The sequence below is a fragment of the Zingiber officinale genome, chromosome 1B, assembly GCF_018446385.1.
Source record: "Zingiber officinale cultivar Zhangliang chromosome 1B, Zo_v1.1, whole genome shotgun sequence".
NCBI lineage: Eukaryota > Viridiplantae > Streptophyta > Magnoliopsida > Zingiberales > Zingiberaceae > Zingiber > Zingiber officinale.
Window position 1 is genome coordinate 136988471 of NC_055986.1, and position 70702 is coordinate 137059172.

A 70702-nucleotide genomic window follows, 5' to 3' on the forward strand; every position below is an offset into this window, starting at 1 on the left:
CCTTGCACCAGTCGACTGGTGTCAGCCCAACGGCTCTCTCAACGGCTCTCTACAGTGCACCAGTCGACTGATACAGTAACGCTACAGTACTGCTACAGTAACGCTACAATAACCCTAATTCTAGAATTTTACCTCGAGTACATTCACTCATCACTCGTTCTCGCCCGACCAACCTAGACCTAGCCTTCTAGCCTCCTCCATCAGCCTTGCGTCCCTCGGATGCCTCCCCATCCATCACGTCTTGCCTTCTGGAGCTTCCATCGGCCTTGTCATTGTTGTCGGGTCTTCCTTTGTCAAGAGGTCGCGCCTCCGGGACTTCATCCATTGTCAAGTCACACTTGGACTTACGTTGCCAAGACTACATGCTTGGGCTTACACCGCCAAGACTCATCCTTGGACTTTTCTCCTTTGCCAAGATCACACTTGGACTTACGTTACCAAGACTACATGCTTGGACTTACACCGCCAAGACTCACCCTTGGACTTTCCTTGTTGTACCTGTATCCTGCACACTCACAATGCATATCAAATACAACAATAAACCTAACTTAAACCTTTGCCCAAACATCAAAACTTAGGGCACCTAGATTGCTCCAACAAAATCCACCTATGTTATTAATTCCATTAAATATTAATTTCCAAAATTAGCTTCCAGGACTACATGGTGAGGCACATGGCCTTCTTGGATATGGGAACAACCACCACTGCTTAGACAAAGCCTTTTAAGGAAAGCTAATATTTAATTTCCTTAAATAACTCTAGGTTAACCAAAAAGAACAATCGAATCACAAATTCGAAAACAAAGAAAACACAAATTCGAAACAAATCCGAAAACTCTAGAATCATATGCCTCTTGTGTTTGGTATTTCCAAAAATAATTATACAAAGAAAACTAGTATGATGCGGAAAACAATTACTAGTTATACCTTTCTTTGTAAGCAAATAACTTTTTGATCTTCTACCGTATTCGTCTTCTTATCCCGGACGTTGTGTGGGCAACGATCTACCTAGATGAGAATCCACCCAAGCCACCTTCTTCTCCAAGTAAGATTCGGCCACCATAAAGACTCCATGAAAGGATGAGGTTCGGCCACCACCAAGCTCCAAGGGATGCTAGGAAACAAAGCCTCCTTCTTCTTCTTCTTCCTCAAGTAAAATCTGGCCACCAACCAAGCTCCTAGAGAAGTTGCCGCCGGCCACAAGAAGAAGAGAAGAGGGAGAAGCTAGAGCCGGCCAGCAAGGAGAAAAAGAGAGGAAGAATAGAATAGAGTCGTTAGCCATGAAGGCACCTTTACCCCCTCTTTTATAATCTTTGGTCTTGGCAAATAAGGAAATTTAAATAAAAAACTTCCTTAATTCTTTTGCCATGAAAAGGAAAATTTATTTAATTAAAAATAATTTTCTCTTCTCACATTACAATGGTCGGCCACATAAAGCTATAAACAAGGAGAGTTTTAATTAATTAAAACTTTCTAATTTGTCTCCGGAAATTTATAAAAAATTTCTCCAATAATTTTTCCCTTCATGGTGGTTTGTAAAAAGGAAATTTTATAAATTAAAATCTTTCTTTTAAACATGTGGATAAAAAGAAAGTTATCTCTAAAAATTAAAATCTCTTTCATTCTACAAATAAGGAAAGATATCAAATCTTTTCTTAATATTTTGTAGAAGCTTTTATAAAAGAAATATTTAATTTTTAAACTCTCTTTTAAATCATGAACATGGTTAAAAAGGAAAAGTTTTCTTAAAATTAAAATCCACCTTTTAATCTACAAATAAGGAAAGATTTCAAATCTTTTCTTAATCCTTTGTAGAAAGGAAAGATTTAAATTTTAAACTCTCTTTTAAAACCATGGAATCCACATAAGAAAAAATTTATAAATAAAATTCTTTTTAATATGATGTGGCCAGCCACATCATGCTTGGACTCCAAGCATTAGCCGGCCACCAACTTGGCTCAACCTTTGGGTCTTGGCCGGCCCTAGCTTAGGTTCCAAGCTAGCTTGGCCGGCCACCAAAGAGTGGGTAAGAAGGTGGGTATGTGGTGGGTATAAATTTCTATATACAAGAGTCTACGATAGGGACCGAGAGGAGGAATTAGTTTTGGTCTCCCGATGAAATTAAGCTTCCCGTGTTCGTCCCGAACACACAACTTAACTTCATCAATAATAATCCATACCACTAAAGAATTATTATTGAACTACCGCACCAATCCCAAATTATATTTTGGGCTCCTTCTTATTATGAGTGTGTTAGTCTCCCTGTGTTTAAGATAATGAATGTCCACTAATTAAATGAGTTACTGACAACTCACTTAATTAATATCTTAGTCCAAGAGTAGTACCACTCAACCTTATCGTCATGTCGGACTAAGTCCACCTGCAGGGTTTAACATGACAATCCTTATGAGCTCCTCTTGGGGTCATTCTCAACCTAGATTATTAGGACACAGTTTCCTTCTATAATCAACAACACACACTATAAGTAATATCATTTCCCAACTTATCGAGCTTATTGATTTATCGAGCTAAATCTCACCCATTGATAAGTCAAAGAAATAAATACTAAATATATGTGTTTGTTATTATATTAGGATTAAGAGCACACACTTCCATAATAACTAAGGTCTAGTTCTTTTATAAAGTTAGTACAAAAGAACTTATCTAAAATTGTCCTACTCAATATACTTGAAGTGTATCAGTGTAATTTATTAGTTAAGATAAACTAATACTTAATTACACTACGACTACATCAACGATTTGTTCCTTTCCATTTTAGTCGCGAGCAACTGTTTATAATTTATAAAGTACCGACAACATGATCTTCTGTGTGTGATATCACACACCATGTTGTCTACTATATAAATTAATTGAATAAATTACATTTAACAAATAAATGTAGATATTTGACCATTGTGATTATTTATTTCTAAATAAATGTTTATACAAAAGCTAGGCTTTTAGTATACACTCTAACACTTGTCTCTACCAACGGTCGAGCGACGACCTTAAACTTGAGTCGTCATCAACGATCGAGCGGCGACCTTAAACCTAGGACCACCTTAACGGTCAAGCGACGACCCTAAACCCGAGACCACCTTAACGGCCGACCGGTGACCTTAAACCCCAGTGTTAGCATAATATTCCTCAACGGTCGAGCGACGACCTTAAACCCTTGGCTCAGTGAGAGGGCAAGCATTGATGAATAGCCAACCGTGAATCCGGGCTACTCGAAAGCTCGAAGTCTTCAAAGTTTAGTGATCGTTTGGCACTATTCTTCGAAATGCTCCTAGGGTCAATCGGGAGTTGGCAGAACTCTGAATACAAAAGGATCGGTCAGTTGGATAGACTCATCATGGACGATCAGAGTGACAAGGCCACGAGTTCTTGCAATGCTCAAAAGAGTTCTTGCGATGCTCAAAAGAGTTGAAAACATACAAGGAGATAAATCTTGTCCGAACGGACAAGAACTCATTAAGACTTCAAAATTTTACAAAACTTCAAAATGTTACAGCTCTCGCCCTCACTCAAGGTAGTCCAAGGCGTTGTCAGGCAGTGACGCAGTGAGTTTATCTCAGCTGATGATGCTACTGGTCAGAGCTGCCGGCAAGTAGTTGTTGGGTGCTACCCGGAATATCGTTTTGTTTCCCCTGTACAAAAGTTAAACTTGGGGAAACGAAACCCGTGTGCTCTTCAGAAGTTAAACTTAGAATGGAAACGAAACTTAACATTTTTACTCCAAGTTCAACCCTTGTGTTCTTCAGAAGTTAAACCATATTACAGAAGTTGATTAAATATTTATTTCAAGGATTGACTTTCAGGTCGTTAGCGAGGCACTAGGCCTTCTTGGTTATGAGATCATCCACTATTTCTAGACAAAGTCTTTCAAAGAAATTGAATATTTAAACTTCTCACAGTAACCTTAGGTTTAACTACAGAGACCTCAATCAAAGCACAAGATTAAAACACAAAATCGAAGTACAAAAATGAAAACACAAAATCGCTAGCCTCTTGTGTTGGTATTTCAGGATCCATACAAAGAAAACAAAACTAGTTGTACTGCGGAATAAATAACTAGTTGTACCTTTCTTCGTAGACAGAGACCTCTTGATCTTCTGCCGTATTCCTCTCCTTTTCTTGGACGTCATGTGGGCGACGATCTACCAAGACAAAGACACTCAAACCCTTTTTTTTCCTAAGCCGCCTACCACCAAAGGATGCAAAGAAAAGAATGCCTCCTCCTTCTTCTTCTCCTCCAAAACATCGACCACCAAGGTGCTTCGTCTCTTCGTTTTCTTTTCCTCCAAGCTCCGACCACCAAGAGAAGATGTGGTGCCGGCCCTAGAGGAAAGAAAAGAAAAAATGGGGCGCCGCCCTTAAGGGAAAGAAGAGGGTTTTTAGTTGTGGAGAAAAACTTATTACTTCTTAATTGAATTGTTATTTTTTGTGGCACAACCTACTCTCCTTTTATAATCCTTTGCCCCATATAAAAAAGGAGAAAAAGTAATAGATTTTTGTTTAGAAAAGAATTAACATAATTCTTTTTAGAAAAATTTCTTAAGAAAGAATTAGTATAATTCTTTTTAGAAAAATCTCTAGGAAAGAATTAACATAATTCTTTTTAGAAAAAAATTTTAGGAAAGAATTAATATAATTCTTTTTCGAAAATTTCTAAGAAAGAATCAACATAATTCTTTTTAGAAAAATCTCTAATTCTGTTGAGAAAAAATCTCCCCTTTTTTTATTTCTTTTCTTTTTCTTTTCTTTTCTTTTGGTTTGGCCGGTTCCTTGCTTGGGCATCAAGCAAGGCTTGGCCGACCCCTTTCTTGGGTAGGAAGCAAGGCTTGGTCGGCCCCTTCCTTGGGTACCAAGCAAGGATGTGGCCGGCCCCTTTCTTGGGTAGGAAGCAAAACTAAAATGGGTGAATGCGAGGCTTTATAGAGGCTACAACAGGGACCGAGAGGAGGAATTGGTTTTGGCCACCTGATGGACTTGAGCTTTCTGTGTTCGAACCGAACACTCAACTCAAGTTCATCAATAATAACTCATACCACTAAAGAGTTATTATTGAACTACCGCGCCAATCCCATATTATAATATGGGCTCCTTCTTATCATGAGTGTGTTACTCTTCCTGTGTTTAAAATATCGTATGTCCATTAATTAAATGAGTTACTGACAACTCACTTAATTAACATCTAGCTCCAAGAGTAGTACCACTCAACCTTATTATCATGTCGGACTAAGTCCACCTGCAGGGTTTACATGATAATCCTTATGAGCTCCTCAAGGGGACATCATCAACCTAGATTACTAGGACACAGTTTCCTTTTATAATCAACAACACACCATATAAATAATAGTATTTCCCAACTTATCAGGCCTATTGATTTAACTGAATAAATCTCACCCTTTGATAAATTAAAAAAATAAATACTAAGTATATGTGCTTGTTATTATATCAAGATTAAGAGTATGCACATCCATAATAACAGAGGTTTTGTTCTTTCATGCAGTCAGTATAAAAAGAAACAACCTTAAATGGTCCTGCTCAATACACACATAGTGTACTAGCGTAATTTTATAGTCAAGATAAACTAATACCAAATTACACTACAACCATTCCAATGGTTTTTCCCAATCCATCTTGGTTGTGAGCTACTATTATAATTTATAAGGAACTGATAACATTATCTTCTGTGTGACACCACACACCATGTTATCTACAATATAAATTAAATGGACAACTGCATTTAACTAAATGCAGACATTTGACCAATGTGATTCTCATTTCAAAATAAATGTTCATACAAAAAGCTAGGCTTTTAGTATACATTCTAACAGTAGCCACCCTCTCTGAGCTAGTCGATCGTCCTATCGATGGCCAGATCAAAAAGGCGCAAAGTCCGATCGGCGACCTTCTCGTTGAAAGCATCCGAGCAAATGTAATTCTTCTTCATAGCCTCGAAACGGCTAGGCTTGGCATCTTGGTAGGTCTTCAGGGTCGCTCGAGAGGCTTCCAGCTCATCCTTGGAGGTGGCCAACTCATTGTTTCTGGCCTGAGTTGGCCGTGAAGAGTAGCCTCTTCAGCCAACCGGTTGTTTCGCTCGGCGACCAAAACATCTTCGGCTTCCTTGAGTTTTTGGGCGAGGGCTCAGGCCTCCTTATTCTTTAGTTCGAGATTTTTGATGTCCCGATTCTTCCTCGCGCTAGCCGACTCATTTTATTGTCGAAGGTGGCGACCTACTTATTAAGTCGAGCCAGAAGAGTGGCCTGCCTCGAACTCTTTTCCTGTTCAGCCTAGAGCAATTTGTTGCTCTTCACCAGATCAGCTCGCAGTTTAGTCACCTCGGCGTGTGTCTGCTCTTGAGCGGCGGAAGATTAGCCGCTCGACGCCTTCATCTTTTTCATTTCCTTCTCCAAAAATGTGAGCCTCTGGCACATGGCTAAGCTCTTCACCCAGTACTGCAAGCAACAAGGAGAATATAAGTGTCGAACAGAAATGGATTAAAAAGTATATTAAAACTTACCCCAGTAGACATCTGGGTGTGACTGTCTGCTAGCACCCCCAGAGGTATCATCGCCGCAAGGGCTTGTCCGTCCGACCATATTTGGGCGAGCGACCCTTGGATGATGATCTAGTGCTCGAGGCCTCGAGATACAGTGCCTGCCGACTCACGCCACTCTTCGATCGACAGGTGGAGAATCGTCGCGATATGGCATTGGCTCGGGGCTGATTGTGCAGAAGTTGCCTGCCCGAATGGCCTTGATGAAGACGTTGGTTGGATGCCCGACTTCTTGACCTTCGATTTTGGTGGCAGAAAGGCCACTGACGACGCGTAGACTGTCCCTTGAGGTAGACCGGATAGGGAGGAGGTCCGATCTGATGATTCAGGGCCAGTGGAATCTTGGACATGAGCGAGGGTCGACGTCTCCACCTGTTCGGCGGATCGCACCCCCGAAGTGGTGAAGCGCGATGAAGGCTCCGTCCGGCGCCTCTTGCGCCTGATTAGCAGCTTGGCTGAGGAGGCTGAGCTCGAAGCCCCCTCAACTTCAACGACTGGGAGTTGTTCAGGAGGTTGGGAGCCAAGAATCGCTTCACCACTTACCAGAGCTGGAGCCGCTTCACTCTCGTCCTGTCGCTCTTCTTGTGAGTCGATCGACTGCAGGCCGCGACTCCCCAGTTCTTCCACAGCGGCCATGTTGATCCCGGCATCTGGAAGCTTTGCCTTGCTGGCCAGACGTGCGCGTTGCATGACTTCGGCTACACGAAAGGAAGAAAAATTAGTTAGAATCAAAGAAAGGAGTAAAGTAGTTGCATACGTAGGCTGAACGTAAGCCGGGTGTGGATCGGACTCAAGCCGAAGATAAAGAGGGCACCCTCCAGCAGCAGCTTGTGGATGTTATATTTCTAACTGGACAACATTGAGACTGCGTTGAGGTAGTCTGATCGGCTCTTGTACTTCTTTAGTGGAGGTTGAGTCGCCACGTCGAGCTGCCAGTTTGTTGGGAAGTCCGATCGCTCAGGAAAGCAGACAAAAAAGAAGTACTCCTTCCAGTGTTTGTTGGAGGTCGACATTTTATCAAAGAAAACCAAACCCACTCAGGTTTGGAAAAGAAAAGTCCTCGACTCTGACGACTTGGGATAATAAAAGTAATGAAAGAGCCGATGAGTAAGGGGAATGTCATGCAGGCGAAAAAGAACCACCACCTCACACGGCAGTTGAAAGGAGTTTGACACTAGCTGATGGAGGGAGACTCGGAAATATTTACACACTGCAGAAAAAAGGGTGGATGGGAAACTGTAGACCCGCTGTAAATTGATTTCGAAAGAAGGTGATATAGCCGGGCGGCGGAGAATTTGGCCGGTTGGAAGGGGAAAGAAGGATAACTTCGTATTCGGGAGAAGCTCAAAAGTGGCTTTCAAACTCTCAGCGTCGCTGGCGTCAAACCGGGACTCGGTAGAAGTGTACTAGAACCCAGGGATGCCGGCGGGAGGTTGTGAGAAACTTGCCATCGCAAAACAAGGAAAGGTAAAGAGATTCGAAGGAAAGAACCTACTGGCGGAATTATCGCTGGAACACTGAGATGCCGAAAAACTCGGAAGACGAGGAAGGACAGACGCCGGAAGGGAAAGCAAGGGGCGATGGGAAAAGAAGCTTACTAGACAGAGGTCATCGGAGGAACAGGAAGAAGGAGCATCGCCGGAGCACAGAAGCGTCGTCGAAGAACTAGAAGAAGAAGTACGCAAATGCGGCGACCCGCATAGGCTTATAAGCTTCAGGATTGGCCGACCGGAGCCGTCCGATCTAGGTCGCGGAAACCTAGGCCGAGATCTGACCGTTGAATTTGAATCGCTAAATGTTACATCACAACGGATATCCGCCTGTCACATCAGGCGTGCGACAGCAGTGGACAAGACACGTGGCGCATAGCCACAGGTTAGCATTTAATGAGGGCATGGAAGCGTGCTCAACCTTAATACGCAGAGATTTGCACAATTTCCCAAAAATCTGGGTGACGTAAGCCTGGCTCGCGCTTGCCCAAGATAGTCGAAGCAAAAATTTCACAAGTACAAACCTTCCTTGTGTCGATCAGATTAAGGGAGCATATCTACAACCGAATGACAAGCTTCAACAGGCCGATCAGAGAGGAGCGGTCACATCTCGATCAGAAACCACATAGTATCGAAGGTCGATCGGGTAGAAAACTGCTCAGACAATTGTCCAGTTAGTCGGACTTGCAGCCTCCTTCAACTAGACTTGAGGCCACGGTGGAGGTCAAAGGAGGTCAAAGTCAAGGCGGTCAACGTGTAGATGGCATCGTCCGGTCAGGCGAAGCATGCCCCGACTGGGGAGAAGGCTCTAACTCGCCGTCGCCTTTGACACGGGGAGCAGTCAAACAACTGACGTTCAAGGGAGATAATGTGCAGAAGCCGAGCTGAGCGACTACCTCGCTCGGCCAAACAGCAGATCTTGATATGGCCAAAGTTTGACTTCGACCAAGCGGCTACCCCGCTCAACATGGCAGCAGGCCTCGGTAGTGACAAAGTGGACCTTCGGTCGAGCAGCCACACACTGGGGAATAGCGGGGTTCTGGCCGACCGGACGGAGCACTAGAGCGGTAGAATGACGGCCGAGCGGCCAACTCGCTCGGCCTAGCAGTACACTCTCTCTGATATCCATCGACATCCTTTTGGGAGTTGGTGTCGCCGACACCGGGCATAGACAACCAGAAGATCGTACGACGGAAGCTTCCGCTGTCATTTCAGAGATATGCTCGGCCCATTAAGGTACTGTGTCAGGGACACTTTACTGACAAGTATTTCCAGAGAAAATTTTGAAAAGTGTGCTCACCTTGGGAAGTGTGCACGCACGCTACAGGAGCTCTATATAAAGGGGGTTCAAGCATCGCCGGAGGTATGTGATATTCACTGTTTGTGCTACAGTCTTCTTATTGCTCCGCTTTACACTTCATCGTCGGTGACTGGCTTGAGCGTCGGAGGGTCAACGCCGGAGACTCTTTCCCTGGCTCAGCACTGACGTAGTTTATATTGTAGGTCCAAACAGAGTGCATAGGAGGTCAACGTGAGTATCATATCCCAACTTTTCGTCTCTTCGACTTTCGGACGAGATCATATACTTAGTTAATTGATAAAGTAATAAAAAAAAATTAATTAATTAATTTTAATAAGTATTATATTCTAATCTTGATTTAATTTGTTGAAATAATTTTCTTTTAAAACTAGATCCACGCTCATAATCTTATTTCCTTTGAAGAATTGTTATTCAATTTTGTAGAATTCACGTGGCTTAAGGAATATAATTTCCATCACTTATACAATTTTGCAAGTAACCGATCGAGTGTAATTTATGAAGAAACTGGATTGCAGACAGGATCGCCATGGATGTTACTTGCAGGTCTTGAATTGTTCCTCATCGTTCTCTTATCCGAGCCAATATGAAAGAACCTGAACTGGTGCAGGGGCGTAGAGCTCGTGTCGAGAAAATGCAGTATCGTCACCATTAAGACGGCACCAGCAAACATGGGAATCGGTCCGAAGATCCAGAGAAGCAGCGTGGTAGCGAAGTACATTGCCCGTAGGCCCAAGGACCAGAAGTCGCTGCCCCTGATGACCGCGGTCTGGACGTAGCTGACCGGGACATCGGAGTCCAGAGTGCTCATCATGAAGCTGGCGTGCACGAAGTAGCGTGCGGACTGGATGAAGCAAGTGAAGGCGGCGAGGAAGCAGGTGAGGAGGGCGACGTACTTGACGGAGGAGGTGGTTTGGCTGGTGTCGCCGAAGATGACTTCCGTCATCATCACTTTGGAGGTGCTCCCTATCCAGGTGCCGATGAGGGAGCTGAGTGCGATGGAGAGGGAGGCGAGGTTGCTGGATGCCGATATGTTGCTCGATATCACCTGGAGTGCGATGCTGGCTTCCTCTGGAGTTGCCTGCAACATCCTCTGGACCCAAGCTCGCTTGTTATGGTTCTCAAAGCCAATCACGGTGGAATGGGGAAATCTGATGATTCGATAGAGAAGGAAGAGGTGATAGCCGAACAGAATGGACAGACCCGCCGGTACAAGCACGAGATCGATGGAACCTCTATCCATCAGCGTCTCTCTGTTTTATCACATAAAAAGTTTTGAGTTGCTTCTGCGCTTGCTATATGTCGAACGCTGATCCGCTTGTTCATGTACGCGTGCAGGATTGATTGTGTTCTTGAGCAAATTTAGAGGGCTGACTTCCAGGAGAAGTCAGGAAAAGGTGCGAAGCAAAGCAAGTCGATTGCTTTAAACTTTGGCTGACTCCATGAATGTGTGAGCTTACACTTTATCTTCCTTTGCTTATTTCCTGTATAATTATAGCAGTTGTAAGAGGCAAGGACCAGCTGCAAGTGTTCTTGAAAACTGAAGAATAATAAGAAATCTTAGATTGCAAGTGTTCTTGCATCTTCAACCTCATTTTCTGTTTTTTTTTGTTGTTTTCTTTAGAAAGGAAATATTTACTCTTGTGGATACCATTATTCTCCAAATCGATACCTGCCAATTCACTATAATTTCTTTTTGTTTATATTGATGATAATTATTTAATTCCGCCCGGACAAATCCAACTTTAATAAGTTCCATATTTGAAAAGGATTAATAAGAAAGAAATTTAGTCAAGATAAAAAACAAGGAAAATGACCCGTCACTTTCTGCTTATGGAGGATAAAAAAAATATACGTTTATTATTTCGTTAAAATAATTTTTTTTAAAAAAAATTAAAACAAGTGTCTAATTAATTCGGAAGACAATGATGATATGCAAACTTAGAAGTAAACCTCTAAAATAAATATATATATTTTTAATATTTTTTTTTTAATAAAAATGATGATTAATGGCGCCATTTTGATTTTTGCCTAAACAAGTAAGTGACGGATCGCAAATTGCGGTCCAGATGGATCACTATATTTATTGATTAGATGGACCCACCATCTAAATGAACCAATCAACATTCATCCTCTAAACTGTAAATTACGGACCGCATCCCGCCTGCTGTAAAGGAAAGTTTGAAGAAAATTCCTGCCTTTAAAGCACACTAGTCTTCCGCTAACGCCTGTTCATTATCAGATATCCAAGCAATTGGACCATCAAGCAGCCACCAAAATGGCTGCCGCAATATCGGTTACCATGTTGATTGTCGCCATCATCAGCGGATCGTGTCCTTCCTTCACCTCCGCAAAGCCGCCGGCACCGCCCGTTTTCTGCGACGATAGTGGTTGCGTCGTCTCCAACGCCTACGGCGCTTGGGGCGACCGGCAGCAGTGCCGCACCGGCCAAGCAGTCTTTCCTACGACGGAGGAAGAGCTGCGCGCCGCCGTGGCGGAGGCCCATCGGAAGCGGTTTAAGGCCAAGGCGGTGAGCGGCTTCTCCCACACCATCCCCAAGCTCGCGTGCCCGCCGTCGGAGAACTCCGTCGTGATCAGCACCGCCAAGTACAACTCGAGGATCGAGGTAGGTTCCGCTGCAAGATTTTTATTTTTATTTTATATTATTTCCTGACACGAATTTGATGGGTTTTGAATCAGGTGGACGTGGCGAACAGGAGGGTGACGGCGGATGCCGGCGTGGGGCTGCGGGATCTCATCGACAAAGTGGAGGCCGCGGGGCTGAGCCTGGTGGCTGCTCCGTACTGGGAGGGGGTCAGCATCGGCGGGCTCATCAGCACGGGATCGCACGGCAGCTCGTGGTGGGGAAAGGGAGGCGCCGTGCACGACCACGTCGAGAGCCTAACTCTGGTTGTGACGGCGCCGGCAGCAGAAGGGTACGCCAAGGTCGTCACACTCCGGCGTGGGGATCCTCTGTTCAATGCGGCAAGCGTTTCCCTGGGTCTTCTCGGAATCATATCTCAGGTCTCTTCAGTCGATTCAATTCCTTAAAATTACTTGGAATAATCACAAATTCACGATAGATTGATATCCAAATTCCAATCTTCCATCTGCGAAATAATTCTTACTATATATCTTCTTCTTTTTTTTTTCCCATAAGGTGACATTGTCGTTGGAGCCCAGCTTCAAAAGGAGCATCACCTACTCATTCCAGAACGATTCCACTTTCGAAGACCAGTTCATGGATCACGCCCGGAAGCACGAGTTCGCCGACATCACTTGGTTCCCGTCGCAGCACCAGGCAGCATTCAGGTTCGACGACCGTGTGCCCCTGAACACCTCCGGAGACGGCTTTAATGACTTCATCGGCTTCCAATCGACTCTCATGGTCGTCTCCATGGCAGTTCGAGCAACAGGTGATTGATTAATCAAGATTCAAGACCGATCTAATCCACATTCTTTGAATCTTCGAAGCAGCCATTAGTTAAATGGTTTAATAATTATATTAATTTTATCCTTAAATCTTTCTCACGACGCAGAGAAGGTTTTTGATGAATCAAGAAACGCGAAAGGCAAGTGCGTCACCGCCGCCACGGTGCTAGCGGTCAAGAAACTGATGGCCAACGGCCTCAAGAACAACAACCTGCTCTTCACCGGCTACCCTGTCACCGGCCTCCAAGGCCGGATGCAGACCTCCGGCTCCTGCCAACACTCTCCAGCTTCAGACGTCCTCATTTCCTGCGCGTGGGATCCCAGAATCAAAGGCCTCTTCTTCTACGAGACCACCGCCTTCTTCTCCCCCCAAAGCTTCAAATCCTTCATCCTCGATGTCAAACGGCTCCGCGACATGAATCCGGACAACTTCTGCGGCCTCGACAACTACAACGGCTTCATGATCCGCTTCGTGAAGCGATCGGAGTCCCTGCTGGGGCAGCCGGAGGACTCCGTCGTGGTGGACTTCAACTATTACAGGGCGAGAGACCCCTCGACTCCGAGGCTGAACCAGGACCTGTGGGAGGAGGTGGAGCAGATGGCGTTCGTCAAGTACGGCGCCAGGCCGCACTGGGCTAAAAACAGGAACGTTGCTTTCGCCGGCGTGCAGGGGAAGTACCCGGGGTTTAAGAGTTTTCTGGCGGCCGTGAAGGAATTGGACCCGGAGGGCGTGTTTCAGAGCCCATGGTCCGACGAGGTGATCAACGACAAGGAAGCAGTGAAGAGCGATGGTTGTGCTTTGGAAGGGCAGTGCATTTGCTCAGAGGACCGGCATTGCAGTCCAGCTAAAGGGTACCTTTGTCAACATGGCCTTGTTTACGAGGAAGCTAAGGTGTGTAGGTTCGGCTGAAATTCGATTGGGCAAAAAATTAAAAGAACATCTTTTTTTTATTATTATTATCGTCGATGGGTAAGAGAAAATTAAAAGAACATCTTTTTTTTTTATTATTATTAAAAGAACATCTTTTTACATGGTACTGCATTTAAGAGTAATTATATTAAAACAGAAAAAAAATATATTTAATTTAATAAAAAAATATACTCGATTTTAATGTAAAGTGTTGAATTTAAGAGGAATTATACTCATTTTTGGATCTTTTGTACCTAAAAATCTGAGGGGCAATTAGGTCACAATATGTGCATGAGGGAGTTGAAGCAAATAAAATTTTGCATGCAGGGAGTGGAAACAAAGTTTTTTATGAATGGAATTGCATGCAAAATTGGCCGTTTGGTTCTCTCCTAAGAATCGGAATGGGAATGGGTATCATAGTATTATGGAATGGGAATGAGTATGAGCTTGGGTATCATTCTTAAAAATGATGTTTGATTAGTTAAATATTTTCAATCCGAATGAACCTAAATTTCCTTTTTTATCCTTACAGGAAAATAAGAGAAAAAATTATATGGGAGAGAAAGTTGAATGTGAGAGAAACATATGATGAGAGAGAAAGTGTGTTGGGAAAAAATGAAGAGAGAGAAAGTATGATCAGAGAAAATGAGGAGACAGTGCATGATAGGAGAGATTGAGAAGAGAAAAGGTATGATGAGAGAGAAAGTGTGATGAGAGAGAAAGAGTGATGGGAAAAAATGAAGAGGGAGAAAGTATTATTAGAGAAAATGAAAGAGTGAGGAGAGAAAAAGTATGATGAGAGAGAAAGTGGGTTGAGAGAGAAAGAGTGATGGAAAAAATGAAGAGAGAGAAAGTATGATGAGAGAAAATGAGAGACTGAGGAGAGGGAAAATATGCTGAGAGAGAAAGAGTGATGGAAAAAATAAAGAGAGAGAAAGTATTATGAGAGAAAATGAAAAAGTGAGGAGAGAGAAAGTATGATGAGAGATAAAGTGGGTTGAGAGAGAAAGAATGATGAGAAAAATGAAGAGAGATAAAATGTGATGAGAGAAAATGCGAGACTAGGAGAGAGAAAATATGATGAGAGAGAAAGTGTGATTAGAGAAAATAAAGAGAGAGAGTGTGTGATGAGAGAGAATAAAGAGAGAGAAAGTGTGATGAGAGAAAATGAGGAGAGAGAGTATGTTGGGAGAGATTGAGGAGAGAAAAAATATGATGAAAAAATAAGTAGAAAGTGTGTAATAGGAGAGAAAGTGTGATAGAAGAGATGAAGAGAGAGAAAATAAGGAGAGAGAGTATATGATGGGATAGAATATAGAGAGAGAATGAGGAGAGAGAGAAAGTATTTTGAGAGAGAAAATGTGATGATAAAATAAAGAGAGAGAAAATATGATGAGAGAGAGTGTGTGAAATTTAAAAAAAAATTTGAACAAATATACTAAGGTTATTTTTATCTAAAACTTAATTCACAATCCTATTCCATCAAAACCCAAGGGAGGGGGTGAGTTTCATCCATACCCAAATTTTTGGGTTTCATTCCAAAATCTTGATTCCATTCCCATTAACCAAACATAAGGTTTGGGAATGAGTCCATTCCCTTATTCCCAAACCCATAAACCAAACGTCATCTCAAGTTATCATTAGGGATTTTTCTCTACTTTATCGTAAACGTATTCTGTCGATTTTAAGAGGATAAAAATCGATGAGGATACTTTTCTTAATTTTTAAATTCATCCGTTTAAGTACATTATTTGTGAATTTTCAGTATGATTATTCATACGGCGTGTTGTGAATAATCTCAAAAATAATGTGGGCACTAAATAAAAATATTAAAAGATAATGAATAAAATTTGTTGTCGTAGTCATTTAAAAATCGTTGTAATTGATTGCTTACTGGATGGAAACAGCCAGGAAAAAATGTTGGGCGTTTGGGCGTTACTAGAGACAAAGGATTTCCCTTCGTTACTTCTCCTTTTGCTGCAAACGCCAAGGAGACGAAGGGTCGTCCTTTCCCCTTCGTCTTCCTTAGCCTTCTTATAAGAGGCGTCCAAGTGCAGATCAAGAGAGAGAGCTTCTGGCGAAGGTGATCAGGGAGCACCGAGGTGATCGTAAAGAGAGAGATCGTGTGAGAGCAAAGGGAGAGCATTCGGCTGGGATTTGGCTCGTGAACTTTGAAGCGCTTTCTGGTTGCTCCGTGATCGTGCTTCCGACAGCGGCAACCTCTTCGTCGACCGCCGGCGTCTTCAACAGCACTTTGGGAGATCACTGTGAGTTTATAATTACCGCATCGCTTTGTTTTATCTTTGTATAGTTTCGATTTCATGCTCTCAAATTACCATCAATGTATCAGAGCGTGCATGTTTTTGAAAGCATGGAAATCGACGCGAAAAAGCTCGCATTTTTTCTTCTTCTATCGCGAAGAAGAAGGTGAACAGTGCAATTGAATCGATTAACCAATCGATTCAAAAATCGCACAGATTGCTTGATCAATTCATGAATCGATTGAAGAGGAATTAAAAAACACGAACCGTGCATATTTTGTTATTTTAATCGATTGTGCAATCGATTCAAATAATTGAATTGATTGGAAAGGAATTAAATCGATTTAATTCATGGCACAGTGAATGAATCGATTTATGAATCGATTGAAAAAAATTTTTGCTCACATAATCGATTCTTCAATCGATTGGAAAAAAAAACGAAATGAACAGTGCTTGAATTTGACGAAGCACAGTGCCGCATGCTTTTTTTTTTTGAATTGATTCACTTACAAATTTGAATCGATTAAATATAAAAAAAATAAATCGTGTAAAGAAGAATTGCATACATGTTTTTTTTCCTTCACGTACAAAACCAGTGATGTTAATTAAATACATTTATTTATTAATTAAATGCATATAGAAATGTATTATTAATTAATAAATAAAAATATTTAATTAATTTATGGTTCAATTTACTGAAAATGGAACCAGACCAACTTAGCCGATCAAACCCAGGTCTGGTTTAAATTATTAGTTGATTTAAGCAGACCAATTTGATTCAATGATACCTAAAACTGGTTTAAATTATTTGTTGGTTTAATCAGCTCGGTTTATTATTGAATTAATTAGGGTGATCTTGATTACAGAAGTTGGGTTGATCAAATTTGACCGAATTAGTTCTGGTGTATCAGATTTGATCAAAATTTATTCTAATAAGTCAGACTTAATCCAATGGGCATTGGATGAATCAAACGGACCTAAGTTTAATCCATAAGTCTGAGGTTGACTCAAATGGGTTTAAACAATAATAGAACATAGGTCCAATTAGATTAGTTCTAATGAGGACAATAGATTAAGCTTAAGATTCGGATTCATGATCGACCAATCTAATGTGTCAGTCACATGAGACTCCCCAAAATAAGGAAATTTGTTTTTCTTAATTGCTTGTGTATATTGTATATTTTGTTCTATATGTGGGAATTGAATTTGACTGATTTTGTACTGGTCAGTCAGTTTTGTACTGACATCATGTTTTTCAATTCCATATATAAAGAACGATATACACGATGATTGGTCGCTATGCACGACAACATGAGCTGTGGGAGGAGATCAAGAAGCTAGAATATGACCCGGATCACGGAGTCGGTAGGCTTATTGGTCGGCTCGATTGGTTGTTCTGGAATCTCGAGCAAGAAGGGTATCCAGTTCAGGAAACAGAAAGAAGATGGTTTCTAGTTTATTCATTATCAGAACATCTAAGGCAGAGAGCATTCCAACTTTGGGATGAGTCTGAAGGGCACATCTCATACTAAGAGATGTGTAGACAATTACTTCATTTGGAATGAGGTCCTGATGAATCTGAAGAGAATCCAAATCCCGAAAATATGGACCTCGAAGAATCTGAGGAGGATCCAGAAATGAATTCTGAAGAGGATCCAAATCCTGAAGAATCTGAAGATGATCCGGAAATGAACCTCGAAGAATTTGAAGAGGATCCAAAAATGGATCCTGAAGATTCAGAGGAGGATCCAGCGATGGATCCCGAGGAGGATCTAGAGATGGATCCAGAAGAATCAGAGGAGGATCCTCAAGAATGTGTAGAAGATCTAGAAATGGATCTGATGGATGCATCTGAGGCTAATCCACCCATCATAGAATCCGGGATAAACGGGATGCAATTACCCACTGCTCTAGCATTTATCCTAGTAGGAGTAATGCTAGCTTATCTAGTCTATTAGTGTTCTGTTTACTGTCGTTATGTACGAATAGTGTTAGCTCATTTAGTTTTGAGTCATGTAATAATTTCTGTTGTTTTGTACGAACAGAATTATATAATAAAAGTTATGTTATATGTTAACTAACTTGGAAATGATTAGTTCATATAAATATGATTCATTCATATTAAATGATTCGTTCATTAGATGGGATGTGTGTAATATGATTGATCAGTGTTGATTAGATTAGAACATACAAATGATAAGTGGAAAAAATGTTATCACTTGATTTTGTAAACTAATTCTAATTTACACTAAGTCAATGATTAATTGCACATATATGAATTACACTGAAATAATAAATAATTTATTTATGTAGATCATGACAACTAAAAATATCATAGCTGAACTCAAAAAGGGTCAGAAATTATATGGGGATAACTACAAAATCTGGCACCTCAAGATACAATATGTCCTTGAGGAACAAGAAGTTCTGGAGGTTGTAAACCAAATTATGGAGGAACCGGTTGATGGTTCTTCAGCACAGCACAGACGTGACCTTGATGCCTATAAGGCATGGAAAAGGAAGGACTCCATTGCTAAGGGCATATTGATTAGTTCAATGGTGGATGACCTGGTGTTTGAATATGAGCCATTACCATCGGCTCATGCAGTCTGGGTAGCCCTTAGAGAGAAGTACAGTGGAGTCAGTCTGAGTAAGCTCCGTCAGCTAACTATCAAGTTTGATAGTTGTAAGAAGCGCTCGAGTGTTACCATGGCCCAACATCTCAAGGAGATAGGTAACATGATTCGAGAGCTTAAGACTGCTGGTTATACGTTGACCGATGAACAACAGGTTCAGGCAATTATCCGTTCCTTTCCTGATTCTTGGGAAACTATGAAACAGAACCTGACCCATAGTGAGAGTATCAAGACTTTCACTGATGTCTCACGCCATGTGGAACTTGAGGCAGAGAGGATTGAATCCACAAGGATTTCGGGTCAAGCTTTTGTAGCTGAAGGTTCTGGTTCCAAGAATAAGAACAAGTGGTTTAAGAAAGGAAAGGGAAAGGAGGCTAATGTTGTTGCTGCGAAAAACCAAATCAAGAAGAAAGGAAAGAAACATGGACAAAAACCTAAGAGCAGGTTGACTTGTTTCAACTGTGGCAATAAGGGCCATTTTGCTCGGGATTGTACTGAGCCTAAAAAGGTAGATCCATTTTTATCTTCTTTCCACGAGCAATATGTTACAAGTACAGTGTTGTTAGCTGATTCGTATCCTTTGTGGATTGTAGATTCAGGAGCAACGAACCATGTAGCTCTTGATTGAGCTACATATGTGGAGTACCGTCGGGTACCAGCTGGCAATAAATGGATATATGTAGGAAACAATGCAAGAATTGAAGTCAAAGGAATTGGCACTTGCAAGCTCAACCTACGTGGTGGAGGCACCTTGTTTCTACATGATGTCCTATACACTCCTGAGATTCGACGGAATCTGGTTTCCGTTATTTGTTTTCTTGATTTAGGTTACAATGTAAATTTTTATAGCCGTTGTGTGAAACTTCGAATTAACTCTGTGTTAATTGGGTATGGTTTTGTAATAAATGGTTTTATGGTTCTTGATGTAGAACAAATAATAATGATGGTTGTTTTTCAAACATTGCTCTTACTAGTAATGCTGATGTTAATGATGAAATTTGGCATGCTAGATTGAGACATATAGGACAAGAACGAATGAATAGATTAGCTAAGGAGGGGCTTTTAGGCACTCATGCTAAGATTAACTTGTCTATATGTGAGCATTGTCTTGCTGGAAAGACGACTAGGAAACCATTTGGTAAGGCTATTAGGGCTGAATCACCATTGCAATTAATTCATTCGGATATTTGTGGTGCGATGAATATGAAGGCTAGAAATGAGAGTTCTTATTTCATTACATTTATCAATGACTTCACACGTTTTGGTCATGTGTATTTGATTTCTCACAAATCTGAAGCATTGGATTACTTTATTCGTTACTTGAACGAAGTTGAGAATCAATTGGAACGTAAGGTTAAAACCTTGCGCACTGACCGTGGAGGAGAATATTTGTCTGATCAGTTCAAGACAATGTGTAATGAGAAAGGGATTATTAGACAGCTAACTGTCCCTGGAACTCCACAGCAAAATGGGGTTGCTGAAAGAAGAAATAGGACTCTTCTTGAAATGGTTAGGTCTATGATGGCGCAGGCTAATTTGCCAATCTCCTATTAGGAAGATGCATTATTAGTTGCGGCCTATATACTTAACAAAGTGCCTTCAAAGTCAGTTCCATCTACCCCACATGAACGTTGGACAGGCAGAAAGCTGGATTTGAGTAATCTGAAACCCTGGGGGTCAGCTGCCTACGTTCATGATAAGACTCACGAATATAGAAAATTATGGCCTAGAGGTAAGAAGTGTATCTTTATAAGGTACTTTGAGACTTCTAAGGGTTATATTTTTATTGGTGAGCGAAAAGATGGAACCATCTCTAAAATAGAGTCAAGAGATGCTACTTTTCTAGAAACTGAGTTCCCAACACGAGGTGAAGTTGATAAGACAATTCCTCTATATGAGATAGATGAGGAGGATAATGTCCCTTTATCAACAAATCAGGAGATGCCTGAATCTAGTCAACCGAGTGGGAGTAATTTGCCACTGAATGAGTCAGTTTCTCAACAGTCTAACCTTCGAAGAAGTAGTCGTCAGATTATTCCTCGGAGAAGGTTTGATATTGAGAATGAGGCATTGATGGTTCTCCCAGTTGATGATGAGGAACCTCGAACAGTTGAAGAAGCTCAGTTAGAAAAGAATGGAAAGTTGCAATGGATGAAGAAATGGAGTCAATGAGAAAGAATCAAGTTTGGGATTTAGTCGATCTTCCTTCGGGCCGAAGGGCTATTGGGAATAAGTAGATTCTCAAAGTAAAGAGGAAAGCAGATGGATCGATTAATCGATACAAAGCTCGATTAGTTGTAAAAGGATATACCCAAATGGAGGGTATTGACTTTGAAGATACATTCTCTCCAGTTGTGAAGTTTGTGTCAGTACGTGTCATCCTAGCTATAATAGCACAATATAACATGGAATTACATCAGATGGATGTAAAAACGGCTTTCCTTAATGGTAATCTTGACGAAAAAAATCTATATGGTACAACCAGAAGGTTATATTGCTGAAGGCCAAGAGAAAAGAGTATGTAGACTTTGGAAATCTATATATGGGCTAAAGCAAGCGTCAAGGGAACATAAGATTTAATGAAGTAATATTATCTTATGGTTTCGAAATGATCAATGAGGATCATTGTGTTTACCTAAGAAAGGAAAAAGGAAAGCTTGTCATTTTATCATTATATGTTGATGATATGCTGATAGCTGGAAGTGACATAAAGTGTGTGATAGAAGTCAAAGTTGACTTTTATCACAATTTGACATAATAGATATGGGAGAAGCATAGTACATCTTAGGAGTGAAGATCGTTAGAGACCGATTAAAGAGACTTTTGGGTTTGTCTCAAGAAACTTATATCACTAAGATGCTGCAACACTTCAATATGTCAGATTGCAACATTGAACAGACGCATATTGTGAAAGGTACTGTCTTGAGCAAAAGTATGTATCCCAAGACTTCTGAGGAAATAGCCGAAATGAAGAAGAAACCATATGCCAGTGCTATTGGTAGTTTGATGTACATTATGTTGTGTACTCGTCCCGATATAAGCTATGTTGTTGACTTAGTTAGTCGTTTCCAGTCAAACCCAAGATCGAGACACTGGAAAACGGTGAAGGGGATATTCAGATATCTTAAAGGAACAGCTTATTATTGTCTCTGTTTCCAAGGATCAGATATGAGCTTAAGTGGCTACTCAGATGCAGATTGGGCTGGGGACCTTGATGACAGAAAATCCACATTTGGCTATGTCTTCTTGCTGAATGATGGCGTCATCTCATGGAACAGCAAGAAGCAGGCTTGTGTAGCCTTGTCGACAATGGAAGTTAAGTATGTGGCTTGTGCAGCGGCTGTGCAAGAGGCTGTCTGGCTAAGAAGGTTCCTGAAGCATTTGAGAATTACTGAGGACAGTGGGAGTCCTGTTACAGTGTACTGTGACAGTCAAGCTGCAATAACTTTTTCCAAGGATCCCAAATATCACAGCAAAGGCAAGCATATAGAAATTAAGTGTAATTTTGTAAGGAATATTGTTGACAAGAAAAAGGTGACTCTTGAGTACATCCCTACACGAAAAATGCTTGTTGATCCTTTTACTAAGTCATTGCCTAAAGAGTCATTTCATGGGCATGTGAAGTCTTTGGGACTTCGAAGAATGTAACAATTGTAAAGACATTTTGATAAATGAAAAATTCCATGATCTATTCAGTGTATATGTCTTGGTTACATTCGAATAAAAGTCTCGATAAGCATGTTGGCAGATTGGGATTGATCCACTCACATGGACAATCATCTCTATTTGTTAAGTACGAATATAGGTAAGACCGTTGCTTATGGGACAACTTTTGTAGCTGTGAATAGAGACATACCCATAAGTTAAGGTCGCCTTGATATTTGTGTCAAGATGAGATCATTTGTGTAATGATTGGAGTAAATGCACCCACCATTTACTGAATCTGCTTAAAGCCAGATTAGAATTCATATGTTGAATTCAGGATTAGACATTGAGAATGTCTAGATCGAAATCTGTACGATGTTAAATTTGGGGAAAACATGCGCTCTTTTTGGTAAAGAGAATAACATCGTAGCATGTACGATGGAAGGAATATCCTTCCCGAACGACTAGAAGACAACTCTGACAGAGTTTCTGCGTTTAGGAGTGACACCTGCCGAGCCGGAAGAAGCTTGCCTACTGAAGAAGAAGGTAGGACGGTTCACCTTGATTGGGGATCAGCTTTATAAAAGAGTCTTCTCCAAGCCCCTACTCAAATGCGTCGGATCGGAAGATGTTGAATACATTCTGCGGGAGGTGTATCAAGGCTCCTGCGGAGGCCATCCGGGCGGTCATGCACTAGCTCGAAAGATACTCTTGGCCGGATATTTTTGGCCGACCCTCCAAGAAGATGCCACTCAGACGGTAGTCATCTGCTTGTCCTGCCAGAAGTATCACAACCTTCTGCACCGACTGGCCGAGGAAACGAAGGCGTCCACGGTATATTGCTTGTTCGATCAATAGGGCATGGATATCGTTGGGTCATTTCCCATGGCGATCGGTCAACAGAAGTTTTTGCTTGTCGCAGTGGACTACTTCTCTAAGTGGGCAGAAGCCGAGCCACTCGCATGAATAACCGAGCAGATGGTCATTAAATTTATTTGGTAGAACATCATTTGTCGGTTCGGCATCCCACGCTGACTCGTATCAGATAATGGGAGGCAATTCGCTGGTCAAAGGCTTAGACGAGAGTGGTGCGAGGGCTATGGTATCCAATAGGCCTTCATATCGGTGGCCTACCCCCAGAGCAACGGACAAGCCAAAGTCGCCAATTGGGAGATCCGATCCTCAGAGTTTTAAGCGCTCGGCTCGACCACGTTGGAGGCAGTTGGGTCGACGAGCTCCCCAACGTGTTGTGGGCCCTTCGCACAACCCCTAAGGAAGTGACCGGCACAACCCCCATCCATCCAGTATACGGTGGCGAAGTAGTTGTCCCCGTCGAGGTCAGAGTAGAATCCGATCGGGTGCAGCACTACAACGAAGGAAATACCAAACAGAGGCTCATGGAGCTCAACTTGGTGGACGAAACGAGGGCGAAAGCAGTGGTTCGGCTAATGACATACTGGCAATGGATGAAACAAAACTACAATCGGACGGTGATCACGAGATCCTTCCAGGTCGGAGATCTCGTCTGGAAGAAAGTGAAGCCAGTCGACAACATCACCAAGCTCGAGGCCCCATGGGCAGGAACTTTTCAAGATCGTGCATAAGCTCCGTTCGAGCGCCTACTATCTAGAGGATGAAGAGGGAAGGCAGCTCGAGAGGCAATGGAGCCCAAATCATCTTCAACCCTACAGGATAGAATGAGAGGTGCGTAAGTGAATACTATGTATTTTTTGTATATTTCCCGAACACAGGGCAAAATATGAATAAAAAGTGAAGGCCTCTTGAAATGCGTCTCCTTCGACGGTCGAGCGATGACCTTAAACCTGGGTGTACGTCAACGGTCGAGCGACGACCTTAAACTCTTGTCTCCATCAATGGTCGAGCCGCGACCTTAAAACTGAGTCTAAAGCAACGGTCGAGTGGCGACCTTAAACTCTCGTCTTTGTCAATGGTCGAGCGGCAACCTTAAACTCTAGTCTCCACCAACGGTCAAGCGACGACCTTAGACCCGGGATCATATCTACGGTCGAGCGGTGACCTTAAACCCTTGGCTCAGTGAGAGGCCAAGCGTCGATGAATAGCCAACCGTGAACCCGGGTTACTCAAAAGCTCGAAGTCTTCAAGATAAAGTGACTGATCGACACTATTCTTCAAAATACTCCAGGGCCGATCAGAAGTTTGTAGAATCATGATGGAACTCTGAATACAAAAGGGATTAGTCGGCTGGATAGACTAATCATGGACGGTCGGATTCACGAGGCCACGAATTCGTGCAATGCTCAAAGAAAAAGGGAGTAAAGAAAACATACAAGGAGATAAAGCTTGTCCGAACGGACAAGCATTCATTAAGACTTCAAAAGTTTTATAGAAATTTTATAGGGACTCTCGACTTTACTCAAGGTAGTCTAGGGCGTCGTCAGCAGTGACGCAGTAAGTTTATCCCGGCTGATGATGCTACTGGTCAGAGCTGCTGGCAGGTAGCCACTTTCTCTAAGCTGGTCAATCGCTAGGTCGAACAGGCGGAGTGCCCGGTCGACAACTTTGTCGTTGAACGCATCTGAGCGGATATAATTCTTCTTCATCGCCTTGAACCGGTCGACCTCGACATTTTGATAAGTCTTTAAAGCCGCTCAGGAGGCCTCTAGCTCATCCTTCGCGATGGCCAGTGTGGTATCTTTGGCGGCGAGTTGGCCACGAAGGGCAGCGTCTTCGGATGATCGGCTATTCCGCTCGGTGACTAGGAAATCCTCAGCTTCCTTGAATTTTTAGGTGAGGGCCCGGACCTCCTTATTCTTCAGGTCGAGGTCTTCGATAGCCTAATTCTTCCTCGCGTTAGCTGACTCGATTTTATTGTCGAAGGTGGTGACCTGGTTATTGAGTCGAGCCAGCATAGTGGCTACCTTGCACTCTTTTCTCGTTCCGCCTCGAGCAGTTTTGTGCTCTTCGCCATATCGGCTCGTAGTTGGGCCACCTCGGCGTTAGTCTGCTCTTGAGAGGTGGAGGATTGGTCGCTCGACGCCTTCATCTTCTTCATTTCCTCCTCCAAAAATGTGAGCCTTTGGCACATGGCCAGGCTCTCCACCCAGTACTACAAGCAACAAAGAGAATATAAGCGCCGAGCAGAAATGAATTAAAAAGAGTTAACACTTACCCCAGTAGATATCTAGGTGTGGCTGTCCACGAGCGCCCCCGGAGGCATCATCGCCGCACGGGTTTGGGTGTCCCTCATATTTGGGTGAGCTGCCCTTGGGTGATGATTTGGTGCTCAGAGCCTTGGGATGCAGTGTCTGCTGACTCACGCCACTCTTCAGTCGGCAGGTGAAGAATCACCGTAATATGGCGTTGACAGCTCGGGGATGATTGTGTAGAAGTTGCCCGCCCGAACGACCGTGATGAAGACGCCGACCGGATGCCCGACTTCTTGGCCTTCGATTTTGGTGGCAAGAAGGCCACAGGGCGGCGCGCAGACTGTTCGCTGAGGTAGACCGGACAGGGAGGGGATTCGATCTGATGACTCAGGAGCAGTAAACTCTTGGACAGGAGCAAGGGTCCACGTCTCGACCCATTCGGCAAATTGCACCCCCGAAGTGGCGGAGCGCGATGAAGTCTCCGCTCGGCGCCTCTTGCACCTGATCAATGGCTCGGCTGAGGAGGTTAAGCCCGAAGCCCCCTTACCTTAGATGACCGAAAGTCGTTCGAGAGGAAGTGGTGAGCCGTCAGTCGCTCCACCACTCGCCAAAATGGGAGCCGCTTCGCTCTCATCCTGCGGCTCTTCTTGTGAGCCAACCGGGTGTAGGCCGCGACTCTCCAATTCTTCTGCAATGGCTGCATTGATCGTGGCATCTGTAAGCTTCACCTTGCCGGCCATACGTTCGCGCAGCATGACTTTGACTACAAAAGAGGAGGAAAAAATCATTTAGAATCAAAGGAAAGAGTAAAGATGTCGCATACCTAGGCTGAATAGAAGACGGGTGCAGATCAGACTCAAGCCGAAGATATAGAGGACACCCTCCCGCAACAGCTTATGAATGTCATATTTCTGATCGGCCAAAATCGAAGTTGCATTGAGGTAGTCCGATCGGCTCTTGTACTTCTTTAATGGAGGCTGAGTCGTCGCGTCGAGTTGCCAGAGGGTTGGGAAGTATGGCTGCTTGGGAAAGCGCACAAAAAAGAAATACTCCTTCCAGTGTTTGTTGGAGGTCAATATTTTATCAAAGAAAACCAAGTCCACTCGGGCTTGGAAAAGAAAAGCCCCCGGCTCAGAAGATTTGGCATAATAAAAGTAATGAAAGAGTCAAGGAGTAAGGGGAATGTCATGCAGGCGAAAAAGAACCACCACCCCGCACAACAACCGAAAGGAGTTCAGCACCAGTTGATGAAGGAAGATTCGGAAATATTTACACACGGAGGAAAAAAAGGGGTGGATGGGAAATCGCAGAGCGGCGGTAAAATAGTCTCTGAAGAAGCAAATACAGCTGGGCGGCGGGGAATTTAGCTGATCGGAAGGAGAAGAAAGAACAACTTCGTATTCGAGAGGAAACTCAAAAGCGGTTGTCAAACTCTCAGTGTGGCCGACGTCAAATCGTGACTCGGTAGAGGTGTACCAAGGCCCAGGGATGCCGACGGGAGGCTGTAAGGAACTTGCCATCGCAAAACAACGAAAGGTGGAGATGCAAAGGAAAGAAAACCTACTGGCGGAATTTCACCGGAACACTAAGGGACATCAAAAAAACTCAGAAGACGGGGGAGGACAGATGCTTGAAGACGAGAAAACAAGAGGTGATGAGAAGAGAGCTTACTAGAAAGGTCATCGGAGGAGCGAGAATGAAGAATGTTGCCGGAGCACAAAGAGCGTCGCCGAAGAACTCGAAGAGAAGTGCGCAATGGCGGCGACGCACACGGGCTTATAAGCCCCTGGGTCGGTCGACCAAAGTTGTCCGATCTAGGTCGTAGAAACCCAGGCCAAGATCTAACCGTTGAATTTGAACCGCCAAACATCACATTACCAATGGATATCCGCCTGTCACATTAAGCGTGCTCCAGCAGTGGGCAAGACACGCGGTGCATCACCACGGGTTTGCATTTAATGAAGGCATGAGGGCGCGCTCAGCCTTAATGTGAAGAGATTTGCACGATTTCCCAAAAATTTGGGTGACGTAAGCCTGACTCGCGCTCGCCCCAAATAGCCCAAGAAAAGATTTCACAAGTATAAACCCTTCGTTGCGCCGATTAGATTGAGGACAACCGAACGACAAGCTTCAACGGGCCGACCACAGGGAGCAGTCGCATCCCGATCAGAAACCAAGTAATGCCAAAGCCCGATCGGGCGGAAAGATGATCAGATAATTGTCTAGTCAGTCAGACTTGCAGCTTACTTCGACTAGACTTGAGGGGGAAACATGTGATGCGGTGATAATGAGGGGCCCCACCCCGTTGCCATGGTGGAGGTCAAAGACAAGGCGGTTAACGCGTAGAAGACATCGGCTGGTCGGGCGAAGCATTTCCCGACCAGAGAGAAGGCTCCGACCCGCTGTCGCCTTTGACCGACGTTCGAGGGAGACGACGTGCAGAAGCAGAGCCGAGCTGCTACCCCGCTCGCCCAGACAACAGAGCTTCATACGGGTAGAGCTCAATTCCAGCCAAGTGGCTACCCCACTCGGCCTAGCACATGTTCTGGCAGTGACAAAGTGGACATTTAGTCGAGTAGACACACACTGAGGAATAGCAAGGTTCTGGCCGACAAGACGGGCACCAGAACGGTGAGATCCTTGCCGAGCGGCCAACCCGTTCGACTTAATAGTACACTCTCTCTGATATCCAGCGACCTCCTTTTGGGAGTTGGTGTCGCCGACACCGGGCATGGACAACCAGAAGATCGTACGACGAAAACTTCCACTATCACTTTAGAGATATGCTCGGCCCGTTAAGGTACTATGTCAGAGACACTTTACTGACAAGTCTTTTCAGGGAAAACTTTAAGAAGCATGCTCGGCTTGGGAAGCGTGCATGAGTACTACCGGAGCTCTATATAAAAGGGGGGTCTAAGTATCAGCGGAGGTATGTGATATTCACTGTTTGTACTACAGTCTTCTTATTGCTCCGCTTACACTTCATCATCGGTGACTAACTTGAGCGTTGGAGGGCCAACGTCGGGGACCCCTTCCCTGGCTCGACACTAACGTAGTTTCTGTTGTAAGTCTGAGCGGAGTTATAAACGATCAGCGAGAGCGTCACATTCCCGACTTTCCATCTCTTCGACTTTCGGATGGAATCATAGAGTAATTTTATTTTATATTATAATAGTTTTATCAAAGCGGTATTTTTTTTTAAAAAATAGTTACTTTTGATGTGAATGAAAATAAAGATATTTTATTATTTTCTCCTATTTTATTAAAATATAATTTTATAAATAAAATTAAAAATATATATTTCGAATATGGCATGTGTGTCCTGTAAATAAAGACTTTATTTTCAGTCATTTTGAAAAATCGTATTATTTATTATATTTTTACTGTAAAATGCAAAGCATTCAATTCGGCTAATATCCTATCCTAAAGGCCGGCCCGTTTGAACTCGATTGAAGCCCAAATAGCCCTTTCCCGGCGAGGGCAATTGCCAACCCTAACTTTGTACTATAAAGACTTTGTATCCTGAAGGTTGTAATGACTTGAGCGGCGCGATTACGAGGAGTCCATTCGGAGCATCGTCCTCAGCGAGGCGAAGGAGAAGAAAATGGTGAAGTTTCTGAAGCCGAACAAGGCGGTTATTATTTTGCAGGGCCGTTTCGCCGGGCGGAAGGCGGTGATCGTGCGTGCGTTCGACGACGGCACGCGGGAGCGGCCCTACGGCCACTGCCTGGTGGCCGGCATCGGAAAGTACCCGAAGAAGGTCATTCGCAAGGATTCGGCGAAGAAGACGGCCAAGAAGTCGCGCGTGAAGCCGTTCCTGAAGCTGGTGAACTATAACCATATCATGCCTACCCGCTACACCCTCGATGTCGATCTCAAAGATATTGTCACCCTCGACGCGCTCCAATCCCGGGACAAGAAGGTCACTGCTTCCAAGGAGACCAAAGCTCGCTTCGAGGAGCGCTTCAAGACCGGAAAGAACAGGTGGTTCTTCACCAAGCTCAGGTTTTAATAAAAGCATGCGTCTTATTCTATTGTTTGCTGTTTTAGATCTATGTCGATCTCGAATTCTGCTGAGTTTTGTCTATTGGGTTTAGTACGTTCTTATGGTTTAATGGATCAATTTGGTTCATGTGACGATTGAATGTATGTGATTCGTCTATAGAACGATTTACTTTGCTTATCAGTTGGTCTACCATTGACAATGGATCTGCCTAATGTTAGTCATTTTCCAATCGAATTAATCATACGGTTGATCTGTTGCGTATGGCTATTTCCGAATTATTGATCATTTTATTCTGTTTCATACACATGAATAAAAATAAGTCACGGTTGAGAGATTCTGCAATCATCTGTCATTTTTAGTAGCGAATGTGTAACATAATTGTTGTAACTTTGTTATTAGATTAGATTAGATTGAGCCATAATTATTGATTGAATTTTAGTACGTGTTTAGCTAGATGCTCAATTTTGAGAAGTCAGCGGAGTTTAGTTATTTGTTTAGTAGCATGAACAAGATGAACGTGTTTTTTTTTAAATCAACTATTCATTATATATTTTGTACTAGGATGAAACACTATAACTTAAGTCCACAATTCTAGAGTGTATTCTCATAATGCAAGGGTTGCCTCATCTCAAGCTCTTGTAGCCACAACTCCTTGATCGAGGAAATTGGCTACTTCTCTTTGCCATTTTCAACTTTTAGTTACATTGAAGTTAAATAAACAGTGTACAACCCTTTATGAAAGGTCAACAAGTTATGCTTGGGTAATTCTTTGTTAGTTGTATTACTTTTATGTGTGTGTGTGGAATCTGTTGGTTTCTACCTCACTCTACTATCACATATACAAATACACCATGCGATGTTAAATGTGGGCATGACTATTGTAGCACTAGCAGTCTCAAAATGCATATTCATGGGCAAATGTTCAAATATGTTGTAGGCATAATTTTGGCTTATTCAATTGGATGTCCATATTCATGTTATGGTGTTCATCAATACTTCACCTCAATTAATTAATTATTTATTTATTGTCGATTTGTCGCTCAACTAGGAAAAGCTAAGATAAAAACAAAGACAATGAGAGCTTTCTCCATTGAAATAGGTTGTAAACCATGATCTGATATGGAAAGACAAAGTAATACATCTAGAAAAAACTGGGAAACCAAAAACCGGTTCGGAACCGGTAGCTTTCTGGTTCCGGTTTAACGGTTATCTGATTTTTACTGGTTTACCGGTTGGTTCCTGGTTTAGGATTTTTTTTACCGGTAAATTGGTAAAACTGAGATAAACTTAGGGTGTGCCTGGAGTGAATGAATTTGGAAATTTCAGAAATTGGGAATTTGGGAGGAGAGAGTCTGAGACAGATGGGGAGTTTTCTCATTTCTGTTTACTTTTTAGTCTTTTCTTTGTGGAATTTTTTAGCTGGGTCTTTAGTTAATTAGTTTGTCAAAAGAAAATCTTATAACCCACTTCACTAAGTCCACTTACCTAGGCCCTATTTTGTTACCGCTGCTTGGTTGGAACCGGTTCAATCGGAACCGGTAGAACCGGTAAGAATACTGGTCGGTTAATCGCTTCTATATAAAATGTGGTAAACTGGAATTGAGGTCAGTTAATCGCTTTTATATAAAATGTGGTAAACTGGAATTGATAAATCGGTTAACCGACCGGTTGAACAGATCTATCTAGAGTAGGACATCAATAGGTTGTAGCATTTATTTGTACATATCTATTCAATGATCTATCCAACAATCTTCAGAATTCAACCTTTTTTGATATAGATTATATATATGTGCTCTAGAAACAAATATATCATCTATCTTCCTTAGAAATCATAGATCCCACATGGCTAGAGCTGACGTGTATAACGCTAATTCAAGACATTTCTGAACAAACAGCAAATATAGTAACCAACTTGTACTTTCACATATTTATGAGTCAACTATGTAAATCATTGATTGATGACACAGTAGCATTAAGCAGCGCAGAGATCAGAGATATAGAGAATAATTATATGGTTCTTAATTTTGTAGACTGAGAAATAGAAACAATTGATCATCTTGAAATCTTTGTAGTGTGTTGTACGGTTGGCCAATTGAGTTTTATTTTGCTTAATCCTGTTTGAGGGCATACTTTGAACGCATAACGTTCATCTTAATTTATTTTTACCTGATACTCCGAATTTATAACTGGTAGAGGAACTTAGAAGGAAGTATGCAAGCTTTGTTTGTGCATGATTAAAACACGAATTAGGTGAGTTTTATAATTGCGATTGAATAGTAACTTAGATGGCTAGATGAAAAATAGACGTGCATTTGAAAAAGTTAAAAGTTGCAAAAACTTGAAGGAAGTGTGATCGCATAAAAAAAGATCATTAGCAAACGTTGTTTCGTAATTTTGACCCTCTTACTTGGTACTTATGTCATTGTATCACATGAAAAATTTGTTCGGTCGTTGCATTTAACACTTAGTATGGATTCTTCTTTTTCATATTCAACTCTTATGCTATTCAATTATCTAAAGAATAGATAGAGTGAACAAGCATGATAGGTAGACAACCAGTGTAGTTGGAGTAATGAAACCAAATTAGCGAAGAGAGTTTAATGGCTTGGATCAATCAAGCAGATCTAATGGTGGTTGGTAGTTCGAGTCGATATCCAAACAAATTAGATGGACTTAATGATAAACATGATTGATTGACCGTCAAGGTTGGTAAGATGTTTGGCCAATTAATTTGCACAAGACAAAATGATTATTTTAGAGCTATGAATTCATTATATTATTGCATCCCTTTTATGCGAAAGGGTGTTTGGTTGGTTTATGTATGTTTCATTTTTATTTTTTGAAAAATATACATTTTCTATAAAATAAAAAATAATTTTTAGTCATTCTCTATTTTTCAAAAAAATGTTATTTAGTTTTTTAAAAAACAAATGTAAAAAATATAAATTAAATATCATTTTTCAGAAATATATATATTTTCAAAAAATAAAAATAAAAAACATACAAACCAATGCCTCCTAAATTTTTCATATTTTCTTATAAGCAGCAACGCAGTACTTGGACAAAATTCTCGAACCACATAGTTTAAGGTGCGTAATTCTCCAATTGGACATTCCAAAGTAAAGATCACGTAATTGCTCTCTTCTCGCATCAATGTAATTTCACCGTACAAAAAACATTATCTTAACATCATATTCGAAACTTAGCATCAGAGATTCAACTCTTACTCAACTGGCATCGAGTTAGGTCAATTATTGAATAATCACCCACAAAAGCATACGCGCTCCATCAATAACCAAACAATGGCATGATAAGGCTACTAAAAGGTTCTAACAATAAAAAACACTAAACTCAAATATATAAACAAATATTACAAGCATTCAATGCATAAGTACGAACTATTATAATTACATGACATTTTCCCCTCGCTGTCAAAGTAGTTCTAATTTAATAATGTGCAAATTCGATGGAGTGTCTCCTGCGAATTGATGGCAGAGATGAATAGTGGATGGCAGATATGCATCTAATTGTTTTTTAAATAAAATGACACATTTAGATAATCAAAATTCAATCGGAGTGAATTGAGCTGTATTTTAAAATAAATATCTGAAACATCTCCAAAATCCAAATATATTATATTTATCGTACCCATAAACTGTCTCGACGGATAAATTTTTAGTCCGCCCCTATTTGATGGAGCCTTTTCCTACACTCTATACAGATCAGGATAGTTCCGGGATTTGTTGTGATAGTAAGTGAACGGATAAATTTCTCAAATAATGAGAGTTTAATTTTTACGCATCACAAATAAACACATGGTGCTTAAATTAATCATGGTGTCAAGCTATGTCCTATGATCTATTTATGCTTTCTGAATTTATTCGATCATCGGTGAAAAATTCTATGGGCCTGAGTTGACCATCTTTAAGTGAATGAAAGATATAAATATCTAAACACCTGAACTTTTGTTTATATAGATCATGGCAATTTAATTAGAGTACTCACATATAACCAAGTTTGTACTTAGATGATTGTCACGTAAAAAGAAAGATCTAATCTGGAAAATAATCTCTTGGATACCGCTCGATGACCCGAATTTACCCTAATTTATCTTCCTTCCAAATGCTTTAGGATGGACGTTGTCACATATCAATTCAATTAGAACGAATGCAACATGAATACTAAAGCATCAGTAAGAAACATCATCGGGCAACTGCAAAACATATCCATCCAATCTAAACAAGATAAAACTTCAAGTAATCCATGGTTAACCCTCGGAGTCAAACAAAGCTTCTTGCGTAGCCTGGAAAGAAATACCAAGTGAATTGGTCCACAAAGTGATTCTCTGATATGTAGAAGGAATATTGGATCAAGTCACTGGGAAGAAGCATTGGGTTAGAGGTAGGGCTGTAATCGAATCAAACTGAGCGAGCTTCAAGAAGGGGTGTTGTGTCATGTGTGGATTCCACATGAAGGCCCATTCATTTAAGTTTTTTCTAGTGTTCCCCTCCCCCGCAGCATACATGATCCCACTTCAACAACCTGAAGACTACAGTTACAGACAACCTCAGGAAGGAATTTATCTCTGGCTCGCTCTACGAGCATATATGCACTCAGCGAGATTTGTTATAAGCATATTCAAATATGAAACTCAAACTTAATCTAGCCATCTAGATCATAAAGACAAATCTATAGACGGTGAGTAAAAGCACCAAAATAATGGAAACAGTTTTCCTTGACAGTAAAGTATCTCAAAAATTCTATAACAAATCCAAAAGATAAGTTACTCTCTGGAATTGTCATGAGCTAAGTCAAACTGTGAGGTAGAAACCTATTTAAACCCAAAGTCCAAATGTGCAATACATATTTCATCATATGCATCAGATGTTCAGAATCAGTTTATCAATTGAAAACTACAATCCACATGCTACTGTTCAAGACACTCAGAGACATAGATAAATAATTTAGTAGACTTGTGCAAGTATTTGAACTTACAAAAATAGCCTTAAGATTTAAGAACCAGTGAGTCCACGACATTGATGAAAAGCATACAAATGCGCCTAGCCCAAATGTTTACCATCATGACTTAGAGGGTCCATGTGCAGAAAATATGCAAATTCAATGAAGAAAAGGTTTGGCGGTACGTGGACTAAGAAGCTTCACCAGTAGTCACCACAAGAGCACTTGCCATCCTTGAAATGGTGAAATCGTTTATTATCCCTAACAATGAGCTCTCTTCCAACAATCCTTGACATGATCTTGATTGCGTTATGACAGTCACCACATATTCTGAGATTCTTGATGATTCGTAATGGGGTCCTTGCAGGAGTACTTATCAGTCCATAAGCAATTGCCAACCTCTCACTGTGGTAGAGCAATGCCTGTTCCTTGGCTTCCTGATCAATATCATGGAGCACATATCGAGTATCAGGCACATAAACCTGTTCTTTGACCACCTTCTTTTCAATCTTTGGGGGCAACCGGTATTCTGCAAGCATGTTCCTTCCTTCCAGCATGTTCAAGCCAGATCGTCTCTTGGCTGGAGGTGTTGGAATCTTGGATGCAACAGTCTTGGTAGGATCCATGGAAACCATGAGCTCCCCAGCTCGATCCTCAAGATCTATATCACCCTGAGCCCGAGCCAAATTCATCATCACTTCCCACACAGCAACTGGTGGTTCGAATGGCAACTTCTTGATGAAATCTAGTGCCTCATTAAGGTGACCTGATTTCCCAAGGACTTCAATTAAACCAATGTAATGCTCAATCTGTGGAGGTATCCCGTACTCCTTGCTCATGGACTCGAAATGAATGAATCCCTCTTCGATTGCCTCTGCACTTGCACAAGCAGACAAAACAGAAAGAAAGGTCCTTCCATTGGGCATCACTCCAATCTTCCTCATTTGCTCATACATCTGCAATCCATCATCACCCATGTTATTTGCAGCATATCCATCAATCATCAGATGCCAGGAGTCCATAGTTCTATCAGGCATTCTATCAAACACTCGACGAGCATCGACCATGCTGCCACACTTTGAGAACATCTCCAGCAGCTTGTTATTGATCTGGAGGTCGGCACGGAAGGGCGATCGGAAAAAGGACTCATAAATCCTTTTCAATTCTTCGAGATGCTTCGGGTCAGAGCAGGCAGCGACAAGGTCGAAGAAGGTAGGAGGGTCCGGACAGATGCCCTGGCTCAACAAACCAACAACTTCCTTGAGCTTACCCTCTCGGGCAAGGGCGAGAAGGTCAGCAGGGCCGGGAGGAGGAGCCGGCGGGTTGTCACCTATCGGGGAAGGAGGACGGTGGTCGTATGGCGGTGGCGGGCGTTGGTGCTGATTTTGCGGCGACCAGTGATTAGGATTTCTGTGGTCCTGTGGAAAGGTACGAGGGCCGTAAGAATGGGGCGGCGGCGGCGGCGGCGGCGGCGGCGGCGCGGATGGGTGTCTCTGAAAGTTATTGGGGGCGGCGGCGGCGTACGTACTGAGGCATCGGGAAGAGAGGTTGGGGGAGAGGAAAGGAAAGACCTTTGCGTTCGCAAGGACGGATGAGCGGAAGATCGGGAGACGCCCCTTGAAGAGAGTGGTGGCGAGCATGGTGTTACCAGCACGATGGACCGCCATGAACGAAGTGGCCATTAGACGGGAGGAATCCAAAACCCTACTACGCTTATCTTATAATCGACAGTAAATTTTCACTTTGCTCCCCAATAGTTTCTAAATACTTTTGTTATACCAATATTTTCTAAAATAAAAATTCCTAACAATCTGTTGTCTTAAAATCATTCCATTTTTTTTTCAAATTTGTTTTTATAGTTTTAGTTAATATATAAATCTAGCTTAGTATTTACAGTTTAAAAATTTTAAACTTTGTGCTAAAATTTAAATAAAAACTATTTAAGCTCTTTTTAAAATTATACTTAAATTCTAAACTTAAATACCTTTAATGGTGTTGTTAAACATAATTTATAAAGGGAACCATATATTAACCATTTTTTTTTTTTTAAAAAAAAAATCTGCTAAATTTAAAAATTTTAATTGGCTAAGCTAAATTTATAAAAAAAGGCACATCCCAATGGGACTAAATGATTGGATTTAAAAAATAAACCTTCATTTTAAACATACTACCAATGTTACCATTGAGGATGTCCTTAATAACTTTTGATGTGATAGATGATATGATAAAAATAAATCAACTTTTAGGTTGACTCTATTGAAATGCGTTAAGCGTGCGTTATATTATCAATTTTTGTTGATTTTTATGTTTCAAAATTGACATTTCATTTTCAAATATTTTGGCCCAAGGTAAGAATAGCTCACATTATTTGGCACCATAAAAAAAGAAAAACTAAGGAATTCCAACAGATCTAGTTATTATAATTTCATATCTTGATAATAAATAATAATCACGAGATCAAAAATACATCTATATTTAAAAAAATAACACAACATTTCATTAGAAATTAATATTTTATTTTATTTTATGAACCAAACATGCCTCTTTATGCTAAAACATGGCAGGCAAGTTGACCAACTAGAAAACATAACAGAAATAACGAGAGATATAAAAAATGACAAACAGTGGCTACTAAAGAAGGAGAAGAAAAAGAAGAAAGAAATCCACTTTCAGATACTAAGTTCGTTGAATTGATCGAGTTATGTTGATGGGTCGGCGGATTCGTTTGGTTTCCCATATCCCCATGGATTCTTGCTAGCCCAATTCCATTGATCTCTACACATCTCTTCGATGCCATATTTTGCCCTGCAATAATAATAACAAACAAAAACATATCTATTAAAACGGCAATTAAATCTCGAATTTGTATAAGGTAAAATATCACGTACTTCCAATTAAGCTCTTTCTCTGCTTTGCTGGTAGATGCATAAACAGTCTCAGAGTCACCTGGTCGTCTTCCAGCCATTACCAGAGGAATTTTCTAAAAGAACTCAAATGTTAGAAAGCAGAAACCGCAGGATCCTTCTTTTTTTCCCTGAATCTAATGAAGCATCTTTTGTTTAATCTATTATTTGGTGTTAATTGCTGTTACATCATTTGGAATTAAGGGCACGAATGCTTAAGGTGAATTATTTGTACAAGTTTCAAGAGATCAGTACCTTTCCAGAAGCCTTCTCAAATGCTTCAACCATTTCCAAGACAGATGTTCCCTTACCAGTTCCTAAATTATAGACATCGCAACCTGCTAATTGAAAAAGTATTCATGAAATTAAAGGGTACTGAGAAATTGTACAAATAGACGCACGAGAGAAATCAAGGTCGAGAAGAACAAAAACTATGGAAGAAATTGTTGCAAGTGAAGTTTCCAAATCCACGCACCTGTTTTATTACTCTGAAATAGTTTCTCTACGGCTGCAATATGCCCATCTGCTAAATCGACCACATGAATGTAATCCCTTACCTGAAATTACAGTGGAAATTTTGTAAGCAAGAAACCACCATCACATACATTAGATTATTGCATCCTGCCTTTCCATCCACCCGCCTTGACTAGTTAGATTATTGATGAAATGAAGAAAGAATCTTGAATGGAATAATAGCATGAGTTGTAAATATAATACATTGATCTTTTACTGAGACTCAAATATCGATGCTTAAGTAAGATTATTACCCCTGTGCCATCTTTAGTTGAATAATCATTTCCAAAAACCGTGAGAGCAGGTCTCCTCCCGACAGCCACTTGTTGCACGAATGGCATGAGATTATTAGGAATTCCTCGAGGATCTTCGCCTATGAATCCGCTAGGATGAGCGCCAACAGGATTGAAGTATCTCAGTAGAACTATGTCCCATTCACCATCACCGAGTTGGATATCACGGCAAATCTCCTCAATCATGAGCTGTAGTAAAATAATAGTAAATGAATCAGTAAAGCAGATAGGCCGAGAGATAAAGACAATAGGGACATATGAAGAATCTACCTTAGTTCGTCCATAAGGGTTTGTAGCACATAAGGGAAATTCTTCTGTACACGGCACTTCCTTTGGCCAACCGTAGACAGTAGCTGATGATGAGAATACAAGCTGTAATATTGGAACATGATTTCTTAATTAGTTGCAGTTTTTCAGTAAATTAAAGAAGTACCTGATAATGCCTGATGATATAACTGTCATTGTGTGTAAAAGAAACTACTTTGTTGAGTGGCAAACCAAAATTTCTACATACTTTGTGAAGATAATAATATTGCTTAGACATATTTAAAAAATAAGGAGGTAGATCTTTAAAGCATCATTAATGTGAATTAAAAAAAAAAAGAGAAAAAGAAAATAAAAGTGGTTCCTAAACAGGGGCTTGCATTATTACAGATTGCATGAGTCTGAGAACTTAAGATATGGTATCAGCATAAAACAAGCACTATTTAGAAGAATCTAATGGACTAATATACAGCAATAATTCTAAGAAAAGTTATATTTCTGTCATTCACTGATTCACATCAGCTTCACTATTATTATAATTTTCTATTCTTCTGAAAGATGCCTTGGTGAATTGAATTTCACTTTCCATTATCACCAGGTTTGTTTTGTTGAATAACTTCCCATTCAAAAATCTGGTTAGAATACCTTTTTGCATCCATGCTCGGCCATCGTTTCTAAGAGAATGATTGTGCCAATAATGTTATTGTTATAATAAAGCAAGGGCTTTTGAACACTTTCTCCCACTGCCTTCAATCCGGCAAAGTGTATAACAGCATCAAATCTGCGAAGGAAATCAAAAGTATAAATAAAAGTTCAACATTTATTACAAGAAAACTACTAATCACTCCTTGAAGAAAAGGAATAACTAAGGACAGGCGCTCACACATGAGGATTTTATAAAACATTTATCCTTTATCTATTAGTGGCTAAAGTATATATTGGGTGTAACTCTGATCATTATTGGGAAAAAACTTACTTGGTTGTAGCAAAAAGTTTCTTCAGTGCATCCCTATCCCGAAGGTCAATCTGCAGAAGCATAGAGGAAATGAGAAACCAAGACCACGTGACATGTTATACCCAATAGTATACAGCAGCCAAGATATACCATCAAACAGGACACCAGTAGAGTTGCATATTAAACTAAATACATATGCACACGATTGAGAAATATTAGATAAAGTAAACAAATAGTATAATTGGATATGGAGCTGCAGCTCGATGTTTCGGAGTTGCATTGAAGACCTTGGGGTAAAATAATAACAAAAGATTAGAGAACGAATATATGTATGAGGAAAAAAATTAAAAGAGATATACTATTAATTAAAGAAGCCGGTGGATCAAAAGCATCACATATTTAAGTAATAGTGGTGTATTCGTAAGAAGCCAAACTGGGCATTCCAATGCAAGGTTTTGAAATGAAAAAGCTGAATACAAAAATTCTAACCATTGTGGGTGCTAAGTTTATAGTTCAAGAGCAATACTGAAATTTTAAAACTGCTATTTTATTTTGAAATTGATGTAATATGTATATAGTTATGCAATTACATGTTATGAATTGGCCCATATATGAATCATTTATCATTTATAGCTTTAAATCATTTATAACTATTGGAGATGTTTCAATAAATTTTTAGAATATTAATGTGACATGATATGACATATTGGGAGCATAAAAAAAGGTTTGTAGAACTTTAATAATTGGAGATGCCGTTAGGGCATAGAGATACGCAAAAAGATTGAAGAGATGCACCCAAGAATTCACCCCTCCGAGACAGCAATTCCGATTTCCACGGACAGATGAAAACATACAATGGCGATCCACAGATATTATTCCCACACTAAATCATGCTGCATAATTGTCAAAAAGAATGCGACCATTTGCAAATTTCATGAGAATATGGTGCAATTTCCACGAGAAAGTGTATCAACCAAGCGATTTGGCATCTGATACGCAACAAGTGTCACAATATAATTGAGGACTACCGAACAGAGTCGAAACACTTGGTATATATCCTAGCAAATAAAGATGAAGAGACCGGAAGACACTTATCGCCAGCAAGAATAAAGGGGGAGAAAAACGTGACGCAACCATCAACAATACCGCTAAACTTCTTCCATTAAAAAGATCGTAAGAAAAATCAAACCACGTTTGCCAGGGAATAACAATCTCTGCTAGTCAATCCCTACTTGTACTAGTTAAAAGCTGCATAGCCGCATAGGCGACTCGAATCGAGAAAACACATCCAAAAAATCAAACCTTGCACATCCAAAAGCACAAATTTCTACGAGGACATCCACCCCGATCCAAATACCCTAAAATCCCGCTTCGGGAACCAAAGTGCAAAAGAAAAACAAATCGAATACCTTATGGAAGGTCAGGTTCTTGCCGCAGTCCCCGGCGAGTTCTGCGACGCGCTCGAGGGAGGCCTCCGAGGAGTTATCGAGGTTATCCACCACGGAGACGCTGAATCCCGCGAGGAGAAGCTGCATGACGGTGTGACTGCCGATGTAGCCGGCGCCGCCGGTGACCAAAATTTTCTTCGCCATGGCGTATCGAGACGGAGGGAGAGACGAGAAAACGTGTGCAATCGGTCGTAATATTGGGAGTGAAAAGGAAGGAAATTAGCGAAAGCAACAACGGAGAGAAGAGAGCGGGGGAAGCGGGAGCGACGGAAGCGGGAGAGCGATGACGGCAAGCGAGGGAAAGGAAACGCGTGTGCGTGTCTATATATAGCCGCTTTTCAAAATCATCAATTAGATGTTTTTTTTTTCTGATGTTCCTATTTTACCCTTCTGAATAAGTTAACAAATAATCATAAATTCAGAAAAATATTATAATAAAGCCTCGGAGATTTTAAAATCATAAATGCGCTGCTATTATTATCTTAAATTCCAGAAATACTATTATTTGATTGGCAATAAATCTTATAGTTGATAAATATAGATTACGCTGAGATAAATAATTCTAACATAATTAAATAATACCATAGCATATTAAATATTTCTAATGGCTCCCAAATTACTTCACCTTTCATGAAGGTGAAGTGCCTTTGGATCTCGTGTTACTTAGCACTGCAGGATGTCAATTATATTCGATTCATTCTGATGGAGAAGTGTCATGGCCGGAAATTTGTAGTACTATTTATATTTATCACATGACATGATCATTCAGCAATGTTCAAGGAAAAAACATTGATTAAAATTGAATCTAATAATTATGCAGTCGGCTTTGAATAAAAAATAAGTGATGCTGTATCACATGCATCTTATGTAGGGTCTAAAGAACCACCTCAAGTATATAACATTTGAAGAATCATGTGAGTGAATTGAAGGAAGTAGTAGAACTAGCCGTAAGCTTGTGAATTGAGTTTGGTTAATTATTGCTGCATCTGCTTTGTGTGATCTGTACTTTGTTCCATTTTAAAAAGGGTTTGTATAATCACTAAGTAGATCAAAAGCTTGACTTCAACGATATGTCCTTTAACTCTTTTCTTTAAAAAATAATAATTCGAATTATTTATTTATTTGACTCTGTGGACACGTTGGCTCTGTGCTTATTGGGCTTTGAGCATTCGAGAAATAACGGGCTTTAGTGGAAATGCCCCATTATTTATAAATTGATGCATAAATATAAAAAATCAAATCAAGTTGACGGGCTTTATTTGGGTAAATTTGCATGCACTCCCCATGGGTAAACACAACTTTACATGGAGTTTTCAACCATGAAAAACTTTCTTTTCACTCCCCAGTCAAATATATTTACCTAATTGCCCATGATATTTTTAGGTACAAAAAGTCCAAAAATCAGTATAAATCCTCTTAAATTCAGTATATTAAATTAGAATTTAGTATATTTTCTATTAAATTGAGTACGATTCTTTTTTCACCTCAAAATATACTCGATTTTAGTTTAATGTGCTGAATTTAATAGAAAATATACTCAATTTTTAATATAAAGTACTGACTTTAAGAAGAATTATACTCATTTTCGGATTTTTTGTACTCAATTTTTGACTTTTTGTACCTAAAAAATATGGGTTAATTTCAATAGAAAATATACTCGATCCTAGTATAGAATACTGGATTATAGTGTAAAGTGTTGAATTTAACAGGAATTATACTTATTTTTAGACTTTTTATACCTAAAAAATAAGAGGGATAATTTTGATAGAAAATATATACTCGATTTTTAATATAAAGTACTGACTTTAAGAAGAATTATACTCGTTTTCAGACTTTTTATACTCAATTTTGGACTTTTTGTATTAAAAAATCTGAGGGACAATTTAGGTATCAATATTTACATGAGGGAGTTGAAACAAGTAATACTTTACATGCAGGGAGTGGAAACAAAGTTTGTTAGGCATGGGGATTGCATGCAAAGTTATGATTACCATTGAGGATTTTTCTCTAATTTATCGTAATTTTTTAATTCTATTTTCAAATTAAATCGAAGAAATTAATTATGAATAAAAAATATATGATTTAATTTCGATTATTATGCGAACCCCAGCAGAAACCCCGAGCCGTTCCTCTTTTTTTTTGCTCGCCGTCTTCTCTGCGATCGCTCCTATTTCCCCTTTTCCGATCGATTCTTGATCGCCAGGCTACAGTTCTGTGCTTCTCCTCCTCGTCATGGGGCGAACGCTCCGAAGCTCGCTGAAGCCCAAAGCCCAGTCACCTTCCGTATCAAGATCATCCGAGCAGGTGCCTGTCTTTTGCTCGCTTGCCTAGCGCCCGACTTTGAGTTTTTGATGCTTTCCCTCTTTAGCTCGTTGATGGAAAGATTTCCGTCTGTTACGGATTCTTTTGAAATCTGAATGCTGTTCGTCGTTCGTGTTTTGCTCTCCTGATACAAGGCCATCATATAGTTCGTTTTCTTGGCTCCAAGATTTAACTATGCGCCATTCTTTTGAAAAGCGGTTCTTGGGCTCTCTGCGAGTACCTTTCTTTCCGCTATGTCAGGTCTTTCGTAGTTGGGTGTGGCTGATAACAGCAGTATGCGTTTTATCGTGCATTACGACTGACACTCTTGTCCGAAGTTAACTCTTTCTTTTCGTCATTCATGCGAGCAGATTATGTAATAGAGGTCTGGGCAAATGGTTTTGCCAGTTGGTACGTATAGCCTTTGTGCTTGGTTATTAATGTGTCTGCACGTATAAGACCATGACTAGTCTATTAGACTGAATACTGTCAACTGACGTTGAAGCGAAATATGATAGGGAAACTTCCCAAATTAAACTATCTTTTGTATTTTTTTGTTTTATTTTCTCTACTTAAAGTTTTTTACTCGTATGTAGTTGTAGTTGCGTCTGTTTTATATATAATGCAATAGATAAAGTTAACATAGGTATTTTAGAATTTAGATATCCTCATTCTACACGAGCTGAACCATATTTACTTTTCTTGATTATGAAGAATGGAGTGGTGCAACCAACTAAACCTAGCAAGCAAAAATCTGAAGCTGAAGTTGGTTCTTCACATGCTGTTTCAGAAAATGTAGTTGTTGTTTCTGAAAATGTCGTTGCGGATTCAAGCCTAAGTGATGCACCTGGTACCTCTGGCTTGCCAAAAGGTTTTCAAAGTTCTTTTGGATTTTTTTTTCCTTTTCTTGCTTCTTTGACATGATAGTGGACATCCTTTATGCTGTAATTTATGAAACCTTATATATATAACTTTACCTTGTTCCATTGTTCCAGAGAGCGAGGAGAAAACAGCAGATGTTGCAGAGCTGGAGTTTGAAGCCAAATCATTAAGAGATGAAGCTTGGTACGAATATTCAAAAATTCTGGTTATGGTTTGTGTATGTTAGAGCTGCAATAGTTATTTGTTTTTATTCTTTTTCTGTTTGCATGTATTCAATTAGAACTGTTATCTTGTCTATTCAATTTAAGAACCCTTGTCAATATCCATTGTTTATCAGGGTTTGAATTATTTCAATTGAATTATTACAATTTAATAATAAAGCCAAACAAATGTATTATATAAATGCAAATCCAATTCAACATGAACCAAGACAAACCAAACTGACAATTATGGTTTTGTTTGAATTTCATTAGCATGCTTTGTTTTTTTTTTCAACTTCTAAAATGTTGATAGCGAAAATTTTGATTTGTCTAATTTGATTCCAAACTGAATGGACACCCCTACTTGCGTTGAACCACTAACCGTGTTAATTGCTCTTGTTTTTCTTAGTGTGTTTGTGCTATTCTACCAAGTTAGACAAAAAAAATTCATCATGTGGGATTTTAGTGGAGGATAATCCACATTCTAGAGACCATATTTGGATATTCAAGTGTATGGTTTGAGGTGGTGACAAAATCTAGCAAATGGTGCCAGAATAGTTTTCAACCCCATCCATTGATACCAGAAGCACTTGTAATCTCAACAAGTGATATCACAGCTGAGCTGAGGTTGTCAAATCTTGGAGTTGTTTGAACAACAAAATCTATCAAGTGATACAAGAGTAGTCTCCAACTGTTGCCAGTGTTATCAGACACTTTCGATCCCCAACAATTAAATCTAGCAATGTAACAAACCAGCATACTGAAATAGAGATGAGGGTGATATAGTTAAATTTATAATGTTACATTGATCTATTAACCTCAAAGATATATTTTGCCCACATTATAGTTTATGAGAACAAGGGTATATCCTCAACAGTGAAAATCAGGGAAAGTGGTGAATGTTGCATAACTTTATGAAACTTTGTTACTATGGTTAAGTAGGTTAAATTTAATTACTTGTTATTTATATGGAATTATCGATGCCAATGAAGATCCTTTATATATGTAGATGAAATTTCTGTCACTTTCTAATTTTCTTGACTTTTACAAAGATGTTTGATGTTTTTTTCACCTTCTGCAGGTATGATGTGGCTATGTTCCTTGCACATCGGGTTATCAATTCTGGCGAACTCGTAAGGATATGTTAATATCATTATTCTAGAGTAACTTTGGCTGTAATCTCATTTAGATGTTCATTCATACATTGTTTATAATACTGATTGGTAAGTACTGAATGGTATTTGGCCCAACAAAACAGAAATGGACCTCAGCTGTGTACCTTTGTTGCCTATTTATTTTGATACCAAATTCTATGAGAAGCATATCAAAAAATATATATTGGTGCCAGACCAGTTTGACAGTTGCTCAAACTGTTAATAAACTGCTTTACTGGTTTGCACTGCATAATTTAGCAAATTTTTTTACGAGATAAATGCAAGTGACTAAAAAATGTGGTAAAATTGTTCAACAAAATCTTATTGGTTTGCGTAGTGATTCACAATCATTAGCTGATGGCTTCTATGTTTACTAATCATATATCGACAGCTTTGTTGTTCACTTGTTAAAGTTATGCAATTGCAAAGATTCACATCAACGAAACATGATGATGCGAAGAAGACAATCGCAAATATTTTAGCCCTATCACTAACATTCAAATGTCTGGTTTAGTTGAGAACTAATATTCATATGAACAGTAATACTTGTTTGATTTGAGTCTGACCTGAGATCCAATTTAAACTCATTAACTCATTGTTTTCTCCCTGCCCTATTCCTAATCAGTAACTCAAGTTGAGCGGAGGAAAAAATCCATCTTTGCCCTTCTATTTGTGAACACAACAGGACCCCTCTGTCTGCAAATCCAGCCACCTTTCGCCCCTCAACCACCAACCATGTCTTTTGTGTAGGAGGAAGACCAGGCTGCACGCTTGCGTTAGTGATTTTGTCTCCAGACTCCTCTCTGCAAGATCCACGCAAATTCAACCATTTACACTCCCTTTCGCCAAATTTCTTGTAGCAGGCCCTCTCTATTATGTTTGTTATCTACACATTTTTCTTTGGTTGTTGGCAGGAAGTCCGTGTGAGGTTTCAAGGTTTTGGCGCTGAGGAGGATGAATGGGTGAATGTCAAGAATGCAGTTAGGGAACGTTCAATTCCCTTAGAGGCCTCAGATTGTAGAAAGGTTCGAGTAGGTGATCTGGTACTTTGTTTTCAGGTATAAAGTTCTCAGAGACTAAGTAAACTATAATTCCTTGAACCTTTGATGGTAAATTAGATCAACTTGTCTGCCATGACAGGAAAATGGTGATCAAGCAATGTACTTTGATGCACATATTGTTGAAATAGAAAGGAAGCTTCATGATATAAGGGGCTGTCGTTGCCTCTTCTCGGTCCGCTATGATCATGATCAAACTGAGGTGACTTGCATTCTTTATTTCCTTCCCCATTGTAATCATTTGTGCTCATTGCAGTGTTCACTCTGAGGTCCTAAACCATGCCAATTTGATGTTCTAATATTACATATTTTCATCATTGTAATTAAAATTCAGGAGAAAGTTCATGCGCAAAGGTTGTGCCGCAGGCCGGCATATTGACTGCTTCTCAACTGATGTGTCGATGGTTCTGGGCCTTCTGGCAATTGAAACCATGATCTTTTTTGAGCCTCAAGGAGTCTATATATTTTGTAAAAACTCAACTTGCACTTGGCAGCGAATCTGCCTTTGCTTTATAAAAATCTAAGTGGTTTCAAACTTTCAATAGCTTGTAAATTGTGATTTCTCCATTGGTTTCTTTATTTTAGTTATCCTCCTTGCACGTTTTATAGCGATACTTGGAGCACTGATAAGAAAAACCAGCTGTGGTAGTTGTGTTGCTGTTGCAATTGTGGTAATCTTTGAAGTAGATTTTTCTATCTCTGAAGAGATATTACAGATAATCACTAACATATATACACGCGAGAATAACATGGAAATGAACAACTTAAGGGATTGGGGGAGCAAAAATGACAGTCACAGGTAAGAACAAACCGGGGCAAAAGTATTCTTCAATATATCCATATCCATGCTACTTATTTTTCCAGCAGTTATTTATAGTTGAAAAAAAAGAATTACTATCGACAGTTCCTCATTGAATTAACAAAATGCTATGTTAAAGAATGGAGCCATACTATGGCGCTGTTTGTAATACCCCTCACAGAATACCGCAGGGCATGAATAAAGAATTATGCAAAACACCATGGTGCAGTGCACTGCTATCTTTTCCAGCGGTCGATCTTTGGATGATGATGCCTCGAGCTGGACCTTTTGTCCCTCCCATGCCTCGTGGGAATCTTAGTCGGCAGCTTCCTTGATGGAGGAGTAGCTCTTGCAATCCCATTTGGTAGGGTCTCTGGAATTGTTTTAGAAGGTGGTTCGTTTGTTACTGCTGCAGGTGGTGGAAAAACTGAGGCAATGAGTGCTTTCCGTTGTTCCAACAAATCTCTGTGGTATGCCTGCATAACAAGAAACACAGAACTAAGAGTGATTAAAGTAGAGCAAAAGCATATGGTAGTATTTTGCAGGAGATGAAAGATTTTCTAAGCAATTGTCACTAGAACAAATCATAGCATGGATCACATCCATGAAATAGCATGAGCCAAATTAACTATGACAGCAAACGATTCTTTCTTTTGACAAGGCATTACCTGAACCACAAAATTGCGCCTTTCACAGTCCAGAAACATGTTAATTGTCCAATTCACTTGAGACATTAGTTTATCCCTGACGGTACTAAAACTGATTTGATCCCTAGAAGTAAAACGGTCGACTTCATTGAACCACAGACAAGTGAATAGATTGGTAATTGGTATATGCTCTTTGATGATCACGCACCCCTCAGGGACATCTGTGAAATATAATCAGAAAGTTTTAGGACAGGGTGTTAGAAATTAGCATAAAAGCTTATTAAACCCCAAAAACTAAATCCGTAGTATGAGAATTTATTACTCACCACTTGTTATTGGAAGCTTGGATGAAGAATAAGGTGTTAAACCCTCTTTCTTATAAAATTCAATTTGAAAATCAATGGATGCATTGTCATACTTTCCAGCAGCTCTGTTAGCCTCTGCTTCTTCAAAAACATCAAAACGCCGGTAGTGCCGGGAAATTGCAAAAGTGTAGTTCTTCCGCCACAAGAATCTGAAATCCAATCAAGTTCATACTAGCATATATATATATATATATATTTGATATTTGAATTTCTAATTGTTGGGCTCAATAAAACATCATTTCTTTTCCAGATTGATCATATCATTTACAAATAAAAATTGCCAATTCCATAGAAGTTAGAATGAATATTAGGCTATAAAATGGCTTTGGCAATACGAGGCAAGAATGAAGAATAATAACTAGAATAACAGTCATTCACATAAATGAAGCCATGCTAAGTCCTAGGTTAAATTAGTTTTTCCGACAATATAATATTCAAACAAAGCATTAATCTACATCCCAAAGGAACTTTGGAAGAACCAAGAATTATCTGATCGAATGTGGCATAAATTAGCAAAGTAAACATATATTATCATAATAATATCCTGAACCATGACAGGCACCATAAAGAAACTTAAATTAACAGCTTTTCATAAACAAAAACATATCCAGATCATTTCAACTACTTCTGGTCATGTTATTCTCGTACATGAGAAGATAATTGATAATTACAACTATCTGTGACTTTGGAACTCTACTCGTTCTACTTCACTTAGAATTAATATAGCCTATTTATGCCTGTTTATAAGAAAGAAATACATACCATTTGTAGCTACCAAGAGGTCTGCCAATTATCAGAAAACACAAGATCTACATGATTCCTTGAATTCTTATAGACACATTGATATGGATCTAACGCAGCCCATGTCTAAAACGTTTAGTTTATTATTTCAAATACTATATTAGTGAAGTGATGAGTATGGTTAGCCTTAGTTGTTAGTAATTTGAATTTGTTGTGATTATAGTGCATTAGCATCCATCTCTAGCATGAATACAAGAAAGGCATCAAAACACGAGCCAAATTATCTCATCTTTTCTCTCTTTCCCAGGATCTCATTGAACTCTCTCTCCTCTAACATCCTTCACTCATGATATCTGAGGACTGTCCTATATACTTAGTTGACTGTAATACTCTACCAAAATAGAAGTTGAATTAGAATAGTTAGTGCATTTGCAAGATGATGATAAAAAAAGTACAAAAAACATACTATGCATCTAATAATCAATTACTACTAATGCACAATACAGAAACTCAAAACCTATTTGTTGTTCATTTAGAGAGAATGAAGCATAATAGAGGCCACTAAAATAATGAAGTGTAATGTAGAACACTAAAATATGCTATCATTTAAGTTGATATCCTTAAACCTACTTCAGACAAACTATGTGGTTACTCATGGATTCTATTAGGATTAGAAGCATTCTCTTCAATCAGGCATACCTCTCAAGAACTTGATAGGGATCCACAACAAGCTCAAGTTTCCCATCGATCCAAAGAGAAAATCGGGCATTTGGAAAAAGCCTATGAAGCAAAAGTTTTGGGACCTGATACACATGTACTAGTTAGAAATTATCTGACAAAAATAACATGATATAAACAAAATTAGATGAAGGTCAAATAATAGAATAAATGTTTTATAGAACGATGAAAATGTTCAACAGTCTGCCCACAAATTCCACACTAACGAAAATTGAAAAGGCCAATAACTAAATATTAAATGAGTATTTATAAGATCCTGTTTTAACAAGGCCCAATTGTCTAACAATAACTGACTATGTAGGAGTCACAACTGCAAGATTCGCTTCTTAATTGACAACAACAATCACAAAACTGCTTTCACAATGTGCCAGATTTTTGTTGTGACTGAAGTACCATTTTCACTAGTTTAAATGAATTTATACGTAAAAGAGTTGAATGGAAGGTGTAATGGTTAGAGAGAGGTCAAAGAAATTATATTCAATGCAATAACAAATGATTCAATCAATCAATGTGGTAAAAAATAATTTAATTAATTCGAATAATGATAATGATATTGACTTGCATAGATCTCAATGGAAGAATACAATTATATAGTTGATCCCTGGGAGTATAGGCCAAACACAGCCTGATGTGAATTATGGCAGATCCAAATAATACCAGTAAAGCTTGACTTGCCAAATCTAGACTCCCTGTGCAAGTATAAACCACCCTACCTTTGAATTCTTAAAGTTTTACTCTGTATAATAGACACATAGATCTTTGTTTGTAATTTTCAGCCAATATAATCATTAAATTTTCTTGGATATGTTGGTGTGATCTTGATAAACAAAGCTTCAAGTTCTAGATACCTATATTTAGATTCCTCTAACTCCTCATGGGAAAAAAAATTATAGAATTGCATGAAGTCAAAGTTAAGACAGACTATATCATTTCAGTATGTATACCAGATCCATATCAGAAACAAACTGGCAAAGTAATCACTAATTTTGAACAACATACTTCCTAAGCGGAATTTTCAGTATATATCTTCTAAGTACTAAAAAGGGTCACAAGAATTTAAACTAATAAAGGATTTACAAGAAATAGTGTACCTTTCCATTACGCCTTGCATCTACATAAGGAAGGTTTCGTACCACCACCACTTTCCATAAACCAACTCTCTTGACATCAACTAGGCCACTAGAATTTTTTATGTATGTTTCAGTTTCTTCATCAACAAACATATAGAAACATGCATTTTTCTTTGCAAAATCACTGATATTCTTTGGTTGTTGCAATATATCATAATTCCCTGTTCATCGAGATGGAGATATGTAAATCCACAAGTCCATGAAAGGGAGACAAAAATGACAGGTACAGTCCAAACACTTTACCAAAAATAGCAGAGGCTACAACAACATCATGGCATTTCTCCATCTCAAGAAGATCAGCTTCATCTATGTCAAAGCCAGTACCTTGACCAGGTTTCTCTCCCTTGGCAAATCTGACAAATAGTAGTTTACATTGGCTTAGACAAATATAGAAACATAAAACTTTCAGCCCACTGAAATAAGTACATTCATTTAACAACTAAAATAGTCTCATCGTATATTGATGTTTCAAGCGATTAAAATATATCAAGTCACTGCATCTAGGCAAAGAAATGGACCATCAAGGAATGAACCATACCCACAGTGCACTCTCATTGATTCCTTTATATCAAAAGATTCAGTCCTCTCCTGTAATGATGGATGCCCTCCAAATACCGAACCACTGTTTGACTCATTTGCTATCAAATCATCTTTTAAAACATAGCTTAAATTCTTTAGAATAGGTGAAGCTGAAGGTGACAGTGGCATAACGAACACAGCCTGCTCTACTGGAACATAACACACAGGACATGCTGCAAGAGATAATGTGAAAACTTATTAAAATAGTTACATAACCAAAGTGTTGCTTTCCAAAATAGCAGGTCAAGACATACGGCGTGGACCAGTGCGCTTCTTATCTGCTGGTGGTGGAGGAAGAGAAAAAGTTTCACAAGGATGAGGTGTTGAGAGAAGCATCATAGCAGAATGCTGAGTTGAGTTGTGACTAATTCCAAATTTTTCTGTAGAACGGGTAGCAGTATCGACCTTAGGTTCTTTAGAAGGAAGAAGGGAAGGCCTATCATTATTCAATAATGGCCTTTCAGGAATTACAATATTCTGGGCATAATCTGTGAAACCCTTGTGAAAATCAAGTCTTTTAGATTCATCAACTGAACTTGAAGAGGTGTCAAAATTTGTTTCCTTTGGAGCAATAAAGGCAGGCCTGTCCATATCTGATGTTGGCTTGCTAGGATTTACAAAGCTTAATACATGGTCGGTGAAACCCATGCCAGAGTTAGAGCTTGCCGATGCATCTTCATCTGAAATCTCAACAATAAAATTGCTTTAAACTATGTCAATAAACAATTTAACAATTCCAACAAAATAAAGTGAGGAGAGTTGGTAAATAAAGGTCATAGATTATTCAAGATATTTATTAGCAGGCCTTTGGTGGTCTAACAAGGGCTATTATGTATAACTACATAGTATGATTCAACTTGTTATATAGTGGATATTTCTCCCAAAATGACAGCACAAGTTCAAGTAGAAGTAGTGACTCATCGAAACAAGGTTAGCTTGTATGATCCTTGTAAAGTTTAACTCATGCCTATATACAACAAAATCATGGCTAATTAACAATATATATCCAAACAAATACAATTGGTGGAAGCACAATGGATATCCTAGATTCTAGGTGGATTATGGAAAAACTTATTTATTTTTCACCATATCCACAATGAACAATTCGTGTATGACTGAATAATTCTCATATAAACCTACACTTATTGAATCTGCGTAGGGAACTACAACAACAGACATCTCAGAAGTGGATAGAAGATGAATTTGAGGTGCTTACTCCGTTTTAAATCAGAGACATCAACAAGAGCGATTGTTACATAATGATGCCGTCAAAGCACATTTGAGTTAAAACGTGCCTGCTAATGCATCATGCACGACATAAAGGTTTGAACAAAGGCAACGAATGAAAGAAACCAAACCTTTGCTGAAGAGGGAAATGAACGAGAACACAGCAACCGAGACAACGAGCAAGAGCAGCATCCCAACCTTTCTCCTACCTGCAAACTTGCAGATTCTAACCCAGATTCTCTCTTTTTCTCTTGATCCAGAAAGTGACATTTTGGCAGGCTTGCGGACTGTGACAGGCTGCAACTGCGATAGAAAAAGAGAACCGTTCTGAGTTTGTTGCTGCAATGATCCATAACTCCCCGATCGCACACCCAATGACACTCCGGTCATTGCCCCTCCCAACAGAGAGGCCGCCTTATCATCTCCCTTCGTCTTCAAAACAAAAACAAAAAAAAAAACAAAAAAATCCTCTTAATGAAGAACCAAGAACTAAAAATCCGCACTCTCTCACAAAGACCAGTACACAAGAACGCCTAATACAAGAAGATCAAGACGCTACAAACGAACAAGTGCAATTCTTGAAAAACTACAGCTTCAATCCAACTTGCCGTCCACAAAAAAACGCGCCTTTTACAACATAAACAAATCTATAAACCAATATACTTTTTTTTTCAAGATACGATCTCCCTCGCCCTTACCCCACGGGCTCGGACAGTAGGAATGCGAAGCAAACGAGACTCGAAAGGAGACCAACGAAGAGAAAGGCAAACGGATCGGCAGGACAGAATCTGGCGGTGACGCGGTCGAGATTTGGGCTTCCGTTCGGGGACCGACGATCCGAACCCTCCGTCTGCGCGTCTTCGCAGGGGTTAATAACAGGCCAGCGGGGAAGGAACAGGCCGATTTTGCCACACGTAACTGAATGCCTGAATCCAGAAGCGGGACCCAACGGATGATGGAAATCAGAAAAAAGGTATACGGCCGGGTAAATCCTAGGCTCTTTACGATGTGACGCATTTGTTGGGTCCACTTTTACGATCGTGCCAACACGCATCTTGAGAAAATCGAACGGTTCATAATCCCTCCGACAGCGCAAGCGGCTGCCTGCCTAACCGGCCGTTCCCGGTTTCTCCATTTCTGACGACGTCATTGGCTTTCACACACTTCGGTCAACCGGTTCGACTGGCGTCGATTTAAAAAAAAACAATAGAAAAAGAAAAAAATGATATATAAAAAAGAAGCATTCATTTAGTGAAAAATAAAATAAGGCAGGCATGTGAAAAAGACATGGATTCTTGATTCAGAAGATTTAAGACTTCAACGTGTGTGGCTATTTAAATAGGTGAATATATATATATATATATATATATATATTCAGAAGATTTAAGACTTCAACGTGTGTGGCTATTTAAATAGGTGAATATATATATATATATATATATATATATATATATATAATTTGTCACCATCATTTCGATAGTTGGTCAAGAATGGAGTTTGTAGTTATGTTCTTTGATGAAAGAAAACCTTCTTGTTGTATATTGGTTCCGGGTTGATTCGCGTTTGATGCAATTATAAAAAAAAAAAATTTTGATATTGGATAAATTATACTATATGTATAATTTATTTTTTTAAAAACAAATTAGCACGTGACATGATTAAATAGAAGCAATTACATATTTTTATTATTTTTAATCAAAATAAATGTATCTAATACAACTAAGTATTATGATAATTTATTGTTTTTATATTAGCCAACGCGTGTGCGCATTACATATGAGGGCCCATGCAATAGTGTAATACAGAGTTTGAATTTTCTGTCTCGAAATTTCTCTGTCCCTATATCTCCTTATCGATCGGACGAATCAGATTACATCTCAAGAATACCTTACGTATCACGAGGATAGTGCACACATCTTAAGGATGTCATGCATCCTTAAGATGTAATCTAGTCTGTCCGATCGGCAAGGAGACACGGGACAAAGAAATTTCAGGACAGAGGATCCGAACTGTGTAATACAAGGGCGACTCCAAGAAAGATATATTTTTTAACGTCGTCAATCCAAGGTATTTATTCTCCACTCGTGGTGTTGCCAATCCAAAAATATGGGATTAAAAAAAAAGTAGATCTGCTACCTTAACGATCCCCTAGTGCCGGTCCTATGAATATAAAGGGAAATTAATACAGGTACACAGATCATAAGTGCATGGTGCAAAAATATGGAATTAAAGACACTCATGATAGTGTATATCTTTTATAAAAAATACAACTAAGTAATAATTTCTTTCTTTATATTAGTAAATGTGTGTATACTTTACATGTGTAATATAATACATAAAATACACATAAATTAGGATGACTTTCTCTTATAAAAATTAATTTATTTTTTTATATATTAAACTGATAAAAATATATATATAACATTTGATCTTAGTAAAAGGTCGATAAAAATATATTGTCTAACTTTGTCAATTAAAGATATTTATAAAAATTTATCTATCGGTAGTATTATCAATTCTAAAATATCATAATAAAGAGTCTGGCAATATATATTTTTTATATAAAAAATAATAAAAAATTATTAATAAAATTTAAAATTATTTTTAGTATGATAAAGAAAAAAAATATTGATATAATTTTATTTAATATTTTACTAAAATTAATTAGTAAAAAGGTCAACATTCTTAATAAAATAAATAGTAAGATTCTTACTATAGTTAAATAAAACTACCTGTTAATAAATCTATTTAATATAGTTATTTTTAAAAGCACTCTCTACGAATAAATAAAATTACACAAAAACACTAAATTAAAAAGAATATGCCATAGTTTTACAAGCGCATAGATATTTTATTTTTATCCCAATGAAGGCATCTACTCTTAGAATATATATATTATAATATGATGAAAAAAAAAAATCAAATTGCTAAACAATAGTGCTACCAAGATTTATATATTAATACATTCTAATACAAGCTTATGCACGTGAAAACAGTTAATCATTAAAAAAATTTGAGTTTATCCTTAAAATCTACCAATTTTTAGTTCACTTCGCATTTTAAAAAACATATAACTTTTTGACAACTTCCAAATCAAAAAAAATATTTCACTTTTTTTTTGTCAGAAATTTCTTCCACAACTTTTATAAACTTTTTTATATATAATTTATCAATACCTTATTTTATATGATACCAACCGGGTGCACTTAACTTTAAAATTTATTTTTGAAAATTATATTTATTTTTTAAAATACCAAATAATTTGTTGGGCCTAGTTTAATATCTACTTACATTAACTGTATTATTCAATTTTTGTTCTTATAAATCCACCATTAGAAATAGTAAAATATACAAACAGTGAACTATTTGATAGATTAAAAGGGAGTTTATTTTTAAAAAGAAAAATACATATAACGCCTAATAAATAAATAAATTAGAAGAGCTTTTGATATAATTTACCAGAAAATATATATATATATTTTTACCATTTTTGTTTTTCATTTTAAAAAGTAATTATTATGATGATAATAATACTATCAATTCAACAGCATGTCCCAAAGCTAACTCGACGGGCCTTTTAAACCCAGCTCTAAAGGCCTAATAAAAGCCCAAGTTACCAATGCTAGGTTTCCGAAGTATTATCCCTGTCCTGATCTCATAATCCGATGAGGACTCTCGCTCTCCCCGTGATTTTTCAAACGCCAATCGTAGTCGTTATTATTATTATTATTAAAAAGCCTCTAAATGTACTTAAAAGCCTTCACTTGTACTAAAGAAGCTTAATAGTTGGATGAAAGTCAAAATCAAGATAGGTCAACGGGACCACATCTACTCTGCCATTAGGCTCAACTCACTAGAGACGACGAGAAGTCTCATCTGTTGAAGGGTGACTCATATCTGAATGAAGATCAATGCGAGTAATATTATGGAAGAAAAATCTATTAAGATTTTTTCGTAATAAAATTCTATTACGATTTTTCATAATAGAATTTAACTACGATTTTTATAATAAAATTTTGTTACAGTTTTATCATATCTGGGGTTTAGGCATTATTTATAGGAATCATTGTAAACCTATTATATTATGAGAATCATTGAATGTGATTTTCTTGTGCACAAATAATTCTAATAAAACTTCAGCCATTTTTATGGAGTAGGCACGCCACTGAATTATGGTAACTCTTCTCCTTCTTGATCTTCTTTTTCTTCTTTATGTTTACTTTTTCTTGTGCGTCTTTATCTCGTTGCTTCGCGTAATCTCTTTCTCTCTTCCTCTTTTTCCGAGTTAGAGGTTAAGAGGTGTTGTTTCCCTCTTTGTGCAACAATTGGTATCAGAGCTACATGTTTTAGTGGATTTTTTCAACATGTTGGGGACAACTTTTGTGAAGTTTAATGAAATTGGGAACTTCAGATTATGACAGAGAATGATCAATGACTTATTGGTGTAACAAGGCATGGTGAAGGCGCTAGGAAAAAGAAAACTAGAAATCATAGAGAGATTGGATTGGGAAGAACTCTAAGTGAAGGCAGTGATGACATTCAGACTTTGTCTTATGGATGATATGATATACTATGTTATGGGCGAGGAGTCACCAGTGGTAGTTTGACAAAAGTTAGAAAACTGGTATATGTCAAAGTCATTGACAAACAAGTTGTATCTTAAGCAGAAATTATTCGGACTGAAGATGACAAATATAATCGATTTGAGCCAGCACATCAACGTGTTCAACCAAATTGTGAGCAATCTCAAGCGGATTGATGTGAAGATCAAAGACGAAGATGAGACTCTAATGTTGTTGAATTCTCTAACTTCATCTCCTATGTACAAGAATTTGGTTACTACTTTAATGTGGATTAAAGAAACTCTTAAATTGGAGGAGATCACAGGTACGTTGCTAGGTTTACATCAAAGGAAGAAAACAAGTGATAAAGTTTCCCAAGGAGAAGGACTTGTGGTGAATAGAAATCAAGAGCGCGGTAGGAGCAAAACTCTACATGGATCGGGTAGTGACAATAAGGTCGATTCTAAGTTGAGAAGAAAGAAGGTGATCACGTGCTACAAGTGTAGAGACAAAGGTCATATAAAGAGAGATTGTCTATAGATAAAGAAACATGCTGCAGAGAACAAAGGCAGTTCGACAAAGTTTACAAATGTAGTTGATGAAGAAAATTCAGAGAATAATGATGGAGATATGCTACCAGTTATGTCAAGTTTGGAGCAGTTGATAGATGCATAGATCTTAGACTTTGCATGTTCATATCACGTGACTCTAAATAAGGAGTGGTTTAATACCTATAGAGCAGTGAATTCTGGTTCACTGTTGATGGAAAATGATGTGTCTTGTAGAGTCATCGACATAGGAAAGATCAGAATCAAGATGTTTGATGGTATGATCAGAACTTTATATGATGTTAGACATAAACTAGATCTAAGGAAAATTTGATCTCACTAGGTACACTGGATGATATTGGTTGTAATTACAAATCAGTGAACGAGGTGATGAAGGTCAACAAGGGAGCTCTTATGGTAATGAAAGGATAAAAGTTAGTAAGGAACATCTACAAGTTGTTAGGGACGACAATTATAGGTGGAGTCGTCTGAGTGGAGTCTGAATTAGATAGTACAATCTTGTGGCACATGCGGCTAGGGCATATGGGTGAATGTGAGATACTAGAACTTTATGAGAGAGATTTGTTAAAGGATGTCAAGATGTGCAAGCTTGAATTTTGCGAATTCTATATTCTTAAGAAGCAAAGTAGAGTGTAATTCAAGATGACAACACACAAAATGGAAGGAATTCTGGACTATATACATATGAATCTCTAGGGACCAGTTAGTATAGCATCACAAGGAGGGCACTTGCATTTTGTGTAGGATTGAGATGCGCTAGAGGGGGGGGGGGGGTGAATAGCGCTCATGGCTTTTTCACGCTTTTAGAAAAGCACAGAGTTAATGAAGCGGAAGATAGAAATAGAGCGGAAGCAAAACAACACAAGCACTAACACTTTTTTTTTACTTGGTTCGAAGCCTATGACGACTCCTACTCCAAGGCCTGCACGTGAAAGTACTTTCGATGGGAAATCCACTAATCAATCCGGAAATTACAAGTACAATAATTAAAGTACAATTGAAAGTATACTGACAACTAAAAACAAGGAATTTCGGGCTTTCGATTGTCGGAGTCATGTTATAACTTCGTCGGATCATCTTTTGAGTAGCGCGCAGTAGAAAGAATGTGAAGATCAAGTGTTATTGTGCATCTGCTCTAACCAGCCTTATATAGGATGTTGAAGGCGCCTTTAACCTCCATGGAAGGCGCCTCCAGCTAAGACTTTATCCTCGTAGCTTCGGTCGTCGATAAGGTCCGCTTTCTGCGAACTCTATCTCTTCGAAGGCGCCTTCAAACTCCATGGAAGGCGCCTTCAAACTTCATGGAAGGCACCTTCCACCCAACATCCAAGGCGCCTTCAAGCTCCTTGAAGACTCCTTCGCGCCTTGCTGAGCGGAGCCTTCACCTAAAGCACCTGAGGTTCCTCCAACAACCCCGGGAGCGCCTCGGACATTGTTCATCCAAGCCTTTTAAGTCCTTTTCATTCCCTACAAGATACGTTAGTCGAAAAGACATACCCTACAAAATAGAGTTAGCACAATAAAATATAAAATAATAAATTATTTTGATAGTCTCCAGACTATCCGGTTCTGACTTTAAGTTTCGTTGAAACTCTAGGTCGAACCGATGCCTACTATTCCGTCGTCGGGGAACCCATCCTTACCTACTCCTCTCAAGAGAGTTTACCTTTTGCCAGATTGGTCTTCCAGACTGACTGGACTTTTGCTCAACGTCCGAGTCTTTATGACTTTTTAGCTAGACGTCCGATCGTTGACCCGTCCAGTCTTCCACCTGGTTCGCGACCACCAGGATTTTCACCTAGGGTCCTCGACTCTAAGGTTTCACTCAAAGTGCTCGACCTGCCAAGACTTTCCACCTAGGGTTACCACCCACTAGGGTTTTCCACTTGCCTAGAATCACTTGGATTTTTTCCTAAGTACACTTAGGACTTTCCTGTACACTTAGTTCAACACTTGTTAGATCACAAGACAACTTAACTTTGAACCTTTGTCATTATCAAAACACAAGTTTGATGGTCTGATACTACCCGTACCAACAATCTCTCCCTTTTTTATTATGACAACATAATTCAAAGTTAAGTAAAATATATAGCAATAAGTATGAACAAAAATGCAAAGTCTAAAGACATGCAGAATCTAGAACAAGTTAATTTTGTTTGTTAGCTCCTCCTTAAGTTTCTCCTTTTTTCTTAACTTTAGCTTCTCTCCCTTTTTTTTAACTTTAGCTTCTCTCCCCCTTTAACATATATCAAAATACTTTTGAGAGAGTTTGAAAATACTTTTAAACAGACTAAGATTTTGAAAGTTTTGAAAAACACTGAGTTTTAAAGAATAAAACACTTAGCTTAAAAAGATTTTGATAAAAACTTAGTTAGCTTTAAAAAGATGGAGTAGCTTAGTTTGAAGTTTTCAAAGAAGAGAGAAATAATTTTGAAATTAAAAAGCTTTAACTTTTCAAAAAGGAGATTTAACTTTGAAAATTAAAAAACTTCTACTTTTCAAAGAAAAGAGAAATAATTTTGAAATTAAAAAACTTTAACTTTTCAAAGAAAAGAGTTTAGCTTTTTAAAAACTTTAACTTTTCAAAGAAGAGAGTTTAACTTTAAAAAAATTTAACTTTTCAAATAAAAGAGTTTAACTTTAAAAAAACTTTAACTTTTTTTTTAATTTTAAATTTTCACTCCCCCTTGGATTAATGAAAAAAAAAATTTAGTATCCTAGAGTCCAAACATGAGTGTTTAAAGTAAAAAAAAACTTCAACATAAATATTTTTCTTTCCTAACAAAATGTCTAACATTTAGCTACTAGCTGTTTTACCATGAGATAATAACTTTTACTTGGTTAGTCAAATTAAGTAGGTGTTCCAATTAGTTTGACTAAGCATGGATAACTTAATTTGATTAATTTAATTTTGGTATTTATTTTTCAGACTTATATCGATGCATAGACATAGACATAAACATTCTAAAGTCCAGGCAGTATCCTATGCATCTCACATCATTCTAAGTGTTTGTCATACACAATCAAGGTATTCCTAGTGTGCTTGTGAGATGCTCTGGTTGAAACCTAGGGGTACATGTTTTTTAGGGGGAAAGTCCTAAACTATTTCCAAACTTTTGAAAATACTAGTAAAACTAGGAGTTTTGAAAACAATTTTTCTAGAATTTTAAGACATGGTTTTGAAAAACTTAATAAAAGGAGTGATTTTGAAAAACTTTAAAATCTATTCTACTGTACATATACCTAATTATTTTCTAAGTGTGATGAACTCAAGTTTAGGTAAGGGTTTTGTGAAAATATCTGCTAGGTTTGATTTGGACTCAATATAGTCAAGTACAATATCACCCCTAGCTACATGATCCCTTACAAAGTGATGCTTAACTTCTATATGTTTAGTCCTTGAGTGGTGTATTGGATTTTTGGTTAAGTTTATTGAACTTATGTTATCAATTAAGATTTTTATATTTTTATATTCTAGTTGATAATGTTTTAAGGTATGCATCATCCATAGCAATTGAGATGCACATTCTCCCATGGCTATATATTCTGCTTCAGTGGTGGATAAGACAACACAATGTTACTTTCTACTGGACCAACTTACTAGACACTAACCTAGAAATTGACAACTACTACTTGTACTTTTTCTATCTAGTTTGCACCCAACATAGTCTGAGTTAGAATACTCAACTAGATCAAACGTCCTAGTCCTAGGGTACCAAAGTCCTACATTTAGAGTTCCCTTAATGTATCTTAGTATTCTTTCTATATTGGTTAAGTGTGATTCTTTTGCACACAATTAGTACCTAGCACATGTACCTACTGGAAATAAAATATCAGGTCGACTTGAAGTTAGGTATAATAGACTTCCTATTGCACTTCTATAATATTTTAAATCTACAGGTTTTCCTTCTAAGTCAGAGCTAATTTTAATATTAGTTGTCATTGGGGTATTTATATTTTTAGATTTTTCCATTCCAAACTTTTAAATTAATTCCTTAGTGTATTTGGTTTGAAAAATATGAATTCCTTCTTTTGTTTGTTTTATCTATAAACCTAAGAAAAAAAATTAAGTTATCCTACTAGGCTCATTTCAAATTCATTTTCCATTACTTTAGTAAATTCTTTTAGGAATTTAGTATTTGTTGAGCCAAAGATGATGTCATCTACATAAATTTGAGCTATAAAAATGTCTTTGTCTAAGGTTTTAACAAATAGGGTTTGGTCTATTTGGCCTTGGTTAAATCTTTTAGATATTAGGTATGTTGATAGATGTTCATACTAAGTCCTAGGTGCTTGTTTTAGTCCATATAAGACTTTCTTTAACCTAAAGACATGGTTTGAGTGGTGTAAGTATTCAAATCCCGGGGGTTGATTTACATAAACTTCTTCTTTGATGAATCCATTTAAGAATACGGATTTTACATCTATTTGGTATAACTTGAATCCTTTATGTGCTGCATAGGCTAGCATCATCCCGATGGATTTAAGTCTAGCCACAGGTGCATAGGTTTCATCATAATCTAATCCTTCTATTTGGTTGAACCCCTTAGCTACTAGTCTAGCCTTATTTCTTACTATTTCACCTTTATCATATAGTTTATTTCTGAATACCCACTTAGTTTTAATTATAGATTTATTTGTGGGTTTAGGTACAAGTTCCCAGACTTGGTTTCTTTCAAATTAAGCTAGTTCTTCTTGCATTGCAATTATCTAGTCAGGGTCAGGTAGGGCTTCTTCTATAGTTTTGGGTTTAATTTTAGAAATAAGAGTTATTTGGCTTAGGTCTATATATGATGATCTAGTTTGTACTCCTAGGGTTGGGTCACCCAAAATTTGGTCAGCTGGGTGATTAGATCTTATCCTAGATGGTCTTGGGTTAGGGTCAACACTTGGTTCTTTTGATTCACTAGGTTTAGGTATAAATTGATTATCTTCTTCATCATCTATTTTTCTTATATTTTGATGATTACTTTCATTGACTAAATATGGTGAGTCATTTTCTTCATCAAAAATTACGTTGGTTGTTTCTTCAATTTTTTTGGGTATTTTTGACTCTACAGGCTTTACTAGTTGTGGAGTATCCTAAAAATATGCTAATTGTAGATTTTGATGTAAATTTACCTAAATAGTCTTTAGTGTTTAATATGTGTATTTTATATCCAAACACTTTTAGATAATTTAGATTGAGTATTTTGTTATAATATTTTTCATAAGAGGTTTTATTGTAAAATTTATTAATTAATATTCTATTTTGAACATAACATGTTATGTTTATTTCTTCAGCCCAAAATTGGTTACTAAGATTATATTCATTTAACATGATTCTAACAACTTTTTGTAATGTTCTATTTTTTCGTTCTACTAGTCCATTTTGTTGGGGAGTTCTAGGGCATGAAAACTCATGATTATATCCATTAATTTTATAAAATTCAGTAAATTTATGATTTTTGAATTCTCCTCCATGATTACTTCTATTTTTTTTTTATTTTGGTATCTTTTTCATTTTATATTAATTTTCAAAAATTATTAAAGATTTCAAAAGTTTTATCTTTGGTTTTTAGAAATTTTACCCAAGTAAATCTTGAGTAATCATCAATTATTACTAAACAGTATTGGTTTCTACTTAGTGATTTGACTCCATGTGAATCGAATAGGTCTAAATGTAGGAGCTCAAGTATTGAGTTGGTTCGATTTAAGTTTGTTGATTTATGGGTTGACTTAGTTTGTTTACCTTGTTGACAAACATTACAAATTAAATTTTCTAAGTTTTTAAATTTGGGTAAACCTCTAACTAAGCTATTTTGACTCATTTTGAAATGAGTCTGATATGAATGCGACCCAATCTTCTGTGTCACAACTTGGTTTCCTCTTATTCTGTTAGTAAACACTTTAGTGAGGAGGTTGGTAAGTCAATTGTGTAAACATTATTTTTCCTAATTCCCTTAAGTGTAATTTCTAGGTATTCAACATTTCTAATTACACACTTAAAATTGGAAAAGGTAACTAAATAACCAGAGTCACATAATTGACTTATACTAAGTAAGTTAAAGTTAAATTTATCAACTAATAGGACTTTTCGAATAATAAAATTGGAACTTAGTTTGATATTACCTGTTCTGATTACCTTAAGTTTTTCGTCGTTGTCGAATGCAACTGACTCTAAGTTCTTGAGTTTTAGTTTAGTGAACTTCAATCTGTCTCCAGTCATATGTTTGGAGCATCCACTATCCAACATCGATTGGTTCAAATCACTATGTTCCTATACATAAAGTATTTGATTTGGATCCAATTTTGACAGATTAAAGATAGTTTGATTGAATTCAGCTCCTTAATTCTCCATCTCATTCAGTTTGAATTGTTAATCATATTATACCTATGGGTAATTGTGAGATGGTTAATTTTTATTATCTTAAGTTGATTTGAGTTTGGTTTAAATTAAATTTAAGTAAGTTTAAGTTTAACTTAATTTTAGTTAAGTTTAAATTAGTTTAGATGTAAATTTAAGTTCAAGTTAGTTTAATTTTAATTTAATTTTAAGTTAGTTTAATTTTAATTTAATTTTAAGTTAGTTTAATTTTAATTTAAAGTTGGTTTAATTTTAATTTAAAGTTGGTTTTAATTACGTAAGATTAATTTAGTTTAAATTAAGTTTAATTAAATTGTCAATTAATTTAGACATAGATCCATCTCACCCTTTTTCTAAATTATCAATCAGGGAACCTTATTCGTTTTGTGAGATGGTTAATTTTATCTTTACTTTAGATTAAAATCCAAGGATTTATTCAAATTTGAGTTAGAATAAGGTTTTAACAGTTAATTAATTAAATATCCATTTCAATAATTAGCTTCCAGGCTATGACGAGGTACTAGACCTTCTTGGGTATGAGATCATTCACCACTTCTAGACAAAGCCTTTTAAAGAAATTAAATATTTAATTTCCTTTTTGAAAATCCTAGGTCTAACTAGTCAAGTGTGAATCAAGCCTAAGTCCTTATCTACCCTAATCTAAGCATGAATAATAGAAAGCAAAAAAAAAATACATCAAGCAAGTTTATCTAATGAATATGGTCCTTTCTATTGGCTCCCCTGGATCATAGCCTCGATAGGGCCTATCAAGGTAATGGATTTGATCTTTAGGGATCCAATATTGACCAACTTTAACTTGATTAATCAAGTTAGACTTGGGGACCCATGCTTGGACTATTAGCCTTGTATCCAAGTCCGAATCGATTGTATACGACTCTTTATTTTCCATGAATCAGATCAAGATTCTTGGAACCCAAAGTGAACCATTCTAATGTATCATTCAGTTCCTTAACTTGACTTTTCATATTAGAATTTTCTTCATCAAGTTTTTGGAATTGAGTTAAAGTTCCAGTTTGAACCGATTATGTCAAGGAGCTTGGGATAGTCACTTCCTTGAGAGATTTGACCTCCTCTTGGAGTGACTTAACCTGGAGGTTGGACTTGGCTAATTTTCTTGACAAGTAAGAAATCAAATTGTGTGATCTAATTAAAGAAATACTTACATTGGTTTGGGAACCTTCTGAACCGGATACAGATCCATAGCTTCGCTTGGACTCAGCTTCCGATGTCGTCTCAAACTTGGATTCGATAACTTGCTCTCGGGCCGGAAGTGTGAGGAAACTTGTTTGTTTGAGATCTTCATCGGAGTCTTCCGATGATGATTCATCCCATGTTGCTTGTAGCGCCTTCTTTCTTCGTTGCTTCTTCACTTCATTCTGATTTGGACAATTTAACTTGATGTGTCCCTTTTTGTTGCAGCCATAGCAGGTGACTTCAACTTTTGTTTTAGAGCTTGGGCTCGGTTGCGTCGTCTTTGACTGGATCATCTTTTTGATCTCCCGTTTTGTGAAACCCTTCTTTTTCTTGCATAGCTTTCGCACAAGATTGATGAGCTCGGCGGTGATCTCCTCGTCGTCTTCTGAGTCTGATTCATTTTTGGGCTCAGGTTTGGTTTGGCTCTTGACTTTTGGTTCCTTTGTCTTGTTTGTACCTGCGATAAAAGTAATACTTTTCTCGACCGAGGGTGTATTAGTCTGTTCATGTAATTCGAATTCTGAAAATAATTCATCAAGCCTAATTGAGGAAAGGTTCTTGGAGACTTTGTAAGCATCTACCATGGATGCCCACAAAGTGTTCCTAGAAAATGCATTTAGTGCATACCTGATGATGTCACGATTCTCTACCTTTTGTCTAATTGTGTGGAGACCGTTGAGAAGGTCCTGAATCCGAGCGTGAAGTTAGCTTGCCGACTCTCCATCTTGCATTTTTATGTTATATAGTTTATTTAAAATTAAATCCCTTTTGCTTACCTTAGTATCGGAGGTCCCTTCGTGCAGCTTGATTAACTTTTTCCACAAATCTTTGGCACATAAGAATGGGCCAACTTGGTTTAATTCTTATTTGGCTAAGCCGCATTGAAGAGTGCATGTTGCTTTGACATCGGCTTCGATCTTCTTCATTAGGCTTGCATCCCAGTTCTCGCATGATACTAGTTTTCCAGTGTTGTCATGTGGGAGTACGAGGCCGGTTTAAATGATCATCCACATCTCGACTTGCGTCTTGGGGTGGTACTCCATTCGCCCCTTCCAGTAACCGAAATCCTCACCGGAGAAAAGATACGGGCGTGCCGTGCTATAGCCTTCTTGGTGGGCCATTACTAAAAAGAAATATGGCACAAAAAAAAACCAATGTTCCAAGACTTGGTCTTGGATTAGTAGTGTGGGAAAAAAATAGTAATTCACTAATTTTGAGAAAAATAATAAAATATTAATGAAATATTATTATTAATTTTGTTCAATGCAATATTTTGTCAACACTGGCCACTAGTGAAAAGATGAAAACAAATTTTTTCAAAAATAATTTTGAAGGAAAAAAATGAAAGGCGTAAGAATATTTTAAAAATAAAAATGATATATAATTTTCTTTGAAAAAGAACCCTCTCTGCTCGATTGGTGGTTTCACCAATTCAGAGCGGCCTATCTCTGATACCAATTGTAGGATAGAGATGCGCTAGAGGGGGGGGGGGGTGAATAGCGTTCGTGGCTTTTTCACACTTTTCGGAAAGCACAGAGTAACGAAGCGGAAGACAGAAATAGAGTGGAAGCAAAACAAAACAAACGTTAACACTTTTCTTTTACTTGGTTCGGAGCCTATGGCGACTCCTACTCCAAGGCCCGCATGTAAGAGTGCTTTCGATGGACAATCCACTAACCAATCTAGAAATTACAAGTACAATAATTAAAGTACAATTGAAAATATACCGACAACTAAGAACAAGGAATTTCGGGCTTCCGGTTGTCAGAGTCGTGTTACAGCTTCATTGGATTGTCTTTTGAGCATCGCTCAGTAGAAAGAATGCAAAGATCAAGTGTTATTGTGCATCTACTCAAACCAGCCTTATATAAGCTGTTGAAGGCGCCTTCAACCTCCATGGAAGGTGCCTCCAACTAAGACTTTATCCCCATAGCTTCGGTCGCCAATAAGGTCCACTTTCTGTAACTCTATCTCTCCGAAGGTGCCTTTAAGCTCCATGGTAGGCGACTTCCACCCAGCATCCAGGGCGCCTTCGCGCCTTGCTAAGTGGAGCCTTCGCCTAAAGCACCCGAGGCGCCTCTAACAGCCCTGGGGGTGCCTCAGACACTGTTCATCTGAGCCTTTTAAGTCCTTTCCGCTCTCGGCAAGATACGTTAGTCCAAAATACCAAACATACCCTGCAAAATAGAATTAGCACAATAAAATATAAAATAATAAATTATTTTGATAGTCTTCAGACTTTCTAGTTCTGACTTTGAGTTTCGCTAAAATTCTAGTTCGAACCGACGCCTACTATTCTCTCATTGGGGAACACATCCTCACCTACTCCTCTCAGGAGAGTTTACCTTTTGCCAGACCGGTCCTCTAGACTGACTGGACTTTTTCTCAATGTCCGAGTCTTCAGGACTTTCGCTGGACGTCCAATCCCCGACTTGTCTAGTCTTCCACCTGCTTCGCGACCACCAGGATTTTCACCTAAAGTCCCCGACTCTAGGGTTTCTCCCAAAGTGCTCGACCTGTCAAGACTTTCCACCTAGGGTTACCACCCCCTAAGACCTAGGGTTACCACCCCCTAAGACTTAGGGGTACCACCCCCTAAGACCTAGGGTTACCACCCCCTAGGATTTTCCACCTGCCTAGAATCACTAGGGCTTTTGCCTAAGTACACTTAGGACTTTCCTGCACACTTGGTTTAACACTTGTTGGATCACAAGATAACTTAACTTTGAACCCTTTGCCATTATCAAAATATAAGTTCGATCATCTGATGCTACCCGCACCAACATTTTATAAGTTTTATTGATGATTATTCATGAAAGGTCTATGTATATTTTATGCATTATAAGTCAAAAACTTTTTAAAGTTTAAATTATGGAAAACTAAAATGAAGAACTAGATTGGAAGGAAGATCAAATGCCTTAGGTCAGACAATGAGACTAAGTACAAGGATTCAAAGTTTCAGGAATTTTATGAGCAACATGGGAGAATAATATGTTGGTGTAGTTTACACTAACGGTCTAACTCAGATTTTGATGAATGACAAGTGAGTTAAGTTGGCTATTTTGGTAATCGAATTGCTTTACCAAGTGTGCAGGAGATGACGGGTCTGAAGGACTTGACACCAAGCTGAAATTTAGTTAGGTCTGCGGGACCCGATAGTTGGTACGAAGACCAAATAGGTCAAAGCGCTAACTTGATATCTGGCAAGAAGTCCAGCTAGGTCCGAGAGAGACCTAATAGTTGGCAAAAGTCTAATTGGATCTACGAACATGACAACTGGCATGAAGACCTGGTGGGTCAAGAGACTAGTTGATAGACTATAAAATGATAAGTGAAGGTAAGTCACTAGAGGAGAATGACTCAGTGAGGACGTGCCTTAGTTGAGGGACAGTAGGCTTCGGTCTAGTTTATGTTCATTTTGGATCCTTAAACTCAGAGATTGACTATTTCCTGATCCTGAAAGGATAGGAACTAATTATTACGCTTATTATCACTGTGCTAACTTTATTTTACAGGTTAGATGTTTTAGTTTTGGACTAACACATTGTGTAGGGCAAAGGAGCAAATAATGCCTCGGGTGAACAGTGCCCGAGGCGCCTTCCATGGTTTGGAAGGCGCCTTCGCACTATTCATAGAAGGGTGCCTTTAAGGCTATAGAAGACACCTTCCGCAGGATAAAATTTAGACTTCATCGCAGATAAGGATCATGCTATTTGGGATCAGTTTTCTCAGGTTAGAGGCGCCTTCAAGGCTATGGAAGGCTCCCTCCACACCCTTTATAAGGGCACTTTGACCAAGGCTTCAATACAACTCTGTTTATAAGCTTCTGTTGGATCGAAAGTGGTAGAGGGGAGGGGGGGTGAATAGCGCTCGTGACTTTCACTTTTTATTTCGAAAAACTTAACGAGTAAACGCAGCGGATATAAGAACAAACGATGCAAACACCAAGATTTACTTGGTTCAGAGCCTTAGGCGACTCCTACTCCAAGACCCACAATTGTTGATCGCTTCGGTGGGCAATCACTATCAATCCGTAAATCTTTACAACTTTTGAAGTACATTTCAAAGCAATAAAATATACCAACGACAAAAGAAAACAGTGAAGTTGAAGCGTTTGGTCATCAGAGTCAAGTTGCGGCTTTGTCAGAACGTTCTTTAAGCAGCACACGGAAGATGGATCGCGTTTCAGATGATGTTCCTTGCTGCTACTCGAGACCTACTTATAAAGCTTGTGGAGGGCACCCTCACCCGCGCCGAATCCACAGAGTGGATGAGCTTTGAAGAAGTCGCCTCTTATCCGCCTGAGGGCGCCCTCAACCTCCATGAGGGTGCCCTCGCGCCTTGCTACGAGAGGGTCTCTTCCTGCAAAATAAGTTAGTCCAACAAACCAACATACCCTGCAAAACAAAGTTAATATATAGATATGTAATATTAAAGTATTTGACAGTTTCCGGACTGTCTGGTTCTGACTTCTGATTCTCAACCAGAAACCCTAGGTCGAATCGACGCCTACTGTTCCCTCACTGGGGAATGCATCCTCACCTACTCCACTCAGGAGAGTTTACCTGTTGCCAATTGATTCTCCAGACCAACTAGACTTTTGCTCAGTGCCCGAGGCTCCAAGACTTTTCGTTAGACGTCCGCTCCATGACCCGCCCAGTCTTTCAACTGGTTCACGACACCAGGACTTTTCACCTATAATCCTCGACTCTAGGATTTTTTCCCGAATCCCTCGACCCGTCAAGACTTCCCGTTTAGGGTTACCACCCCCTAGGACTTAGGGTTACCTCCCCCTATGGTTTTCCACCTGCCTAACCGCAGCTAGAATTTTTGCCTAAGTACACTTAGGACTTTCCTACAAACTCATTCAACCTTGTTAGATAACAAGACAACCTAACTTTGAACCCTTTAGCATAATCAAAACACAGGTTCGATCGTTGGATGCTTCTCGCACCAACAATCTCTCCCTTTTTTATTATGGCAATACGATTTAAAGTTAAGTGAAACATAACAATAAATAAAGGAATTTAAACATGAGCATAAACACTATAATTTAAAAAAAAACCCTTATGCTCCTCCTTTCACAAAGATTATGTTTAAATTCGTTTAAATTCTTAACTTTGACTTTTCTCCCCCTTGACATAAATAAAAAATAATAAATAGAGAGAAAGTTTGTTTAATATATAAAAATATACTCCGTTTAACTTTAAGCTCCCCCCGAAGGGTAGCACTCAGTGACATTTAGCTTTGAAAATAATTTCTTAAAAAAACTTAGCTAAAGTAGAGATTTTTTAAAATACTTAGCTTTTTTTTTAAAAAAAAAAACATAGATAAACGTAAGTTTTGAAACTGTCATAGCCTTTCCAAAGAAAAACTTAGCTAAATTTTTAATTTTGAGAATACTTAGATTAAAAAAACTTTGATAAATTTAGTACTTTCAAAACTTAGCTTTTAAAGAGACTTT

General features: G+C 38.7%; 7 protein-coding genes across 10 annotated transcripts; 3 read left to right on the forward strand and 4 right to left on the reverse strand.

The window, feature by feature from the left end:
• Window positions 1-9776: 9776 nt before the first annotated feature.
• Window positions 9777-10680, reverse strand: LOC122001881. The gene has a single exon (XM_042556894.1). It carries the CDS (start codon window positions 10613-10615, stop codon window positions 9869-9871), a length of 747 nt encoding a protein of 248 aa, XP_042412828.1. The 5' UTR covers window positions 10616-10680; the 3' UTR covers window positions 9777-9868.
• Window positions 10681-11627: 947 nt separating this feature from the next.
• On the forward strand, window positions 11628-13721 carry LOC122001966 (L-gulonolactone oxidase 3-like). The gene is made up of 4 exons (XM_042557001.1): window positions 11628-11998; window positions 12073-12396; window positions 12533-12788; window positions 12912-13721. The coding sequence occupies exons 1-4, from the start codon at window positions 11651-11653 to the stop codon at window positions 13712-13714; spliced, it is 1731 nt and encodes a 576-aa protein (XP_042412935.1). The 5' UTR covers window positions 11628-11650; the 3' UTR covers window positions 13715-13721.
• A 15186-nt stretch (window positions 13722-28907) lies between these two features.
• Window positions 28908-29651, forward strand: LOC121981338 (60S ribosomal protein L27-3). Its single transcript, XM_042533801.1, has one exon. The coding sequence runs from the start codon at window positions 28989-28991 to the stop codon at window positions 29394-29396; it is 408 nt and encodes a 135-aa protein (XP_042389735.1). The 5' UTR covers window positions 28908-28988; the 3' UTR covers window positions 29397-29651.
• A 4691-nt stretch (window positions 29652-34342) lies between these two features.
• LOC121981345 (pentatricopeptide repeat-containing protein At2g15690, mitochondrial-like) lies at window positions 34343-36035 on the reverse strand. Its single transcript, XM_042533814.1, has one exon. The coding sequence runs from the start codon at window positions 36029-36031 to the stop codon at window positions 34550-34552; it is 1482 nt and encodes a 493-aa protein (XP_042389748.1). The 5' UTR covers window positions 36032-36035; the 3' UTR covers window positions 34343-34549.
• Window positions 36036-36854: 819 nt separating this feature from the next.
• Window positions 36855-41017, reverse strand: LOC121981354 (UDP-glucose 4-epimerase GEPI48-like). 2 transcript variants are annotated; one of them, XM_042533825.1, is made up of 9 exons: window positions 40687-41017; window positions 39299-39348; window positions 38968-39103; window positions 38329-38430; window positions 38020-38247; window positions 37728-37809; window positions 37508-37590; window positions 37238-37329; window positions 36855-37154 (listed from the first exon to the last, which is right to left on the reverse strand). In XM_042533825.1, exons 1-9 carry the CDS (start codon window positions 40867-40869, stop codon window positions 37049-37051), a joined length of 1062 nt encoding a protein of 353 aa, XP_042389759.1. In that variant the 5' UTR covers window positions 40870-41017; the 3' UTR covers window positions 36855-37048. The 2 variants fall into 2 exon arrangements, with proteins under 2 accessions (XP_042389759.1, XP_042389766.1); XM_042533832.1 differs by lacking the exon at window positions 40687-41017 and adding an exon at window positions 39428-40112 and having other exon boundaries at window positions 36856-37154.
• A 1820-nt stretch (window positions 41018-42837) lies between these two features.
• Window positions 42838-46862, forward strand: LOC121981367 (protein SAWADEE HOMEODOMAIN HOMOLOG 1-like). The gene is made up of 7 exons (XM_042533844.1): window positions 42838-43029; window positions 43741-43897; window positions 44022-44091; window positions 45190-45241; window positions 46177-46320; window positions 46403-46522; window positions 46655-46862. Exons 1-7 carry the CDS (start codon window positions 42958-42960, stop codon window positions 46697-46699), a joined length of 660 nt encoding a protein of 219 aa, XP_042389778.1. The 5' UTR covers window positions 42838-42957; the 3' UTR covers window positions 46700-46862.
• A 230-nt stretch (window positions 46863-47092) lies between these two features.
• Window positions 47093-53421, reverse strand: LOC121981375 (probable hexosyltransferase MUCI70). Of its 3 annotated transcripts, none has more exons than XM_042533865.1 (10): window positions 53245-53421; window positions 52678-52978; window positions 51574-51999; window positions 51279-51492; window positions 50984-51093; window positions 50702-50901; window positions 49572-49675; window positions 48093-48280; window positions 47788-47987; window positions 47093-47595 (listed from the first exon to the last, which is right to left on the reverse strand). In XM_042533865.1, the coding sequence occupies exons 2-10, from the start codon at window positions 52934-52936 to the stop codon at window positions 47356-47358; spliced, it is 1941 nt and encodes a 646-aa protein (XP_042389799.1). In that variant the 5' UTR covers window positions 52937-52978; window positions 53245-53421; the 3' UTR covers window positions 47093-47355. The 3 variants fall into 3 exon arrangements, with proteins under 3 accessions (XP_042389799.1, XP_042389809.1, XP_042389791.1); XM_042533875.1 differs by having other exon boundaries at window positions 52678-52849; window positions 53245-53420; XM_042533857.1 differs by having other exon boundaries at window positions 52678-53421.
• Between the last annotated feature and the right edge of the window lie 17281 nt (window positions 53422-70702).

Bases quoted from the DNA above. Each gene is read 5' to 3' on its own strand.
- LOC122001881 (XM_042556894.1), bottom strand. From the start codon at position 10,615: ATGGATAGAGGTTCCATCGATCTCGTGCTTGTACCGGCGGGTCTGTCC.
- LOC122001966 (XM_042557001.1), top strand. From the start codon at position 11,651: ATGGCTGCCGCAATATCGGTTACCATGTTGATTGTCGCCATCATCAGC. The intron at 11,999-12,072 runs GTAGGTTCCGCT...GTTTTGAATCAG, and splicing joins AGTACAACTCGAGGATCGAG to GTGGACGTGGCGAACAGGAG. The intron at 12,789-12,911 runs GTGATTGATTAA...CTCACGACGCAG, and splicing joins CATGGCAGTTCGAGCAACAG to AGAAGGTTTTTGATGAATCA.
- LOC121981338 (XM_042533801.1), top strand. From the start codon at position 28,989: ATGGTGAAGTTTCTGAAGCCGAACAAGGCGGTTATTATTTTGCAGGGC.
- LOC121981345 (XM_042533814.1), bottom strand. From the start codon at position 36,031: ATGGCCACTTCGTTCATGGCGGTCCATCGTGCTGGTAACACCATGCTC.
- LOC121981354 (XM_042533825.1), bottom strand. From the start codon at position 40,869: ATGGCGAAGAAAATTTTGGTCACCGGCGGCGCCGGCTACATCGGCAGT. The intron at 39,104-39,298 runs GTAAGTTTTTTC...TTTCCTTCGCAG, and splicing joins AAACTTTTTGCTACAACCAA to ATTTGATGCTGTTATACACT. The intron at 38,248-38,328 runs GTAGATTCTTCA...ATTTTACTACAG, and splicing joins ACCCTTATGGACGAACTAAG to CTCATGATTGAGGAGATTTG.
- LOC121981367 (XM_042533844.1), top strand. From the start codon at position 42,958: ATGGGGCGAACGCTCCGAAGCTCGCTGAAGCCCAAAGCCCAGTCACCT. The intron at 43,030-43,740 runs GTGCCTGTCTTT...TTGATTATGAAG, and splicing joins TATCAAGATCATCCGAGCAG to AATGGAGTGGTGCAACCAAC. The intron at 43,898-44,021 runs GTTTTCAAAGTT...CCATTGTTCCAG, and splicing joins TACCTCTGGCTTGCCAAAAG to AGAGCGAGGAGAAAACAGCA.
- LOC121981375 (XM_042533865.1), bottom strand. From the start codon at position 52,936: ATGACCGGAGTGTCATTGGGTGTGCGATCGGGGAGTTATGGATCATTG. The intron at 50,902-50,983 runs GTAAAGTGTTTG...CTCGATGAACAG, and splicing joins TGTAGCCTCTGCTATTTTTG to GGAATTATGATATATTGCAA. The intron at 48,281-49,571 runs GTATGCCTGATT...ATTGGATTTCAG, and splicing joins CCCTATCAAGTTCTTGAGAG to ATTCTTGTGGCGGAAGAACT.